The sequence below is a fragment of the Clupea harengus genome, chromosome 15 (genome assembly GCF_900700415.2).
Source record: "Clupea harengus chromosome 15, Ch_v2.0.2, whole genome shotgun sequence".
NCBI lineage: Eukaryota > Metazoa > Chordata > Actinopteri > Clupeiformes > Clupeidae > Clupea > Clupea harengus.
The window spans coordinates 5,413,386-5,476,205 of record NC_045166.1 but is presented as its reverse complement, the minus strand read 5'-3'; the positions used below and the strand labels follow the sequence as shown (position 1 = coordinate 5,476,205).

Below are 62,820 nucleotides of genomic sequence, written 5' to 3'. Positions count from 1 at the left end.
TTAGCTACGTAATGACAAACACTTGACTAATGACAAACACTTGAGCAATACAGCTCAGCCAAGACATTAATGGATTTTTCGATAGTAAAAGTAAATGTTTTCTTTTCTCTTCTACCCCATGACTCATGCATTGTTCATCACTGATTAAAGACAACACAACACAGGGATGCACCTCTAAGTTGACTGACCTCAATCGGAATCTACTTTAAAGCCGAAGACATGCTTTTAATCATGGGATAAACCTGCATAGAATTCATTATCATGTAATTACCCATGTGCTGGGGTCAGCACTTGATGGCTTGAGCCTTTTGGCGGGAGGTTGATGAAGGGCACAGGGTGGTTGGGCATCGGTAGGTGGATGGGGGGTGTTGGGTGCAGCTTTGAGCTTATAAACACCCCGCTGGAGGTGAGTGATCCGCATTAGCCCCGTCGGGAGCTGATAATCATTTTCTCGTGTCCAAGATTTATGACGGCAAGTTCCGTTTTATGCATTCCTTAAACGCGGGGAGGCCGAGGGCATTAGGCCCAAATCTTGACGGAGCAGAGGTGAGTCTGAGTGGTCTGCGGTTAATCTGTGCTGATTGAAGTGGCATCATTGTTTTGCCGAGTGCGAGCGGCACATTCCATATTATATTCTTAAGCTTCATCCATGAAATGAACAGATGAGAGGATTGGGATTGGTGGTTCCGCTAAAGGCGATTGAGTGTGAAAAGAACACCACAGTCTCTCTGGAAAACAGGGGAACACAACAGCAGGGCCTGGTTTTAAAAGGAGTGCATATTTGGATGGATATTTGGACATTTCATAACAAGGGATCTAAATACTGAACATGAACTAGAAACCGCTTCTATAGCAAAGTGAGTAAAACCCTGGTCGCTGAGCTGTTAACAGGTAAAAGAAAGGCCTTGTTCCTTTTTGCTTGTCATGAAAAAAAAATGGTGAACTGTGAAAAACTTGCAGATGCATTTAGAGCAGTGGTTTCCAAAAGAGGGTGCAGGCGTTGAGTTACAGTATGGGGTTGCGGGTTGAACCCAAACTAACCCAACCAACTACTGGTGAAATTAGGAACAATTTGCCAATCATAAATTGATTTGACCCGTTTTAACAAGAGCTCTGATCAAATAAATATGAAGTTGAATGAAGTTGAAAGATGTTTAACTTTTCAAATATAGAAACAATCTTAAAGAAAAGCTATGCAACAACTGATGGACATCTGTTTTGTTTTTATTTAAGGTTAAACTGATTGATGAAATCAAATTGACAATGTTTAAGAAAACCTGATGGGCATCTTCATGCAAAAATGAAAAACAAGCTAACAGGGCTAAATTAACAATCATTGCACCGTGGTGTTTGGAGGGAGGGGTGGCACAGTTCTTGTTGTCAAAGGTGTGTGGGGGGGGGGGGGGGCCATGACAAGTTTGGGAACCACTGGGTTAGAGGGATGTTTTTTCGTGCCACATGGTCTGCTGATTCAAGAGGAAGTTCATCATGTCCAGTGTGGCTTAATTGAAAGGTCAAGCAGAGAAAACAAACAGGGCCAAGTTATTTTAAGAAGTTAATTAAATATCTTTCTATTTATACCACATAAGCTTGGCTTTGGAATGGCATGCAAAAGTATACTAGGAATACTAGACACACACACACACACACACACACACACACACACACACACACACACACACACACACACACACACACACACATACACACACACACACACACACATACACGCACACCAATACCTATACACACTCACCAATACATGCACACACAGCCACATACCTACATCCATACACACCTACACACACACCAACACTATTGAAATATCTGAAACTAAAATCAACAACATGTGTATGATCCAGAGGGAGGGAGGGAGAGAGAGAGAGAGAGAGAGAGAGAAGAAAAAACAGACCAAACTTCAGAATTCCAGAGAGGTGCACAGTATGCCATGTGGTTGGCGGTCACAAAGGGGGCCTGTGTTGGGCCCAACGTGGAAAGAAGGCCTAGCATACATTCCTGCGAGCATAAGGCCCCACTCATGCCTCTGTCGTGGACGTGTTTTCGTAAGCTACTTTAGAATGTTTGTGCAACCCCTTTTGACCACTTCATTAAAAATATCTTTTGATGCAGCAGAAGGCTGCGGCCTGTGGACGACCGGCTTCAACCGGTTGGAGAAAAGAAACAACATTTTTCAGGGGTGGGAAGTAGCGTGATTCCTCCCCCTCTTTTTTTCAGTCAAGAAAGGCAAGCTGATGAAGAGAGAGATAGAGGGAGAGAGAGAGACGTGACATGCTCCTATATAAGATACTGTACAGAACAAGAGATGCTTGGAGTCTAGAGCTAGGCCTACTGTTCAACATTCTCATGGAGTGCTTTTGTGTGCAGCTGCTGCCTGACAGCAAAGAGACAAGAGACAGACAGGTGTGTGTGCACATCCACCCATACACACACACACCCACACACAAACACACACACACACACACACACACACACACACACACACATAAAGACACACACACACATGGTGAAACGGAAACGGGGTCGCCTGCTCTCAGCAGTGAGTGTTACATGACGAAAGTAACGGTAGCGTGAGAGCAAATAGCAACCATTCAAACGAGGGGAATGTTTTGCAGGTGTCACTTGGCCAGCTGCAGGGGCTGTATTTGCAGTCGGCTAGGTGCTACGGATGCGCATTGGGCAGAGACACCTCGGAGCTTCCCCCGTACTTCCTCCTTCTCTCCCTCTCTCTTTCTCTCTCTCTCTCTCTTTCTCACTCCATCTTTCCGTCATTTTTTTCCTCTGTCTGGTTCAACCATCCACCACACCTTAACCTTTCACATCACCAGTTACGCCATCCCTCACCTTCATGCCAAAAACAAAGAGTCCCCCCCCCCCACGCCCTCTTTAACAGTCTGGGGGCTGGCTGGTGGAAAACACCGGAACAGAACTAACCCTGACCCTGTAACACTGTCTGGTCTTCCTCACCTTAGAGAGGGGAGAAATATAGCTTCACCGTGGAGAATCCACTTTTCTCTGGAGGGCTTCGTTTTCTGTGCAGGCAGCCAGACTACTACCTACCTTAAGACATAAGCAGTGGGGAATGAGATATGAATGGGGTATTACTTGTTTAATGGCAACCACCCCCCCCCCCCTACCTCAATAGATTCCTCTTCTGTCAGTGGGAATGGTATGAAAGACCACCCTTCTGTGGTCACTCTTAAGTGTCTCTCACGGAGCCTTCTGGAAAGAGGGGAATGGAGGAGAGTAGTGGGCTGCTCCTTGTAGGCCCATGCTGCCTGCTCCCTAATGCACTATGTAATTTCAACAACAAACACTGTCTGTCGTCCGGGTAACAGGCTTGGGAACTTGTGGCGGTTTTCACTCCGTTTTGTTTGGCAAAAAAAGACGGCCAGAATGCGGCGGCAGCAAGCGTACAGCGGCAGTCCACACGAGGCCTTCACCTCCCCTCGTCTCGCGTTTTCTAGTCTTTTATTTCCTTTTTTTCCCCCCTCTGGCATGTGTGATTTGTGTGGCTTCAACCACATCCAGTCATCGCGAAGGTCATCGGAACAGGGTGCTGCATTTTTAAAACCCCTATGTTCTCAAAGCACTAATTCTTCATAGAGAATGTGATAATCAGACGATGGTGGACAGTTCAGAGTGGCTGGCATGTTCGTAACGGAACAGAAAAAAAGCAACCAGGGTGGAAAAAGCAAAGACACAAACCAAGAGTTAGAGTAGAGTTGGGTGTTTTGTTTAACATAACCCCCCCCCAGTAATGAGTGAGGAAGCCTTCGTCTCTCTGAGCGTGACAGGACACAATGTTACAGGTGGTTTACACAGGGCCTGTGCGTCACTCGCAGTGGCAGATCAAATGCTTGAGATTCTTTCACAGGTACCAGGGGAATGTGAGTTTGTAGTTTTAGCCTTATTTGATAGGTGTCGTGGAACCCTTTTGGGGGGGGGGGGGGGCAGTGCACTGACATGATGGTCAAGGACATTCAGACGCTGTACACCTTTTCCTTGGCCCAAGGCATGCCAGTGACAGTGAGTTGCAGATAGTATTAGCAGACATGCCATAGAGCAGTATAAGTATACACGCCATATAGTAGACACGCCATATAGCAGTATTAGTAGACACGCCATATAGCAGTATTAGTAGACACGCCATATAGCAGACACACCATATAGCAGTATTAGTAGACACGCCATATAGTAGACACGCCATATAGCAGTATTAGTAGACACGCCATATAGCAGTATTAGTAGACACGCCATATAGCAGTATTAGTAGACACGCCATATAGCAGTATTAGCAGACACGCCATATAGCAGTATTAGCAGACACGCCATATAGCAGTATTAGCAGACACGCCATATAGCAGTATTACTAGACACGCCATATAGCAGTATTAGTACACGCCATATAGCAGACACACCATATAGCAGTATTAGTAGACACGCCATATAGTAGACACGCCATATAGCAGTATTAGTAGACACGCCATATAGCAGTATTAGTAGACACGCCATATAGCAGTATTAGCAGACACGCCATATAGCAGTATTAGTAGACACGCCATATAGCAGTATTACTAGACACGCCATATAGCAGTTTTAGTACACGCCATATAGCAGACACACCATATAGCAGTATTAGTAGACACGCCATATAGCAGACACACCATATAGCAGTATTAGTAGACACGCCATATAGCAGACACACCATATAGCAGTATTAGTAGACCAATATAGAGCAGTATTAGTAGACACGCCATATAGCAGTATTAGTAGACACGCCATATAGCAGTATTAGCAGACACGCCATAGAGCAGTATTAGTAGACACGCCATATAGCAGTATTAGTAGACACGCCATATAGCAGTATTAGTAGACACGCCATATAGCAGACACACCATAGAGCAGTATTAGTAGACCAATATAGAACTGTATAGTTGCAGAATCTGCGTTGCATTTCAGTCCGGGTAGGTACCGGTTGTATTGGAACCGGTTCCATATTGGTACCGGTTCTCGATACCCAACCCTAGTCATAGGTGTCTTGGTGGCCTCTCTCACTAGTCTCCTTCTTGCACGGTCACTCAGTTTGTGAGGACGGCCTGCTCTAGCAAGATTTACACATTCAGCCATATTCCTTCCATTTCTTGATGATGGATTTAACAGAATTCCAGGGGATGTTTAGTGCCTTGGACATTTTTTTGTATCCTTCCCCTCACTTATACTTTTAAATAACCTCTTCTCTGAGTTGCTTGGAGTGATCTTTGGTCTTCATGGTGTAACGGTAGCCAGGAATACTGATTACTGAATGCTGACCAGTGAATGGACCTTCCACACACAGGTGTCGTTATACTACAATCACTTGAGACACATTCACTGCACATTGATCCCCATTTCACTAATTGTGAGACTTCTAGCACCAATTGGCTGGACCTCTGTTGAATTAGGTCAGTCACTTTAAAGGGGGTGAATACTTATGGAATAATTTATTTTTCATTACATATTTTTATTTAATTGACATAACTGTGTAGAAATCTGTTTTCACTTTGACATTAAAGAGGGCTTTTTTGTGATTTTTTTTTGTCAAAAAAGCCAACTTATATTGACCAAGATTGATTTATAAAAGCAATAAAAGGGAAAAACATCCAAGGGGGTGAATACTTATGCAAGGCACTGTACATAGGCTTAGGCTACGTAGTGAAAACCCAGATGTGTGTCGAGGCAGGCCTCCGTTTGTTTTGGGAATGCTCATCTTTCTGTGTGTCCTCAATCGCAACGTTGTAACATCTGCTTATGCCCCCCCCCCCTACACACACACACACACCCCCCAGGAGGAGAGAAGGGGGAAGAGAGAGAGAGAGACAGAGAGAAAGGATTCTGAGCGAATCAGGTTCTCAACATTCACCGGCTACTCTGTTTCAATCTCTGCGATGACAACTGAACCAGCCTGGGCTCAAATAAATGTAAACTGTTTCATCACTTTAAATTTCTGCTGTGAGGTGTCCTGGTATTGCAGAAACACTCACACACGTTAGTTCCTAAAGAGAACGGCCAGATAAAATATCCCCTGGAGTCGCCCCAACCACATCAGAAAGCTATAAGGCAGAAAGACATTTGCTGAGAAACAGCAGCTTTGGTTGTAGGCCCCAGTACATACTATAGCAGGTGATGTTGCAAAAACATCAATATTTGCGCTGAAAAAAAGGGTCCCCGGCTATGAAAGTGGTCTTATGTCAAAGCTGCCAGAGGAAAGAAATGGGAGTTTGTGTCTGTGTGTGTGTGTGTGTGTGTGTGTGAGTGTGAGTGTGAGTGTGTGTGTGTGTGTGTGTGTGTGTGTGTGAGTGTGAGTGTGTGTGTGAGTGTGAGTGTGAGTGTGAGTGTGTGTGTGTGTGTGTGTGTGTGCGCGCGTGCGTGCAAGGTGTTCCATCTTTATTTATTGCTCTTTTCAAACATACTGTCCCCACTTTTTTGTATTATTTTTTTAAAGATGCCCACCACACAGCACACTCTGGCTGCAAATACGAAATTCCTTTTGTACATAGACCTGGGCACGGCCATGAACAACGCACTGGCTCCAAAGTAAAGTTTGCACATCCACGGAGGGTTTGAGATGAAATTTGCTGGAATGTGTTGTGCAAGGGCCCTGTGTTTTTAAGGCCAGGGCCCCGTGTATATTGAGAGTAGGGGGGCTTGCTTTATTGGGCGGCGAAGGAATGTACATTTTCTAACACAGTTGTAGCTTTTGGTTTCCAGCTATTTCCCCTCACTCACTGAAAGATAAATAAAGATATATATTTCCCGTGGGCCGGAGCGAGACCTAAAAATACTGTCAGCATAACATTATTGCGGCATCTGGCCTGGCAGTTGAAGTCTGTCTTCAGCGCGAGGCCAATATGCATGAGGGCTGGTGAGCTGGGATACAAAATGGCCAAGAATACATAATCTGTTACAAAACTGAACATGATTCAAATGTTGTTTTTCTATTATTTATTAATATCGCACATATTTACAATGAACTTCATCCTGGTGCCTACCAAGGCCCAAGGCCTAATAAGTCGAGTTTTTTTTTTGTTTTAGCTTCCATATCCGAACTGTTGTTGTCTTTCTGCATCCATTGCTTTGCCACACTGAGCAATTATTGATTACCGATTAGTAGTATTAGTCGTATTGATCCACGCACAACTGTTTTAAAGCCTAACACTCTAAGGCTGCTATTCTTTTCAGATGTGTCATGATATTCTCCAAAGACCGTTTGTGGGTAGAACTCAATGTGCAGTCTGTGTTGTTCTGGCCAAGGCAACTGGCTTCCAGCACTGGCAACAACATAAGTGTGGGTTGAGGAGCTTGTGCTTCCATAACCATAAAATATAGGTCAATGTGTGCTTGCTTGCAGACCAATTATACAGGTACTGTACACTCACACAGGGGTGGAGGGGAGCCAGTAATGGGGAAACCGGGCTGGCCAGATTAACATCTGTCTCCCTGCTGAGCCCTGGTCTGTTCAAGAGAGACATCAAGGCCTTGTGCTCCAGCACAACTTTCCCATTTGCTGGCACCAAGCAGTGAATATGAGGATCCTGATGTGTTAGGTGCTGATTTGTTATACAAGCATGGTTGCTTTCCTTTGATACAGAGAGGAAATATCTGGATACAGTGAAGGTCCCGTACAATGACAGTGATGTAGACTGATATGTAAAGATTTTAAGGGTCTAGTTTGGAGTAACAACAAGTTATAACGAAGAAAGGCCCTACTGTAGCAGTCAGTCAGTCATCATAAAGTATAACTATGGAGTGCACTCAGCTGTCCCACTAGTCCTTCTTTTGTGTCTCAAAATGAATTCTATTGGATCCTAAATGCAGTCTTGACTCCAGTAGTCTCGGCAACTTAAAGAGCGCGGGGAGGAAGGGTCGTTCCGCGGTGGTTTGGCCAGACGTGTGTTTACCTCCCCCTGCCGCTAAAAAGCCTGTCTGCCTGGCTGCGGAGAAACGCCGGCGACTGGCTGAGTCTGGCTTCTCGGGCACCGACTTCCTCTCCGCATCAATTATCTCACTGTTACAGGAAGAGCGGAGCATGTTCAGTCCCAGACATGAAAGACAACACACGCACGCTGAGGTGACGCATTGTTCGAGGGATCACAGCTATTGGTGCGTTGGAATAATTCAGACTGTGATTAATTTAACGATAAACCGAGGAGAGTACGAAAACAGAGACGGGCAGCCAGTCTGAAAATACAGGTTGGCTGGACTGACGGACGTTTTGATGTCATGTTTCGGAGGTTAGTCACCAAGTGAAAACAAACGTGTCTGATGTGATGCCTGGGGAATGTTCCACAAAAAACACTTCATGTCCGTATCCCAGGTTCTCAAGAGGGACAGAGCTTACTGTAAACGAAAGCAAGACTACACATGCTTGATTGAAATCCACCGTGTTTTTTAAGGCATGCTCTATGAGTTCAATAACTGTCCTGTCAGTGGCAGGCCAAGCAACTGTACTGTAATGCTATACAAGCTCAATGCTGTTTTGATTCCATGAGGGGGACTTGTGTTGAGGTCGGAATCTCTACACATTTTTCTACAATCCAATAGCGCTCTCTGCTGGTCAACATCAAAAATGAATCTCATAGTCCTTCTAATTGACAATTTAGGGACGTAATGGTTGAATCGTGTTAGTAAATCAAATAAGTGTGGTCAAACAAAGTACAAGTGCAACGTACCAAACAAGAACAGAATTTCGGATAGCCCTTCAAATATCATGCACATGTTTCAGTACAAATATACCTTTAGAGCAGCAATAAGGAGTTCTGTTCCAAAACTAGCATGCTAACTACCTAAAAGGCATGCAAAAACCTTGCAAACACCACCAACAGCCCAGTTGACATTGATAGAAGCTTGCCAACACACTAACTGGTGTCTTTTGGCAGTATAGCTAGCTGTCATGCTGTGAAAGCTTTTCTTCCATTCTTGCAGGGTGTTCCAGCCCAGAACACAGAACTACATAGTGCATATCCTGGATGGCTAGTGGGAAAAACACAGGTGTTTATCTGTCCTTCACATGACCATATGCTATCAAAATGAATTTGAGGATGGTACCAAAACTAGTTGCCTATAAAACCATACCTCAAAAAGTGTCAAATTGTTGCATAGTGTTACTTTAAATATCACGCCCATGTTTCAGTAGAAACCTATTTTCTAATGAAGACTCCTGGTGTTAATATACAGTACCATACAGTACTGTAATTCAACAAGCAACAGATATGCTTTTGAATCATAACTTTCAAGGCCTCTTCTCATCAGGTAAAGACTAAAGTAGACTGAATTTAAATCTTCCTACCCTTAACAACAAAATTAAGACTTAAGTAGACTGACTAGGACTGAAAATCGTCCTACCCTTGACAACATAAAAAAGACTTAAGAAGACTGACTTAAAATTATCCTACCCTTGACAACATAAAAAAAAGACTTAAGTAGACTGACTTAAAATCGTCCTACCCTTGACAACATAAAAAAGACTTAAGTAGACTGACTTAAAATCGTCCTACCCTTGACAACATAATTACACTTTAAGCATAACATATTCACCCAGAGTGAGGCACTGGAATGGAATGACCCATAGACCCTGTGGAGTGGAATTTCCTGTAATGTTGTGTCAAAGCGTCCTACCCTAGTTGGTCGATTCATCAGCCTGTGAAGATGCAAAGCTTAATGGAGTACACAACACAAAAACCATACTATGCACAAGCAGCAAGGTAATTCAGCAAGAAAGCCTCAATACATCTTTACAATGAGAACTAGATCTTCTTGGACTCAGTTTCTCAGTTTGTAAACGTACAGTCTTCAGTTGAGTGTGTTAGGATCTCATATTTGAGCTCTTTGAATTACTTTTCTCTGATTAGAGTCATGGCTAGGCACTGTGCTCATAGTGTGCCTGTTATTGGACTGCCTTGAGTGGAATGAGATATAAATGCAGGACAGAATTTCATTAAGATTTTCTTCAAATGTGGGACATCGACCAAATCATTGATTCATAAAACTGAATTCATATACCGCCACTGCAGTATCAAACATCAATCAACTGTAAGAACTGTATGAAATCCCTGACTGATTACAAACGAGGCAAACACTCCCTATGATTCCTTCAGCACCGGCCGTCACTAAGCGCTGCCCGTGAGCAGTCTCAGGTAGACGTCACATGACAGAGGACCACCAGGAAGCAGCAGGACAGCACTTACCTGAGATACTTTTCACCTGGAATCCTAAATAAGATAAAATCCCCACATAGCCCGGGTCTGTTCTCCGCCACAGAATGCACAATAATGCGAGAGAAAATGTTCTCCCACTGTTTTCTGGATACACATTGGCACCGCTCAGCTCTCAGTCAGTGTAATCACGGTAAGTCGGAATAAGTGGCCCTTAGAGAGAGATGTTCCGTGCGGTACCAGGGAGTCCATGGCCGTAACAGTGGAGTTATATAAAAGCACCTTGAGCCCTCAGGAGAATGGGATAATCATGTCAGGCATCGGTCTCCACCTCTCTCAGCATGTACTCAACCACCTTACGCTAACAGCAACCTGAACTCTTCATTTCATAGTATACACATATACGTATATATATACACACAAAGACACACATATGATGAATGAATATATATATATATATATATATATATATATATATATATATATGTGTGTGTGTACATACAAGCACAGCACTGACCATTAAAGATGAAGAGGGACTATAGCAGGTGATGAAAAGTTAAACGTGTGATTGACAATATCATATATTGTTTCATATGGAGTTTGAAACAGTGCTACCAAAACGGTTTATCGTAAATGTATTGGATAATTGTGAATACAGTGTAATAATGATAATAATCAAAAGTTGTTCAAAAATACATTTATTGTTTTTTTTCTGACATCTGACATAATTCAGTTAACATTTTGTTTGGCAAATCAGAAAATGTGTGTTTATTTCAATGTTTTCCCTTTGACCTATATATTTGTGGTTGATTTTTCCACGATTATTTAGTTGTAAAATAAAGAATTGAAACTGTGTCTGCAGACCACTGAAATATCTATACTTGCGAGGACCATGATAATAGATGGGACGTTGATACAAAAAAATGTTGGGTGATTCAAAAGATTAGATTTAAGTAGTTTTCCAGCTGCTCATCAGACTTCTATCAGCTAAATGCAAAGTTAAAAAATGCCCATCAGCATCTACATTGTAAATAAATGCAAAAATATGTAAATAAATGCAAAAATAATAATGAATATCAGCATTAGCTTAAATTATTTTTTCATACGGTAAGCAGTTCAACTCTGCGATCCCGATTAATCTGCTTGTGTAGAAACAGGTCAGGAAACATTTGACTAAACTGACTTGAGAGTGTGATACATATTTCCCAGATTTGACTGTGATTTCCCTATGGCAGTGCTTCCCCCAAACTCTATGTGTTTACTGTAACTGGCCACGTGAATAGACTACAGAGGCCAAACCATGGTTAAAGGCTTGGGCAGAGCAGTGCTGAGGACAAGAGACAGCAGCAGTAGAAGAGAGTTGTCAGCGCAGGGAGTTGTGAGGAGGAGGAAGAGGAAGAGACTTTGCTCCGGGGGCTACAGAGGGTTGGCGTGGGCCTGGAGTCACGCCTCACTTCTGGAGGAGACACAATCATGCCCTGAATCTGTGACAGAAAGAGAGAGAGAGAGGAAAGAAGGGAGAGAGAGAGGGAAGAAGGGAGAGAGAGAGAAAGAGAGAGAGAGGGAAGAAGAGAAAGCGAAGAAGGGAAGCAGAGTAGTATATTTTACAGTGTCAATGTGTTCATCATTTCATCAAGACTGACCTAAATATATGCAGATGCCAAAGATCGTATCAGTCACTATACCATGGGACTTCAACTGATGAAGTATCGATATGTAGTGGGAATGGAGCTTTGCAGGGTCACATTCCATCACAATAGGGTGTGAAACCGAAACAATCCAACAACAAATGTGTGGTGAATGTGTTGACTGGTGGTGGAAAAGAGTTGTAATATGTCTCTGAATTGTTCATTGCCCAAAACAGATGATTTACAGTACTCAATGCCTTTATGATTGAATTATCTTTTCAAAATTGAGAAAAACAAACAGGAAATCTCTGTATGTCTGAGAGTATGTGAGTGTGTGTGTGTGAGTGTGTGTGTGTGTGTGTGTGTGTGTGTGTGTGTGTGTGTGTGTGTGTGTGTGTGTGTGTGTGTGTGTGTGTGTGTGTGTGTGTGTGTGTGTGAGCCAGGCCACATCAAAGGGTGAGCAGCAACATAATCCTCTGATTGTGAGCACACCTGACCTCACAGGAAATTAATGGGGTTTAGCATTTCTGATGGAGAGATATGAAACTCTGACTTTAATCAAGTATGTCTGTGTGTTAATCATATGCCTTTGTAAGCTGAAACATGACTTTTCTGTTTCTGTATATCTTTGACTGCTGATGTTTCTAACTCTGTGTATGTGTTTAAAAGTAAGCTAGGGCTGATGAGAGATAATGCTCTGATTGTGAGCACACCTGACCTCACAAGAAATGAATGGCGTTTAGCATAGGTTTCAGACATTATGTGTTAAAATGATTTATTTCGTAAGTTCTTTTACTTATTCTATTGGTCCACCAACCAACAGATTAGACTGCATGTAGAGTCTATGCTCTCTAATGGTGGACAGATTGGACTGCATGTAAAGTCTACCCACCGACCACTCGTCCTGACCCCACTTGGAGCAGCGCACATTCATAGGCAGCTGCAGCACCACCTCGTTGAAGGCCTTCCCTCTTTTCTTCGACCATCTGAACTTGTCCATGGCCTCAGTGAACGAGAGGTTGCTGTATCTCTTCGGACTCTTGATGACAAATGGCCAAGTCCTGAAATGGGAACAGGAACACAGCTTACCTAGGTTCCATCGTTTACTCGTTTCGTACATACGGCGTACAACAGAAAATATATATGTGCAGCTTTTGATGCAGCAGCAGTAGCAGCAGCAAACAAAGAAACGCCCTGAAAGAGGGAAAGGACTAACCTACTAATGCACATTCATTTTGTTTCGTACATACGATGAACGTATGAACATTGATGAACATGTTGTATGTGCAACTGTTGATGTACTATCCGCAGAAGAAACTGGCCTGAGAACAGTTTCTACACAAACATGTAATAAGACTGATTTATTTGTATGCAGTAATTATCCATAATGGATAAGTATGTGACAAATAATAATAAAATGTTTTGTGTTTAGAAAGTGAGGTCTACAACTAATATTTCAGTGATGTGTGTGTGTGAGAGAGAAAGTGTGTGTGTGTGTGTGTGTGTGTTTGTGGGTGTGTGTGTGCGTGTGTGCGTGCGTGCGTGCTAGCGTGTGTGTGTGAGACAACACTTAGTCGGAAAAAAAGACCATGTGCTTTGACTGAAAATGGCGCTAGATCCTCCATGACATTATAGGTATCTTTTGTGTGTGTGTGTGTGTGTGCTTCTGTTTTCATGCACTAGTGTGTGTGTGCTTGTAGTGAGGTGAAAAAAGGGGCTTTGTAACTAAATCTGTTTAGAGTGGCCTTGCCTGACCTTCTACAAATCCCCTTCATTCCTTTCAGTGAGCACAAAAGAAGCTGAGCTTTCTTGGCGCAGCGAGTGAACCAGCAGACCAGATACGACCCTTCAGCACAGACACAGACCCCATCAGCACAGACACAGACCCCCATCAGCACAGACACAGGCCCCCATCAGCTCAGGCACAGACACCCATCAGCACAGACACAGACCCCCATCAGCACAGACACAGACCCCCATCAGCACAGGCACAGGCCCCCCTCAGCACAGACACAGACCCCCATCAGCTCAGACACAGGACCCCATCAGAGAAACTGCCCATCAGCACAGACACAGACCCCCATCAGCTCAGACACAGGACCCCATCAGAGAAACTGCCCATCAGCACAGACACAGACCCCCATCAGCACAGACACAGACCCCCCTTCAGTGTGTGTGTGTGTGTGTGTGTGTGCATTGAGAGACAGATAGAGAGAGTGAATAGTTATTTGAGCCGTTGGAGCAAAATTAACTGAACCTCCTACACTATTCAGAAAACAATGCCGTATTCAAAATGCCATAAATTCAATATGTATGTCTCATTCTTCCTCCTTTCATTCTGTTTTTGGTCTGGCAGAATACAGTTTAGCTTGAATGAATTCAACATGGCCTTGATTACGGCTTTCATAAATATGAGCGCCTATACTATAGAGATGTTAAGCCTGTTGTGTCCCCTGGCAGTCCAAATTCTTTAGTGCTTTTATTACCACTGACTCATTTTACGAGGACAAACAACTCGAGCAACTTAAACGAAACAAGACGATACATTCAGCCACAGTGGCCTATAGCACAACACTGAGTTTACGTAACACACAGCTGAGACACACACTTGGCAAGCTTTTCAGGACCAGCGTGTTCCAGAAGAGATGATATACTCTATTGAAACAAGTACAAGACGTCTAGTTTGAAAAGAAAAGAAAAAACATTGTACGACATTGTACATCTTTCAAAGACATTATCTTATTTTCTTTTACAATCATCCATGACTATGCAAATGATGTCAGCTTTACCGAATGTATCAGGCTGCTGGTTTTGGAGTAATTCAAGGTGACACAATGACCCCAGAATAATGACAGGTCAGAGATGCTAAAGTGCTACAAGTGAGTGTACTCGATGATACTGTGTCAAAAAAGCTGGTCAACCCCTATGTTTCAGTGTAGGACAGTTTTACATGCTAGCATGATACAGTTATTTGGTGCTAACCTTCCAACTGGTGCTGATCAGATGTACAGCTCCTTTATACTTCTTCTACTATTCACAATGTCCCAACAGATAAAAAGGAACTATGCATGAAACTGTTGCCTTACACAATATCACCCATGAAACGTTTGGTCTGGATTTACCATTGTGTCTTACTCACTGTGGGACAGTGGTCTGTGTGACAGTGGTCTGTGGGACACATCACTCCTAAGCGCTGCTACTTACCTGACGGGCAGCTGGATCTCTTTGACTCCAATGAACTTTAGCTGTCCGTTGATCTCTGGCAGGCTCTCGCACCTGGCCAGGTTTATCCTGGGGTAGTACAGCAGATAGGACAGACACATCTCATCTCTGGTGCTCAAGCCCCCCTGCACAAACACACGCATGGGACACATGCTAACACAGTTAGCGACTCCATAGCTACGCTATCTGCAGCCACAATGAACAGATTTTAGATTTTTAAATACATAAAGGTACACTGATAGATAGAAACAAACATATGTGTCTTCATATAATGTATTCCTATCAACAGTACAGTATCTTTTCAGGAGTGTTCATGGTTTACTTTTATACTGACATTAAGTGGGTTTTATATCGCATTACCTAGTAAAAAACTATGTAGTTCTTTGGTAGGAGCTAATGTGACACACTTTGGAGTCCTCAGTAATAGACAGCTGTGAGATCTGAAGCCTTAAACCAAACTCTGAATGCAAGCGGTCAGCTTTGTTTGATGAGAGGCGAGAGGCTTCCGTAACCAATGGAAACAAACAAAGAACATTAAACAGACTGACACAAGTCTGGGCTTATCACATGCCATATTGAAACACACCAAACGTTTGTGTTTACAGTAAGTGTGGCTTTGCTTTGTGACTCATCACAAGATTTAACTCTGTGGCTCAAATCAAAAGCCCCATTCATCGCCACTCCTTTCAGTCAAGTTATGAATTATGAGGTTTTTATTCATTCGTCTTAGTCAAATGATGTTTGCTGTTGCGGAAAGCATTATTGTCCTTAATATCTAACAGGCTCCGTATGAAATCACCGCCTCCACTGCAGCGGCCTTGAACTCATGTTGACCTCATTTCTCTCAGCTCACTGAGCGATATAACAACATATTTTCTGTCTGTTGCGTTTCCAGAATCGCATTTATTAAACTGGCGTTGCACTTTATGAAGCTAAAAAAAAAAGTGTCTGCAGAAGGCGAACTCTAGGTTCTTTTTTGGCGGCGACTGGCTTCAGTAACTCGTTCGTTTGAAGTGTCTGTGAGAGCGAGTGCCAGTAGCTGCAAACTGCTTTATAAGCACACACACACACACACACACACACACACACACACACACACTCACACACCACACACAGACACACACACAAACACAGACACACACACACACACACACACACACACAAACACACACACAGTCATCCATCTGGGTTCCCAGGGCTCTGTGTTTGCAGACAGATTGTTCAGCCAAGAACAGACAGGCGTTTTAACACATATGTCTGAAAGGATCGGCCGAGAAGCTGGCCTCTTGGCTGGCCTCCACAGGGGCTGCGAGGTCTCACTACATGTGCGCTTCATGCTGTACTTCCAGAAGGAACCTGTGTAGGTGTTTTATGTTATAATTCAACTGTGTTGATCTTTCGTGTTGTTACGTGAAACAAACGGTTCAATTACAATCTTTGTCAAGTGTTGTAATAACCAGGGGTGCTTAAGCAGTGAATGATGTCTGATAGCATCTAGTAGGTAGTCAAAAATACAACCATGGAGTTGGTGTATATCAACAAACAGCCAGTTTGTTAAGTGTTTCACACAAACATTTGCTGAATGAATATACAATTAAGACTACCTGAAGGAAACACATGAAGACTACACACAATAACTTAATATCATGTAGGGATGAAGCAAATAATGTAATGCTAGTGAGAATGGCTGCCAGTACAGATTTCACTCACCCATGTCATATTAACTCTGCCCTTTGTGTTGTACTTGCACTCTGTAATTAGGTTATCACCCTGCAAAGAGGAGAAAAAAATCAAAACAAACATTACTTTTGTGAAAACAAAAACACGAAGGTATTTATCCTTCTTGTTGGGACACTTCTGCTGTGGTAAGGTAACCCATAATATCTTTTCCACAATTGCACAAAAGTAGGGCACTGATGCGGTCTAAATAATACTTTCTCTAGTATTAGGGTCTACCCTCAAACGTCAATGTAGAACCACTGAAAGGCTAAAGTAGTAAATACATATCAGCCCATTATTTGAATTATTTGGCTCAAAATAGTGTTTCATCTCCGTCTCATTACTTGGGTTGTGCTGGGGTCGGGGCATAATATGGTTTTTGGCTTGGCTTTTTTTAGCCAAAAAAAAAATCTGAAAAAGAGATTGTGAATAAATGTCTTTGAACCTATCCCTGTAGACCATCGATCATCCCTACATATGGTGCGTCTCACTTCTGTAGTCTTTGGTTTTAATGAAAACAGTTCATTTGTGAAACTTTGCATAGGACCTGTAGGGTCGGCCAGTTTGAAAAAAATAAATGGCCATGCCCTTTCAACTCTGCCTTCTGTCAACTTTTTTATGCTTTTTTTATGATGTTGTCCTCCAGTTAATGCCAAACACGTGAGGTGTGTTTCGGTGTAAATCGTTAAATCCTACTTGAGCACCTGCCAGACATTTCACCCCACTGACTGCGATGGGATCATTTTAAAATATATATTTTCGACTGATGAATACAAGCATGAGTCCGATCTCAACAGCGCAATGATGTTCACAGCGACACTGAAAACTTTTGTCTCAGACACTTTGCATTGTTTCCTGGTGGCAGCCTGAGCCATGGGAGTGTCAGATTGAGCTATGGTGCTTGGCTCCGACATAGCTGTTTGCTGCTGTAGTCATTTTTAGGGGTATTATTATTTCAGAAGGAGTGGCAACATGCTGTGGCTTGTGAGTAAACCTCTAGTCATGTCTTTCTGTCTCTCCTGCTCTCTCTCTCTCTCTCTTTCCTGCTCTGTCTCTCTCTCCTGCTCTCTCTCTCTCTCTCTCTCTCTCTCTCCTGCTCTGTCTCTCTCTCTTATTGTTGCCTCCAGCCTTTCCTTTTACAAGACTGACCTTTAAAAACAGTACACCAAATGAACGCAAAAAAAAAGGAAAAAAAAGAAGCAACTCTGTTCCAAGTAAATGAGAAGCAGGTTGCTACCATTTCAAACGTCTTAGTAATTATACACACACACACACACACACACACACACACACACACACACACACACACCTCCTCCCTCCCTGTACAGATGATCCTCCCTGTCTGTAAGACATTTCAACATTTGTCTTCTCAAAATCAGCGGAAGGTGACAGCAGGCCGGTACCCACAGGCAGAAGCAGCCTCTCCTTGCTCAGGGGCAAGAATTCCTGGAAGTTGAAGTCAAACTCGTCGTCATACGCCAGGGGCTTCAGCTCCTCGTGGTCCCGGAAGTGACGCGTCCGAATGGCGCGGCCGGCAAGGTGAGCGTGGAGGAGGACGGCAAACACCTGGACACCACTGGGCATCTCATGCTCCAGGGACTGGAATAAGAAGGAGATTACAGGGGGAAATTAAACACATGTTTCAACTGCTACTACTACTACCACTACTACTACTACTACTACTGCTACTGCTACTGCTACTGCTACTGCTACTGCTACTACTATAACTACTACTACTACTACTACTGCTAATGCTACTGCTACTGCGGTAGTAACGGTAGTAGTTGCAGCAGTAGTAGTAATACACCCACCAAGTTACAATACTACAAACTGTAAACAATACAACTAAGAGTATGTGCAACATTAGGATTTGTAAGTCTGAGTGTTTGTACCTCTTGCAGGCATTCTCTGGTGCAGTGTCCCTCAGACACGTAGTCCTGCATGCCGGGGGGCAGCATGTGGTACAGACTAACCCACACCCCCGTCTCGATCACCCCTGCGTCGTACTGCCTCAGCTTTGGCGTGTAGAACAGACGCAGACCAGAGCTGTCCAGCAATCCTGAGAGTTACGGGAAATATGTTACCAGTAGTGTAGTGAGGCTATTATATGTATATTTATATATATTTATACACTGCATCCTCGTTCAAATCAAATCGCCCTTACCATTATGAACTAACACATGCTAACATTCATTCATAACTTTCACAATGGTATTTTTGGTATGTATATCCGTCATATGTCGTACGTCTACAAAATGACAGAATTTGTCCTCACAGTACCTTGTTGTAGTGTGGGGTTATCATAGTGGACTTCCATCAGGACGTAAACTGGGTCTATAGAAGTTCCGATGGAGAGACCGACGTGGGATGGATATGAAAATCCCTGCAGAATAAAGAGCAAACCAAAGGAGAAAAAAACAAAACAAATGTTATTATCTCATGAGTGAATAATTCCCTCATCTCCTACCTTTCCCCTCCATTGGCAAAACCATGGAGCACAAGATGGTATGTGATGAAAAAGTATTTCGAAACACTGCTAATGACTTAAGAATGTATTAATCAAGTGCCTTGTATTAATAATGACCTTGTATGAATTATGTGCTTATGTAAGCAGGAACATGGCTTTTCTGTGTTTCTGTGGAGTCCTGAGGTAACTTGAGTAAATTTTCACCTAACAGTATTACGGATTACAAACCTCACCACCGATTGCCCAGGCGAAGACAACAGTCTCACAAGTAATGAAGGAATCTGGCATATTTGGATGGAAACACTCATGTCCTCTCTTCAGGTCAGTCTCGTCCAGGCTGCTATCGCACTGGTACAATAAAATGTGGTGGACCAGGTTTTCGTGGCCTCTCTGAATCAAAGGCTCGATCTGCCAGGCGGGAAGAGGAACAAGCATGAGCGCTAATAGAAAAATACACATATCAGTTGTTCTTATTGTCTCCAAGCCCCCCACTGATACACATAATATTACACACACGCACACACATGTGCACACATACACACGATCAGCACCACAATCGTTACATCCACAAGTTCTATTTTGATCCAGAGCAAGAAAACAAATGAGAGCGGAATGACAGAAAGAATAATAAAATAAATAAGAAACAGGATTTTACAACCCAAAAGGTTGGAAAGGGAAGTATTTTTCTTCTATCGTGTTTTTCACTATTTATTTTTTCATTTTATTGTTCTACTCAGTGGGTCTCCTGTTTGAACTGAAATCCCAAATAAAACCATCTCCCACTGAGTAACCTGTGACCTCGCAGTGAGAGGCTCTCTTCAGAAACATCAGGAAGTAGGACTACAACATAGCCTCTAACCATTAGATAAATATTTAAACATTCCTCCCTTTCACCCTCTTTATGATCTTGTTTTGATTGAGGGACCGTTATGTTTCGAGTTTAGATTCGATAGGACTATTTGTGAGGAAGCTTTATTTTTGTTGTTTTCCATGTTTTTTATTTGCATTTTACAAACACACTTGTGTATGAAGTCCGTGCAGCGTACCCCACCAGCTATTGCATTGCTTTTCTTTAACATTATTTTCTACATTTATACAGTTTCAATCAAAGTAAAATATATATACAATAAATTTAAACATATATACAATAAAGTTGTTTGATCAAAGCTCTTGTTTAAAACGGACCAAATCTGGCTGGATCAAATACGTTTTTATGGTTGGCTATGCATCGTTTGATTATTTGGATCGGTTCATGTTAGTTGCATGTCCGTTGTATTAGCAATCAGGCTAGCTGTCCTTCATCCCCAGATGGTTAGTTTAAGGTACTATGCTGCAAGAGCACCGCCATACTTAAATTGACCAGTGCTTGGGTGTTTAGGGTTCTTGTTCTGTTTTTTCCCCCTCAACCCCCCCTTGCTGTTCCTCCGCGCCCTGCCTGGGGGGCCGCCCCCCACTTAAGGAACCTTTTGGCTAGCGCAACTTTTGGGTGCCTTAAGGCAAATTTATGAGCGCAAAATAAACAATAGCACGCTGTGTAAATAATGGGATACTTAAAAGCAGAATCCAGTTCAACAATGCGGATGGCTGGTGAAACACATACATTCCGTAAATGGGCCATTCACTGATGTTAGACAGAACAGATTCCAAACACAGGGTTTCTTTCTCCTTCTCTCTTTCTTTCTCTCTTTCTCTTGGCCTGTCCGGTTACACTGTTCCTCTTTCATAAACACACACATACACACACATCCCACATCTGGTTAAAAAATGCCTAGATGCCAGCGCCAAAAGGAATTTGGCTGTTCCTGTTTTGTAGTTGTGACAATACTTTCTGGGTCTGAACACATTTTTTACAGATACAAAAAAAAAAACACTACCACAGCCACAGCCATGTTCCTTGCATTACAATAATAACAACATTTCCATATTTGGAGAGGGGTTACAATCTAAACCGTATATAGAACATGACGGTATCAGACTAGGCGACTACACATGTATTTTCCTGTCCCAATTAAGTGACCATTAAACACATGGTCCGACAAATGGGAGACACAGGCTGAATCAAACTTATTTCCGGCTGTTATGATGTAATGCATAACTGCCTGTGGTTCAGAGACGGTTTGAGACACTTTGCAACCAAGACAGCAGACACATGGACATACACATATAAAAAAATGGAGTTGGAGACACAGAGAGAGACACACAGAGAGAGAGAGAGAGAGAGAGAGAGAGAGAGGGACACCAGGGAACCTATTGGGAAAAAAGAAGGATCACCCTCACATTGACTCAATGATAGTCTTTCACTTATGAGAGTCTTTGGGGCTTTTTAGACAGCCTGTTCAAGGCTTGAATGTCGCGCTTTTATTCTGCCTCGCCGGTCTGTATAAATGGTCTGAACACGGAATGGGGGGGCATTGTTGTTTCCGTTTTTAAGCTGGCAGGGAAGGTAGTCACAGAGCCATATTGATAGCTGTTTAAAAGGGAGAGCCAGTATGGCGGGACAGGGGTGTGACTCAGCCTAGCAGCTAACCAAAAGGAAACAAGACTATGTGTTGTCAGAACAGGAATCCAACATGATAAGCATAAACGTGTTGTACATGATGCACAGCAACTCTGAACATAGCTATACACGGTTTGCAAGAGACTTTAATGCGTTCGAGCCAAATGTCAGCACAGTAATGCTGGGCATCATTAATTATGTACAACTTTTAGCTTGTTCACTTTCACACACTGCCTCTTCATACAGCTTCTCACACATTTAAAAAGGTTTTTAAACTCTTGTCGCCATATTGATTAATACGTCAAATTGATTAAATGATGCGCCTCACAGAAGCCAGGGTTTTTTTTTTCGTAGAGTTTCTGAGTCACCAGCTCTAGTACAATTTTCCGAGTTCGAAATATTCCAAGTTCTGAGTGGTCTCAAATGCGGCATTATAGACGCTAGGGTTAAAGGTCACGCGTCTGTTTCTGGAACGCCGGCATGCTATCTAAAAGCACACACTGGGGCGCTATTATGTTTGGTTCAGTGTAAAGATGCGAAGGCAGCATAATGAGGGGTCTTCTTAATGGCAGTAAAGCGGAATCTCTGTTTAAAAAGGGGCTTTTGTTTCGGACTGGGGATAGGGGTGCCATTGAGGATGGTGTGTGTGTGTGTGTATGTGTGTGTGTGTGTGTGTGTGTGTGTGTGTGTGTGTGTGTGTGTGTGTGTGTGTGTACGGGTAATGATTCAGTAGGCCCAGGACTGGACGGAGTCCTAGAACATGCCAGTGATAAAAGCTGAAGTAAATCTGTTCGGCTTGCCTGGTCAGTTTTGTCAGGGGGGCCCGCCCAGGACGTTTACTGTACCATCTACACATGAACCACACACACACACACACACACACACACACACACACACACACACACACACTCACCTTCACACATGAACCACAGCATAGAAAACAAATCTGATATCAAAACGATGTAATGATTACAGTGGATCTGTAGTCTGTTTTAGCTGTTCTGCGATTGTGTGTGTGGCTCTGGTACACGTCTGTCACTCGATCAAAGGGAAAGATGGAGGAGGACCAGTCTATCACTTTGCGGTGTGCCATTTCTTTTGGCAGCCGAAACACCTTTCATTCGCCTAATTAAATCAGATTTCAAAGCGTTTTTTTCTTCTTCAATGTTTTGTTTTGGAAGCTGCTTTAATTATGCTTTGTGAGCATGTAATTTAAACTAACTACAGGTGAGAATCAGATGACTGGGAGGACTGAGGGATTGAGATCACACATCTGAGGCTCCTGTATAATGACAGGGCGAGGCCGACAGGCCGACAAATCATTCGAATCAACAAAGGCCACTGGCTGGCTGGTGACTTCATGAATAGCCTTTGAACAAAACAAGTCTCATGTCTCACCAACTGTGAACATTACATGGGTTGTGTTGCTTCATATTTCACAAAACACCTGCTCTTGTGGACAGGTTAAAGTATTTATATGTGCAATAAACAACATATAGCACGTACAGTAGCACTGCATGGATTAAAACATCTGTAATGTAATGTATCTGTAAATGTATAGTTTATATTTATATTAAGATCAGTTTAATGGCATTGTTGGTTGACTTACTCTAATTATGTGATGCTTCTTCTGGACCTCTGGGATTTTAAATATCCGACACCAGTAAGTTGTGTCCTTTGAAGGCACAGGCACCTGTCTTAAAGAAACAGCAACAAAAAAAAAAATAGATATGGACAGAGATTCCAGTCATTCCCAAAAAGGTTGCTAAGAATCTCTGGGTAAAGTTCATTAAGTCATTCATTTTTCTTCCACTTGAACTACCTACTGGGGGAATATATAAGGGACTTGTGCTTTAACTGCCTACTGGGGGAATATATAAGGGTCTTGTGCTTTAACTGCCTACTGGGGGAATATATAAGGGGCTTGTGCTTCCCAAGGTGCTGACTTACGTGATCGTTTTGCAGGTCAAAAGACGCAGAGCCGAGGGGAGCAGCAGCACCACTTCCTGGATTTAGCAGTCGCAGACTCTTCCTCCCCCGGTTCACTCCGTGGTACATGGGCCCCGAGGGCCTCACGTCCTCCTCATGGTAGGCCCAGATCACGCGCACCGTGCTAGCCTGGGAAAAATGGGAACACACAGAAACACAGTGTATAATTCTCTCCAGAGCATTGGAGTACAGAGAGACACAGAGGCACTAGAGCTTTGAAGTACAGAGAGGCACAGAGGCTGTAGATCAAAGGTAAAACAAACATTAAAATCCCCCATTAAAAACAGGACTCTGTCACTCAGACCATATTTACATATAAGTTTCATGAGTAAATATTTTGGATATATAATGGATGTATTTGTAATTAGCAATTAGATAGAAAATGTAAAATAGATGGCAGTCAATGCATATTAATTACTTTACACACACAATTCAAGAGCATCCCCCAACCAAAGCCCATCACACATACCGATATATCTTTGTCGTTCGGATCACAAGTGATGAGGTCCCTGCTGAATGCCAGGACAGTGTGTGTGGCATTTTCCGTCCCATACACAAGCCTGTAGCTCTGCTCCGCGTCTCTGTGAACCTTTCTGCTGGGGTCAGCAAAATAATCCTGTTGAAAGCATGCAGGTAAAGCAGTGTACGTGTGACCTGTGCCAAGCCTTCCCCTAAAGACAGACGGTCACCGTTCATAAATAAGCAAACTGGAAGATGCCTGTTGAGTACGAAGTGGATGTTTGGTTTAATTTCTTGTGAAATCAACTTTACCGTTAAAGATGGGAGGCTTTCCATTTGTATATCTATAAAGTTGAGTCTCCGTTGGCGGAAATAGGTGAACAGTTTTTTTTTCCGATTTGATGGCTACTCTTTTTAGTTTGAGCTCTTTATTTGCACAGGGTTGACGGTGGTTTTCATCTCCGGAAGTGTGCAAATTAAATGTGCTAAATATAGAGCGCAGAGATGTAAAGTGGTGTCACTCTTCCCTTGAATCTTTGATGCTTAGCACAGCATAGGGATGCTCAGATCTAAGTCCAGGTCTACCACAGGGCAGTTTCCTGCTAAATAATGCAGGGATACAACTTCTCTTATAAACAAGATCTGAGTCTTTCACTATGCCAACAGCCTGAAACCTTTTCTGGTTTTGCGTTCAGCATTAAGAGTGAGATGTGCGATATATTGAGCAGCGATAAACAAAGATCATTCAGAACCTTTGGCCAAAAAGACCTGCATTATCATTATGACTACGCTGATGATGAAGGCATTTTGACACTACAAAGGCCCAATTGTGCTATATGCAGTAAAAAATGAATGTTCCCAATGAAAAAGGTGCTGACACACTGAGGAAAGTAACTGTACCTAAAATTGCCATAGACTATGAATCTCCTGTACCATCTGGCACTGTGGTGAATTCACTGAAAGCAGCCAAGAATACATATCTCCAGCTGTATGTGAAATCCTTTGCAGGTCTCTGTTGCACTTGAGAAAGTTAGCTTTGTCTCTTGGTCTACCCACCTGCCTAATGTTTTTTAAGGATGGTCGAACTAAATGCAGAAAATGATATGTAGTTTAATACATTTTAATACATATACATGTGATTAAAATATTCTAACTGTAGTATAAAAGAGAAAATCAATCTGGTATGTTATCTCATTTATTTGACACAGATCATTAATTTACTTCAGTAAGACTTGAAGCAGGTATAGGCTATTGATACAACTAGTAGTATTGAGGCCGGTCCATAAAGGCAAGGATACTATACCTGGAGGTAAGGTTTTCCATTGGACACGCCACCAATCACTATATCCGATAACGCCATCGCGCCATTAGAAGAGAACCCAAACCCTACGTATCCTGTAGTTTCAACCTCTAATTCAAAGGTTACTGTTGTATCGTCGAATTTCCATTTTATTCGGTATTTTCCATTCGCATCCAAAACGGCGGAATGTCTGTATCCACTCTCTTGGGAAAAAGTAAGACGGACTGTTGATAAAAAGAAAGCGCCGAGAAAAGCCAATTCCAACATTCTACTGTAATATTATAGAACGAAAAACATGAATCCAAACGGTGAGGAAAAGAAATTCAAATATCGCAGTTTCCAACTGCATGTGTGTTGTTTCCTAGTTTGCATTGGAAACTGATGATGAGCCCACCGCGGATATCCAGATCGGCAAGCGAGCCACTTTCCTTTTCCTCCCACAGAAACTGTCTAAACTTGTGTTCTCGCTCTTTGATCTGCTGAGGCACGTCCCACACGGCTCTCGTGGTCAATTTACCTCCATCCGTCTCCGTGTGAGTGGTTACCACCGTGTTATCGCCGTGTGATTAAGTTGATTGGTGCCAAGTTGTATGCAAAACTCTGGAAGAATGTTATGAGGGGCGACTGCTTAATATGTATGTGTGCTGTAAACAGCATGTACCTACATGACTGGGGCTCATTTGAAATTGTGCACCGTTCACACAGCCTGGCTCTTGTCAAACGGCTAAGCATGCAAAACAGCGGTATCTAGTTGCGCAACAACACTTTGGGTGACCTGTCATCACGCAGGTATCCCTCCTGAAGCATTCCAAACACACTGCCTGGAGTGAGAGGCAGTAGAGGACAGGGGAGATATCAATCAAAGCCGTTACCAGACAGCATGTGCTCACCACAGCTTGAGGTAAGGACTTGTTGGGGTCCACCTAATGCAGTCTGACCAAATCAAATCCAACAATGCTCCAAATTTAGAATTTTGAGAACCTATACCAGCTTAATATTGGAGATATTACTCTACAACATAGAGATTCAGAGCTTTTGATCGCCCATTTGCTTAAGCCTGTATGGAAAATTGTGCAATTTCATCAACCTGCTATATGCTGCCTCCAGTTCTCAAGACAACCTTTACTATCTACCATAGACCCCCTGACTTTCTACTACTTGCCAAATGACCAGCCATAAGATGTACACATGATGAGTTATTGTTGATCTGCGGTGTGTACATTTTGTCGTCAAAAGTAAAGTGCTGATAGAATTTGAGCAAAGATGAAAATGGTGTTTTGGTTCCAGTAGGCAGAATAGGTTTACGAAGCCTTTTTAGTTGGCTACGGAAAAGGAAAGAAGTTTAAGGAAGTTACTGACATACAGCATTATGTAGGGGTGGGGGATTTTTCGATTTCTCTCGATTCTCTTTAGAACGATTCTGTCTCGATTCAGAAAAGTTCATAATCGATTTTTTAATAAAAAAAAAAAAAATATTTTTTTTTTTACACATTCATTTTGTGTTGAAATGCAAGCTGCATCGATTATTGCATCGTTCATAGAAAGTCATAATTGTGACAAGGAAAACCTTTTTCTCTAATAAAAAATAGATCTGTTGATTTATCAAACACAAAGTAGGAAGTGATTTGAGACTCTAAGTAGCAAACTCAAATGTTTTAAAAATTGAGATGCATCGATAATCGTTTTATCGGTTTAGAATTGATAATCAATAATCGGTTTAGAATCGAGAATCGGTTTAGAATCGAATTGTTGACCTCTGAATCGGAATCGAATCGAATCGTGAGGTGCCAAGAGATTCCCACCCCTAGCATTATGTGATTTTTGTGAGACAACAGTAGTTAGTATGTTTTTACAACACAATAATGGCATAAGCAAGGGATACAGGGCACAGTGGGAGGTAAAAAAAAAAGGAGTCTTGGTCTAAAACTAGTCAGCTAGGCTTGTAAAAACTTTGAATCCCGACAACAACACAGTTGGCGTTGATAAAAGCTGGCTAGCATGCTAACTGGTGCCTCCTGGTGATATAGTTGCCAATGTGCTATGAAAATGTTCCTATACATTTTTGTGTTGAGGTCCATCCTGGACCACAGGACTACAGAGTACATAGCCTGGCGACTAGTGGGAACAATAGGTGTGGTTATCTGCCCTTCACATGACCGTATACTGTTCCATCCCATGACCGTATACTGTTCCATCCCATTACCGTATACTGTACCATCCCATGACCGTATACTGTACCATCCCATGACCGTATACTGTTCCATCACATGACCACATACTGTTCCATCCCATGACCGTATACTGTTCCATCACATGACCACATACTGTTCCATCCCATGACCGTATACTGTACCATCCCATGACCACATACTGTTCCATCCCATGACCATATACTGTTCCATCCCATGACCGTATACTGTTCCATCCCATGACCATATACTTTACCATCCCATGACCGTATACTGTTCCATCCCATGACCGTATACTGTTCCATCACATGACCGTATACTGTTCCATCCCATGACCATATACTGTTCCATCCCATGACCGTATACTGTTCCATCCCATGACCATATACTTTACCATCCCATGACCGTATACTGTTCCATCCCATGACCATATACTTTACCATCCCATGACCGTATACTGTTCCATCCCATGACCATATACTTTACCATCCCATGACCATATACTTTACCATCCCATGACCGTATACTGTTCCATCCCATGACCGTATACTGTTCCATCCCATGACCATATACTGTTCCATCCCATGACCGTATACTTTACCATCACAAATTAATTTCAAGATGATACCAGAACTAGGTGCCTATCAAACCTACAGCAAAAAGTGCTGCATTCTGTTGATGGAACAAAAAGAAACCGTTTTCATTTTCATGTAGAAGAGTTCAGTTTACTGTTGAGTGTGGCATACCTTGGCATGAGGAAACAAATTCAATTAAGTGAATTTTTCATTCAGTTATAATATCTAAGGTAAGAGCAGCTGTGGTTAGTAAATGGAAATCAGTATTAAACAAGCTTTCAAATATTACACAGACCGGAGAACAAAGCAGAGTCTGTAAATACTTTTTTTAAATCCACATTTGGAAGATTGAAAATAAAACTGGTGATACAATTTGTGATTGATGGTAGTAGAAACTAAATATTATAATAAATATTACCAATCTGTATATTTAAAAGATAAATGTGTAATGCAGCATAAGTAGTGATTATATATAACTATATATATAGTATGTATTTACAGACTCTGCTTTGACTTAATTTAATTTGTTTCATCATTCAATCATTTTCATAAAATAGTTATTTATACTGTATGACATTCATAGATTTTCAGAAAGACCAATCATGACATATTAAAATCTACATACATATTTGCAATACCTATTTTTTGGAATGAAAATGATTTGAATCAATATCTGATAAAACAAATATTTATATTCACACTAAACAATTTTTTGGAAGTACATTGATTAGCTAGAAGCCAGGATTAAACATTTTTAGCATGAATGTTATACATTCATACAGTTTTCAACTGAAATTAACTGTTTTGGACAGATTATCTAAATGTCTGGAAAAATTACAGTAGTTTTACTGGTGGTGAACATTGACTGAGACAGGTATCAATGAATTTTGGAAAAAGTGGTCATTGAATGCATTTTGTATCTAAGCAATGGAAAAGTATCCACAGTTAAATTCACATAATCTACTGATATGGTGAATGTGTTAAGTGTTTTGAAAATTGTACATGGTATTGAGACAAGTGTGACAATTATTGGATTTTTTTTTAACTTTCAGTTCAAAAACGGACAAAATTTAGATCATTGGAGAGGCAAAGATGCTGTTAAATTGACAAATGAACTAATTAAATTATACACATGAAATCAGGCAGATTATTCTATCATTTTAGCTGAACATTTATTCAGTTTTCTGCTTCATTTTGTTTGTTTGCAGCCTTGTTACCAACTATACTATACAACCATATAGAAGTGATACAGTACAGCATTTGCATTGAAATGTGCATGTCATGGACATGTGTATACATGTCCACTTTCTCACACACACACACAAAACACTGTCACGCCAGTGCTGAACCCTGCTCCTGCCACGCCCCCTCCTGATTCAACTCACCTGCCTCAGTCACATTCCCAGTCCCCTGATTCCCTAATCATGAACACCTGTCACTCCCTCCACCACACTATTTAGTCTCCTCTCTCCCTTCTCTTGCTGTCTGGTCTCATTTCGTATGGACGCAAAGTGTCAGCAATAGCCTATATGAGCAGATCTGACGTGAAAAGATTTTTATTATAGACGGAAGTTTCAAAACAGTAACTTAACACAAACGAGGGTTATGGCGAAGTGCGCGATTCTAACTAGTCCTGTTTTCAGTGCTGTGTTAACAGTGATTTCAGGTGGTAGAGAAGTTGTTCAGCAATCGGAAGATTGCTAGTTGGATCTCTACTTCTGTCTTCTGTCACTTTATGCGCATGCTCCATGACGTCTTTACAGTGGGTTCAACCACTCCGCTCCGTTCTAGCGTTTCCGTGAGGACGCAAATTTTTCTTGACACGGCTCCGTATGGACGTGATTAAAAAAAGGTACCGGATCCAAAAAGAAAATCCAGATTCAGGCAATCCAGGCTCCGTGTGGACGGGGCCTGAGGTGTGAGTGACTGCAACTAATCATAGTATGGGGGTAGGCCATTGAGAACCATCTCAGGTAGCAGGTCAGAGAAACCTGATTATCATACAGAACAGCTGTTTCATCACAGACCTGTTTGCATTAGCAGCCTAGCTCATTTACATGAAAAGCCTAGGAGGTGTCTTAAACAGTATATATGGCTAGAGTTGGAGATGCTTGTTGTTCAGATCTGCAGTGCTGAATCCGGAGCTTTGTTACTGCACTTTACTGGCTGCATCAACCACCAAAGAAACTTCCTTTTCTTACACCATATTCTTCAGCAAACCCATTTTCCAAACAGCTACAGGAAACTCTATTCAACTCTCTCATACAGGCCAGAGTAAAACTGGAGTGACTGCTGCATACTGCATAGAGACTGAAGAGCTGAAAAGGCAGGCTATGCAGTGATGGTGCTAGAAGAGGAGCTGAGTGACGCAGCCAAGTCCTGGTTCATTCCACATCACATGGTGAGCCACAACGGAGAAAACAGGATTGTTTTCAGGTGTTCCTTCATGTATAAGGGGGACAACCTCAATGAGCTGCTGCTGCCTGGCCCCAGCCTGAGTTCCAGTCTGCTTGGTGTACTGGTACTTGGCGTCTGAGAGAGCACTCAGTCGCCACCAGGGGCGATATCAAGGGCATGTTTCATCACATAAGCCCTTACTTCACTTCCTGTGGCGAGACCTGAAGACAGAGGAACCACCCATCTACATGTGGCAAGTCCTTCCCTCAGGTTACCACATGTAGCCCCTGTTGCGCTGCAGAAGCATAAGTTTGACCACACAGAGAAGACAGAGAAGAAGAGGAGAGGTGTTGACAGGAGAAGATGGCATCCATCCTATGTGCTGCTCTGATAATGTTGCTGATCTGCCTGAGTCAGGACCACATGGGTGAGTTACAGGGAACTAATGTTACCTTGACAACCACCAGCACTACTAGTGGTACACCTGCTGTAACACTGCCATTCATACCAACACTACTATTAGTGCACTAAAGTTGCAATGAATTTGTATATGAAATACAAGCCACCGTAGCCATAGCATGTGAGCTGGTTTAGCAATAAGATAAATCTACAGAAGGAAATCAGCTGCAGAACTTACATGAAGGGGGAACTTTCTTAGGCTAAGTGGATTTCAAAGGATTGTTGTGTGGTCAAGTCTGTGTTTGTGTCTGTGACAGTTTGTGTAAGATCATACAAAAAGCCCTGACACAGAAAAACAAGACAGGAAAGATAAACAGTGAAATCTGCAGTGTATGGTTAATTGGAACAGTTAAATTAAACATTGATTGAATCCCATTTGGTTAAATTGTGCAACACTAAGGCTTGACTTCACTATTCAGCATTATTCCCTTACTTTCTGCACATACTATGGATTAAGATTCACACTACAATGAATGCATGATTTTACGAGCCACTTAACTGGGATGTTGTTTTTGAGCCTATGCTGTGTGATGTTTTACTCTGGCCTGTATGAGAGAGTTGAATGGTTGAGTTGTTTTTACATTATTTTCCACGTTATCTCTTTGTGTTAGTCTTTCCTATGACTGATGTGATTTCATTGATCATTCAGGTGTCCAAGGAGAGACTCCCACTGTCTTCTCCAGTGTGGGTGGGGATGCCACTCTTTCCTGCAGTAATGTGATTGATCCAGACTGCTCTTCTACTACATGGCTTAGTAGCAGCTCTAGAACTGCTGTAGAATTGTTCACCCTTGGAAAGATCAAACCTGGTGTAGCCACACACAGAGCTAAGAGACTGATTCTGGTCTAACTGTTCTCTCCACATTACTAATGTCACCACTGAGGATGCTGGACTCTACGCCTGTAAGCAGTACCGGAGAGAGTATAGACCCCAACATGGAGAGGATGCTGAAGTCGATCTGTCTGTTCTTCAGGTTAGGTGTTATTGTTGTTGTGTTATTGTTGATATTTTCAAGCACTCAGGGGCTCAGTAACTGAAGTAAAATAGATTTGTTGGATATATTTAGCGCCAGTATTGTAAGGTATTGTATTTATCAATATTGACTCTTTATCTCTTGTTTCATCCAAAACAGCAAGAAACCTCTGGGTCATTATTGATGACCAACTGACCTTCATGGCCCACATCGCCTCTGTCTCCAGGTGGTGCCGCTTTGCGCTATAGAACATCCGCAAAATCAGGCCGTACCTAACCCAGTATGCCACCCAGCTGTTGGTGCAAACCTTGGTGAGTTCCCGCCTTGACTTCTGCAACGCCCTCCTAACGGGCCTGCCGGCTTGCGTGGTGAAACCACTAGATGATCCAGAACGCGGCAGCGCGTCTGGTGTTCAACCAACCGAAAAGGACACACGTCACCCCGCTACTCATTGAGCTCCACTGGCTGCCGGTAGCTGCTCGCATTAAGTTCAAGTCACTTATGCTTGCCTACAGAGTGCTTGCTGGTTCTGCTCCCACCTACCTAAATGCTCTTGTAAGGGCAAATGTTACACCCAGGACGCTGCGCTCGTCTAGTGAGCGTCGTTTGGCACTGCCGTCTGTGCAAGCACGGCAATCCAGACTATTCTCATTTGTAGTTCCACGTTGGTGGAACGAACTGCCTAGTACTACCAGAGCAGGGGCGTCCCTCTCTACCTTCAAGAAGCTTTTGAAGACCCAACTCTTCAGAGCGCACCTCCCTTCCTAACTGGCACCTTGACTAGCGCTTAACTTGCACTTCAGCAGTTACATTCCTGCACTTCTTTTTCCTTTCTAGGTCGTTTTTCTAATTCTTATGTAAAGCAGTATTTATTATTACACCATGTTTTTTATTGCTCTTAGCTTGACTGTTCTCTCCCTTGTACGTCGCTTTGGACAAAAGCGTCTGCTAAATGACTAAATGTAAATGTATTGTATTCTTCAGTTTTTAACAGTTTGTTGTTTAAGGTTTTGTATGTAACCTATTCTTAATGACATACTCAAATTCATTTTCATCTTATATGGTCATGTGAAGGAGACATAAACTCACTGAAATAAATCAGTATGCAAGCTAGTTTGTTTTTCTTAGTACCAACTCTGCTGTTGGTGTTTGCAAGGCAAGGCTGGCTTTCAGTGGATTAGCTCACCAGTTATAGACAAAACTCCATAAAGTACCTGTAGCTTGACTGGTAGCTAAGAGCACCAACGCCATGCGTTTGATACCCAGGGAGCACACATACTGATCAGGAGCACACGTACTGATCAGGAGCACACATATTGATCAGGAGCACACATATTGATCAGGAGCACACATAATGATACCCAGGGAGCACACATATTGACCAGGGGAAAATTATATATCTGCACTACACTGCAAGTTGCTTTGGATAAAAATGTCTAATTAATGTAAATATTAATGATTCAATAATATACAATTATTTTCTTCAAAAGTAAAAATTCTTCTTTAACGCTTAAATAAACACTTAAACTCCCATTGCTGTGTTTAAATGCAGGTGTCTGCTGTATGCTAAATCTGATGTAGTGTGATGTAATTTCCTCCTGTAGTCTCTGCTTCCCCCAGTGAGACTGAGATGGAGGCAGACAGTCATGTGACTCTCCACTGCCTCCTGCACACATTTGACAACTGTAGCAGATCAATGGCACATAAAGGAGTTAGTCTGAGCTGGGTGGATGAGGGAGGGAAAGAGCTGCAGAACATTAACAATCTCCAGACCAGAACCACATCTCCCTGTTCCATCACACTGACTGAGGAGCTCAGAGGTCCAAACCCTGTTCATACTCGGACATGCCAGCTGACTGCAGGAGGGCAGGTTCAGACTTCTGTCTCCCACACCATCAGAGTGAACGGTTAGAGATGAGATGAGTTTGATATTAAATTACTGCTGTTTGCATGATGAACTGAACCTGATTTGTTAAGTTGTCTCAAGTGATTGATGTTCTCTATATAACTGCTGCTCCCGGCTCAGTTTTGACTCGCTCAGTTTTCATGAAGTGAATTTGTGTCTGTTTATACCAGGCTACATATGCTCATCATCCTAAAGACATCCAGTTTTTAAAGCCCACTCTCCCTGATGACATTCATGTTCTGAATGTGAAACTAGTTTAAGGAAATGCATGATCTTCCATGTGTAATTGTTTAGTAGTTTTGTAACTGTCCTGCAGTGAATACAACTGCTTTGCATTCTAATTATTGGGATGAGTTACATATGTACATTGTTTAATCACACCCTCTTCCTCTCCCTCTGTATTGGAATCCTCTCCCCGAATGTAAACTGTCACCACTGCTTCCTCAAACTCAACCTCAGGCCCATCAGGTACAGCACGAAGACCATGATCCCCTCAGTCTCTAATAATTATGCTGCAGTTCTTCAAATGATGTAATATGCTACCCACGCAAGTGTGTGTGTTTGTTCCATCGGTGAGCATCTTCTGTCTCTTTGTGTGTGTGTGTTTGTGTGTGTGAGCATCCTCTATCTGTGTACTCCAGAGATTGCCATCAGACTGGACTCATTGCAACTGTTCATTTAGTGAGAAGGAGGAAGCAGACGTGTAGAGGTGAGAGTGACACACACACACTTCATGAGTGACACACACACACTTCATGAGGGACCCACACACTTCATGAGGGACACACACACACTTCATTCTGCTGACATGGAAAAGTTCTGTAAAAATCAGACTCCTTTTCTGATAGACCTTTGTTTGGATAATCTTTAGTTTGTGTTTAAGAGCAGCCTGGTCTCAATCAGCCGTCGTACATATGTATACGGAAATTTTGAACATACAAATTCGTAACAATACTGACGAAATTAAGTGAAATTTTGAACATACAAATTTGTAGAGATACATAAGAAATAAATATGGACTGGCTGTTCCATGCAGGATACCTTTATAGGATCGATTTTATAGAAGAAGTTGGAAAGAATTAGATATCCTAATTGTTTGAACTACAAAGTAGACCTAGCCTAGGAAACTATTCACGATTACATCCAATAGCACCCTAGATAGCACATCGAAACATGTATATCTGTAGTGATTACAGACTACAAAATAGGATAGGCTAATAACCTTAGAATATATTGCTATAGCTTTCCTGGCATAAATACCGCAACCTGCTGATGAAAGCATATCGCAACTGTAGTAAATGCTTGTCACCATTGAACACCTGCCTTATCTAAATTACTTACTACTTACTCAACTGATAACTTTATCTCCACGTTAAGTTGGCCCCCCCTGTTTCTGTTAACTGTGGCTTTTTCATTTAACAAACGCACACATCTAACGTTGCATTTTTTTATCCGCAAGGTATGCAAATATAAATACAAATACGACAAGGAATAGGGTAATCGTTGAATTTACATAAAAGAGTCAGAGGGTGGCGTTGTCTGCGCAAGAAGACGTGCCATATCCTATGAAGAAGTTGGAAAGAATTATATATCCTAATTGTTTGAACCAGTTTTGTTACTTCATCCAACAGCACCCCAGATAGCACGTTGAAACGTGTAAATCCGTAATGATTGCAGACTACAAAATAGGATAAGCTAATTGTAATGAAGAAATTATGAAAGGGTACCAGGAATTACAATGACATTAAAGCTGCTATTTCAATGAGAGGCAGACGACTGAGTGCGATGAGCTTAAGTTCATTTCAATCTTTCTGCCAAAAATCAGTGCACCTACTTCTTTTTATTACAATTCTCCTATTCAGAGACCCCTTCATGGATACTTTGCCATCTGCTGCAGGGCGTGGCATGGCCCTGACTGCTTGCCTTGACTACACAGCACACTCAGGTCACAGGCATGACCCCCTCTAGGCACTGACTGCCTGCCAGGCTACCCAGCTCACTCAGGGTCACAGGCATGACCCCACTAGGCTCAGTAAGGTCTTTCTACCTGGCCTTACTGTCAAGTTCTCAGGTGTTTTTTGTCTACTCTCTGGCCCAACTTGAAATGGCCTGGTGCATTAACCCCAAAGGACGCACGGGACAACTCGTTCCAACTCAGAATGATTTTTCTTTTTCTTTGTTCGTTTGGTCTGGTTGGTTCATTTAGTTTGAAAACCAGTGGCTTCTTTGGTTGTACCACGAGTAGATCCTTCGTTTGCCTCTCTCTCTGCTGAAATGTTTGCTGAGCGTTTACTGAGAGACCTCCTTTCCTTCTCAGGTGTTCCCACTTAAAATAATGAGCAGGCTGCACTGACCTGCTAGTGGTGCATTGTGGGACTTGCAGTTTTTTAAGCACAGTCAAGCGAAATGCTCATTTCACCTCAACACCTCCCACTTGAGCTCCTGGTTTTTCAAACCCAGGGAGGTCACACCAGTCTCTCAAGCCTCAGACTTGTTCACTTGGTCCAGACATGGCTTGGCCCCAACAAAGTTAGTGCCAGGGTCTGAACACAGTTTCCTGAGTGAATCCCCTAGGTGAAGTGAACCTCTGGTATGCCAGCGGGAATCCTTCTGATGACTGGTCACTCACCACATCAGTGTGTATGGCTCTGGAGGCCATGCAACAGAACACAATTCCCCACACTTTGCGTCTCACTCTTTTCTTCACTTCATAAGGGCCGAACAGGTCCATGGTTGTGAAGTCACTCACCCAGGCTTTTTTCCTCGTTCTGAGAAGGATCCCAGCCACTCCCATGGTCCTTTTCTTGAGTGACATTGCCTCCCACTTTGATGGACCTCTGGTCTGGCCCTTCTTCTCGCGCCACTTATGTGCAGCTCGCCCCACCCAGCCGATGACCTTGACCAGTTTGGACAAGCTACTGAAGTTCCTCACTTCCACAAGCTTTTTGATTACCCAGCCCAGCTTGATTACCCAGCCATTCCTTTTTGGAAGAGGAGGACTTGGGTTTGATGCAGTTCTTTCCTCAGGAATTTCACTTCTCAGGCTCTCCTGAAGGGTCTGCAGGTTTTCTTTTTTCTGGCCAATTTTTGCTTGAGCTCTTGTCACTACAGCTGTGAATGCCTTCCTCTGGAGTTTGTTTACACTCTCCCTGGCATTAGCTGCAACCTCTCCAGCAGACTTTTTAGGCAACTTGTCTACTGGCCACTTCAGGAGGTCTGGTCCATTCTGCCACGTGGTCAGCTTACTGCCTCCACCTTCCTGGAACGCTTTCCTGACAAGGATTGCCCCTTTCTGTTTGGCAGGTGTAACTAAGCCAACTGGGTCGTACAGTCCAGCTACTTGGCTTAGGAGTCCCCTCCTAGTCAGCGGTTTAGGCGTCTCTGGTGTCGGTGAAATTGGTACCAGCCTCAAATGGGAGTACCAGACTATGTAGGTAACTTACCCTGTGAGCAGGAGCCGGGTGAATGTGGGTGCAATTGTATGTAAACTGTGATACCGTCTTTGCGAGGGCCACCAAGACACACTGGTGCTGTCCTTGCAACAGCAACAATATGTTGGTAGTCTCACCCGATTGGACAGGCATCAACCATTCAACACAAAGGCAGCTCAATTAAGTTGAACACCTAGGGGGCGCCACACAAAGTGTAGTGTCCTCCACGTGGTCAAAATAATGATAATCCACAAATCAGTCTCGTTAAATATATCAGTCTCATAAAATATATTATACTATCAATTTGGAACTCTGATTAATAATTAAATTAATAACTACAACCAAAGTTACCTTACTAATAGTATAGTTGAAGGTCATTAGAATTCTGAATAGAAGAGGTTGGCAACGTCCACTCTTGTGTAACATTAAATAAACCAGCGTATATAAATCAAAGTATTTATTCACACAATGATAAGAAAATAACACACAATGTAATCTAGCTAAATGTAACTAACCAATGAATTGAAGGAATGTGGGGATGTGTGTGTGAGCTGGTGAGCTCGGGGTTGCGCTGTTAGGAGCGCGCCAGAAAGAATGTGTGTGTGTGTTCCTTTGTCTGATCACCGTAGTTCCGCGTGCATGTGTGTGCACGTACGCGAACATACATGTGATGTGAACAAGGACGAGCCTATATGCAGCGCGAAGTTCGAGTATTCTCTTCGCGTGTGAGGCTATGTGAAGGCCAATGTATGTGTAATCGTGCGCGATTAAGATGCCATGTTAGGAAAGAGGGAAATGGTTAGTGATGCATGCAAGACCCGATGTGTCTGAGAAGCAATCCTAACGATAACCCTTAGATGGTGTGGCGAAGCCAACTACCAGCTAACAATGAACATATATATATACAGTTACGTTCAGTAAACAAAACACATGAACAATGGCATGTAAACAGTCTTATGCTTAGCCAGGTTGTGAATAGCTAGGATAGCTAAATGCCCAGTTAATGTCAGAGTTACCAGTCCTTTATGAAAAGAGTCGTGCTGGCGAGTCCGATGTTGAAACGGCAGAGAAGGGATGATGCCGTCCGTAAATGGAGAAAGTTGTCCTTGCTGTGATGTCTGTTTCCCTGCAGTTTAGGTCGGAGGATTTGATCGCTCAGAACGTTGCAGTCTGCCTTCTGTTCCCGTTGTGTGGAGTTAGCTAGCAGGTCTGTTGTTAGCTGCTTTCCTCTGCACTTACTGCGTCTCACTTATCAGTTCGGTGACTGAGATCTTAGGCGTGTGTCGGCCGTAAGAAGTTGAGAACAAAGAGAGTTGGTTGTTCACCGGTTGATGGTGTTCCCACGCGTTGCTGGAGGTGAGGAGAGGTGTGCGCCTGGCGGGAAGGCCGGCGAAAGAGAAGAGAGTCACATCTGGGGAGATGCGGCTATTATCCACGCTCAGGTGGGCGTGGTTAAGAAATGCATCCGGTTACATTTTTATGACAGGTAAAATCTGACGTAGGTTCCGGAGGAAATCACATGCAAGTTAATGATTAAAGTCAAACACAATGGACTATTCCAGGTGTACCTACACTGGTCTCACCTCCTGTTTGAGAAAATCCTTGCCATCCCTCATCTTCTTTTTCCCTGCTTCACCTGCAGGTTGAGTTGAATGAGGGTTTGGTGCCACCAGATGGCTTACGTACCACTCTGGTCCTTTCCACTTCTGTTGTAACTGGGCTGCCTCAGTTGTTGAACTCCTGAGGATTTCCTCATACTTGACAGCAGCTGTCCTCATGGAGCGAGCAAAGTGTGTTTTGGACTCGTGTGCTGCCACTTCTACTTCCTCAAACAAGTCGGGGTGTGCTCCGCCCACTGTCTTACCCAATGGACTTTCCCACAAGACAAGATCTCCTACAACTCTCACCCTCTGCGGAGCGAGTCTTCCCTCTCGGTGGCTAATGAGGAGTTCAACTTCTTCTGGCCTTCTCAATTCCTCAAGCTCGACCTCTGGGAAGAATTTCTGCAACTTCCTAGGTTCAATCACTTTGTGCACTTTGGCAATTTCATCCAGGCCGTAGCAGACAAGTTCATGTGCCCTCTCTGTTCCTCGAGGAGTTTTGACTTTGAGGACATATCTTTCAGTGTTCACCTTCATGGTCATTCCACCAACCCCGTGCACAACTAAGGTTATCTTCTCACTTTGTAACTTCAGCCTGTCAGCAGCCTTATGGGTAATGTAGTTAGTGTCAGATGCAAGGTCAACCAGAGTCCCAATCGTCTGCCCTGCATTTGCAGTGACCTCCATCAGCATCATGATGACAGGAAGTTCAGACAGCCCCTTTTTCTCTAAAAGCTCTGACTGGTCTTTAGCATTGCTGGTAACTGCGGTTTTGCTAGTGAAAGCCTTTTTGCACTGTTCTGCTAGTTCTGGAGAAAGTTCAGACAAGAACTCCTCTTGTTCTTCTGTTAGCTTGCTTTTACCTCTGCTGCCTTTTCCACTCTGTTCCTCACCCATTTTTAGTTCTCCTTTTGGGCAGAGAAAGTAATGGTGGTCTGGGGTGCCTCCTCCCTTTTTACAGTCTTTATTTCTGCATAGGAAGGTATCTCTGCAATATCCATCGTCATCATGGCATCCAAGACATTTTATGCACGCTCCCAGCTTTTCTAAGACAGATCTCTTTTCAGGTAGCTTCAGCCATTTAAACTTCCTACAGAAGAAGATTTTGTTCTTGTGTCCACTATCACCACACACACCACACACATCCTCCAGCTCTCCTTTCTCTGTGGTTCTTGTTGAAGCATATTTCCGCTCATATTTATTTTCTGGACGGTCTGATTTCTCCATCTTCTCCACAGTCCTTAGCTGTTCAAGCCTCTCTAGGATTTCTTCCTGGTTTTTTAGGAATTGTCAAAGTGGTTGTCTGAAGTGACATCATTTGCAGGGTCGACCATAAACTTTAGCCAGTCTCTTAATATAAAGTCAGGTAACTTACTCTCAATAGATTTAATTACCAGTGGGTTATACATGGCTCCGGAGTTTCCCAGCTCTGTGAGATCTGCTAGGGCCCTCTCCACAGACTGTATGAGGTCAATGACTTTCCTTGGCTGGTTCCCCCTCACATGTGGCATCTTCTCCAGCTCCTCAAGGATTTCTATGGCGATGGCTGACTTGTTGCCATACCTGTTCTCCATGACTCTGAAGATATCCTCAGCAGTGTTGTAGGTTGAAAGTCTGAGGTCCTTTGAAATCTTGTCCTCCACACTACCCAGGAGCTGAATTTTCTTGACTTCAGGTGATCCCGTTGGCTCTCCTTGCCTTTGTAGGCTCTCCCAGTCTTTCCTCCATCTGTGGAATTCTCTTTTGCATCCATTGAAGATGGGCAGAGTGGTTGGCTTGATCTTCACGATTGGTGTGGCTGGTGTGGGCAGTGCTCTCCCCCTCCCAGCTCCTGAAGCTTCTGCGGCTAGTGTTTGTTCTGCAATTCTACGTGCAGTGACGAATTCAGCTTTTCTATGTTCAAGCCTGTTGCTAGCCGTTCTCAGATTCTTGACTCTGTTGTCTAGCTCATCCTTTGATAATGCAAGGATCCATCGCTCCCAAGCTGACATCACTGGAGTGAGCTCCTTTATCCGCTTCAGTAAGAGGGTCAGGTGCACTTCATAGTAGGAGTGGGCGATATACCAGTTTGATAGTAAAAACCGGTATTGTGCCATACTGTGGATAACGCGATTTTTTTCATAATTCATCATTTCGAATTTGGCATTCATATTGTTTTGTTCCTAATTTCAACTGAGTGATAGTACTAAGTAGCTACGTCTTTTTTTATTTTAATCTAGCCTTTCTTGGTTCTTACGAAAAAAAGAATGTATGTTAATATGTTGACCTATTTTTATTAGCGGACGGCGCATGCATTTGTTGCGCTCATGTAGTGCTAGCAGCAAACAAGCGTGCAGGCAGCTTAAGTTAGTAAGCAGGTTACGTACTAATATAGCTTATTATAAGTGCATAAGTGAACAATCGAGGATGAGCGAACACGCAGAAAGTGATGTTGCTCAAGAGCAGGATGATGACAAATTGGTTAAAAAGAAAGGGGGCACCTCTGTCGTTTGGAACTGGTTTGGGTACAAAATCTCACAGTTGTGTCGCCGTGTTGTTTTAGCCAAAGATGTAAGCACCAGCAACCTGTTAAATCACCATTCAATTGGCAGCTTGCACAATGTCTACTGGTTGTTTATCATATTTCATATCATCATTCTTAACCCACATAGGTAAGGTACATACAGTTGGCAGCTGCTAGCTTGTGATGAACTCGTGTTAATATGTGTGAATATGAACTCTCATACGAAGTTGCACAGGCACCCTGAGGGTTTCTGCCTTTTCCCATCATAATGTTATGATTAAATCGAGGAGACTATAATATCAGCTAGATAACTAGTGTGGTGGCCAATACTAAGTCTTAAACTATTTTCACAATCAGAAAGTCAAGACAAAGGACGTGTTGTTCCAACGGATTTACTGTAGTACATTAAGCCACAGCAAAGAGATGTATTCCGGAAATAGATCTGCCAAAATACCTTCCCGCTAACATATTTAAACCTGTAATTAGCACCTCCCATCTATGTTTTGCTTGGTTGACCAATCCAGCCAATTAAACCTGACCTCTCCATTCTGACCCCACCCAAATCAAAGACTTCCATGGTATATAATACAACACCCATTTTTACCTTAGGTCACTCCAAGCTACGCCCTCTTATTTTAAATCTCTACCTCATCTGAAATGTAACCCAAAGCTAATCTTTACACTCATTCACCAGGTATCTGGTAAAACTATCCCTTATTCATATGAAAATATCCCACATATTCCCCCCTTTGTGTCCATATGGACACACTAAACCATATTTTCATAACTCTATCAAATACACACTATCAATCTACCATATGATGAAACAAGTACATTTGAAACTCCTATACATCAAAACCCAGTTTTAGCATTATTTTAAACAGTCCATCCACTTCATCTAACTCCATATTAATACCCCCATACAATACAACAGTCTCACTAGGGTGGTCCTAGATGAGCATACAGTAGTGTTTACAGAACATACAAAATGTAATACAACAAGAATTCTATTGTGTATGCAGTGTTGTGCATTTTGTTCAGTCTCCATTCACATGGATAAACTTAGGTGTAACAATATCAGTATCCACATTCTGGTGTTCCTTTACTCCCGAGATGCCATGCCCCTATCCCCACAGATGAGAACAAAAACCTTCTTATCTTAAGGTAAAAAACTGGACCCATTGCCCTGTCCTGTACAGCGACACCTGCATTCCGCAGGCTGTGAAAGGCAACCATGCACATCCTCTTTTTCATCAGTTTCTGAACGCAGTGTTGTGTAAAATATAAAGAAACATACAAAAATACAATACAAACAAACATACAGAAAACCAAACATTAAAACAAACAAAACAAGCACTATAAATATAAACAATACACATCCAGTTATGTATGCAATGTTATGCAAGTGGTACAGTCTTAATATGTATGGATGTTCTGCGTGCTGTTGTAGAATTGTTATGGATGTCCCACAACAAACATCTTCTTATAAGTTCCACTGATGAGGTCCTCCATCTGAGTCTGCCGGAAAGCTTCCTCTGACCATGTTGAGCTCCATCAGTTTCCTTTCCCCAAGGGTAGACACATCCATCCACCGCAGCATGTCCATGACCTTGGCAGCCCTTCACCCAGGTCCAGCTGCTACATCTGAATGGTCCCCACTCCAACTCAGCTCCCTTGAATTGTGGTAGTCCCACCGCCTAGTGGTCCTGCAAAACAGTTAATACGATACAACACACTTAACCCCTTCACCTCTCAGCCCTATTGGCTGGAGATTCTTTTGTTTTAAGAACCATAACCCATCACCAGTCTCCCGACTGGACCAGTCCATAAGCTTCCACCTGTGTATATATAATTCCAAAGATTAAAAACAATCTATACACATAATTTTCACATATTTCCTAGGCATACTTCCAAAGTGTGTATTATGATATCCAGAGATTGCATTCCATAATTTCCCACATATGTCTTAATGTTATACTACATAATTCCCCAAATGCTTGATTAAAACCAAGATTCCCACATATAACATATACTTACCTTTAAGTTTGTGCTGAAGTCTGCTTCAGCAGCTCCCCTTCGGCACACTCACACACCCGTTCCTTTCATGACATTCACACTTCCAGCTGCATTTCGTCTCCAATCACACCCATGATTGTCTGCAGCTGACCCAACTTCAGTTCATCCATTCTCTCACACTCCTCCAGTTCACTCCTGTGTCCCAGCGCATGACTGCTCCGTGCAGCACTCCTGCCTCATGCACACTTAAAATTTTCCAGTAGTTTACCTAGTTACTTTACATATAATTATAGACCATTTTCATTTTCTCCATTATGATTGTCTATTTCCCCTAACTTTAACTCCTTAAATAAACTACCATCCATTCAGCTACATTATCTCTCCCACAGCTCATGACACTTACCATCTCTTCAGTCCTGTTCTCAGACATACCTTAACCCATCATATAAAACCCATCCATTAATATAATATCTATATTTCCCTTGCCATATCTATACACTTATACCTTTCAGTAGAACACATTCCAAATGGAACAATAAGATTCAGCGGCCAAATCCCTGGCATTCACTTCTATATTTCCCGCTGAGCTCAGGTACCAAGTTATCCTTCATTCCTGAGCCATAAAAAAGATTAAAGAAACATATCAGTGGGTATAACCTGTACCCACACCCCATAACATTCCCCGAGGTTTGATCTCCACTCCTTTATTCCTTATTATAGATGCTACAACCATAGCATTATGCAAAATTTCATCCCAAAACCTCCCATAAATAGGGTGACCAAACCCCATACATTTAATTTTCCTAATACCTCCCCCCTTACGCACTGAAAACTAAAAAGTGCGTGCAAATGAACAAAGCAGATAACATGTATAGAGTTGCCATCTGGCCACAATAGCAGCTCCATAGTTTACCAAGCCTGCAGTTTACCCCTCTTTTAAATCAATTTGGTCGTATCCCTTGAAATAATTACATCACCTATGTACATTATATCTTTATCACTAAATTAGGCTATAAATTAATTGCTGAAACACTATCTCGAAGGAAACCCTGCCCACGTGGCTTATGAAAGCATAAAAACTCATTATAATAACAAAGGATCTTACCTTGGTTACTATAACCTGGCTTGAATACTAAAATCACCCCACTCACACCATATACCAATACTTCAAAGGGCATGTCACTCCTTCCTATCGCCCATCCCCCAATGCAACTACAAACAAACCATTCTGTTCCTGCGGCTCCTCAGCCCAAACCACTTCAGAAGGTTCCCCCAAATCTGTAAGAGACACTTAAAAACCATGTTATTTTCATATATACTTTCAAGGTATTAACACAAAACCCACACAGTTCCTTACATCAACCTTAGATCAGCCATCTAGTTCCATCCTCAACCTGGCTTGCTTTCTTAAATTTCACCGCCTGCGCACGGCTCCCCTTCTCTCTGTCACTCCTCTCATCTGTATGTGAAAACTAATAAGTGAAACATTACATATCCTACCACTCTTTAACTTCCCATTTACCTCCTCATTCTTACTTTCCATTTGTCTATCCATTTTCCTATTCCCTCAATCTATAAATGTATATGTAATGTTTTTAATTTTATTTCAAGAAATTATCTAATGTTTTAAACCCTCATTTATTTATTTAAAAGTCCTTATCTATAGCCCATTCTAACTTTAACTTTTCTTACTACAAAACATACCTCCATATACCCCTTATGCCTCCTGCTCTTGTTTATCAGTTAACCCCTTTGTTTTAAATTATTTCCAGCACTCTCATCAACCCCCTTATCTATTTATTCTCACTACATCCTATACACAATCCAATTCCACTCACTATAAATCTAGATGATTGCCGACTTCCCTTCCACCAAGCTACACTCCTCAATCAACACCCATGTAATCAACATTTCAATACCTACCTATTCCTTCATACCTATCATATATACAGTATGGATTTCCATAAAGGTCACCCACTATATATTCCTCCTCCAAACTCTCTCACTCAATTACTTCAACTACTTGAGGCTCCCCCGTTAAGCGAGATGAGTGTCTAATTTGTATTAAAGTGTTATCTTCTGACATTCTAACCCCCTCTCTGCCTAACCATTCTGCTGACACCCATACACTGGCTTTAGCTCTCGCCATCATATGACCAACATCTACTGCCCTAAACCCCAGGCCCACCTTGAGTGTGATATGTGGTGTGGCATTCGGCACATCATATGCTTTAGTGTACAATTGAGGATCCACTTAGCCTCCACTCCAACTCCTTCTGGTCCCACAATTATACCCACACCCCTTACCTTGATCTGTTTCTTTCCAGTCAATGCCTACTCTCCATCTTTCATCTCTCTCCACCTTCCGTGCGTCACATGGAGCTTCTTCCACCATGATAGTACAATGTGTTGGACTTCCGGGCTCCACGAGACCACCATGCCAATCATGTATAAAGGTCCCCACTCATGCCAGATTCTATTCTCCCCACTCCAATCCAAACAAACCAATCCAATATATCTGTATAGCTCGTGATGCAATGGGTTCTTGCAAAGCCATGACGTGGTGTGGTGTCGCTCTCCTCATTCAGCTGAATTAAACCTGAATTTGACCAAGGCCCTTCATATGTACCTTGTGTATACCCCCACTGCTGGGCCTGAAGCTGCGGAAACTGTTGAGACGGCGGCACCCAATATGGCATCTGTGGTGAAGTTCCATGTGCTACCTGAGGAATGGGTGGTCGGCTGCTGTATTGCCAATGGAGAAGATCCTGAAACAAGCTTTTTACCTTGCCCCAGGTCCTGCTGAGGTACCTGGGGCAATTACACCTAACTGCGGTGCTTGTATTTCACCCTTTTTTGTCCCTTCATCATTATCCAACTGGTTCTGAACCAACTTCCTCTGTCTCTCCACATGTTGTTTTTCTAAATCAGCATCAACCTTCCTTTGCAAATTTACATAATGAGTTACAGAGTCTCTGAACTCAGTTTTCAGCATAGATTCAATCCGATAATCATTCTCTAGTTTATTTTTAGCTGACTCTGGAAGGGCTTCCATTATGGCCTTCCTCATCATATGCCTCACCATCTGATTGTTCTCTGGATTCCGTCTCCATCTCGCACTCGCCAGTCTGCCTCCACTCTCTCCACAAACACAGCAGGATTCTCGTCTGTTCTGATCTTATTTACAGACATACTTGCTAACGAGAATACATTAGGGTAAGCATTCCTCAAACATCTCCACACAGCATTCCTATAGTTATCAAATGCCACCTCATCAATCGATGGATCACCCATAATCCTTCCCAGTCCCACTTTATTGAGAAGTGAAGTAGTCGTCTCTTCTGGGTGAGAATCTGACTCAACAATGCCTTTATATCACCTACGGCCAACCGCTTTCCTACCATCTCAGATTCCAGCTTCCAATCAAATCCCAGCTCCCTCTTGTAAAATAGGAAGTCTAAATATTAATCCGTCTAAATCTGAGTGACCCCACAGTTGGTAATGAGTTACATTACCTTTTGTGAGTAGAGGCATCATTACATCCACCTCCTGTATTGGGGCCTGTATACCTTCCTTTTCTCTCTCTTCTTTCTTTATCAACGGCACGTTCCAAATGCTTAATTCTATCCTTCATTTTCCTCAATTCTTTTGACTCTTTCTTCAAACCCTCTCTTTTAGAAAGTACAGTGACTGGACATTGTTCCTTAACCTCTGACTCATCCCAGTCTTCAGAGTCACTCATCTCTCTATACCTTATCACACTTCTCTCTGACCTGTTCCTTCTCTCCTCCTCAAATCTCAATCTCATTCTCACCCGCTTCTCATCCTCGGTTGATAAGAAGTCATTTGCACCTAACCCCTTCCTGCCTTCCAAACCTGACACAGAGGGGGCTTCCAGTGCCACACCTGGGCCAACAGTCTTATCAATTCTAACACAAGGGCCTTTTGTGTATGAACCAGAGGGGGACGCAGGGGGTCTTTCGTCAACAACAGCTGTTCCAACTAATACATTCCTTAACCCTCTCTCTAAATCAATCACCCTCTGTGCTTTCTTCTCCACTCTCTGCCATTTATTACCATCCCCTGTAATGTCTCCTTTTCCTTTAAGTCACCCTCAAATGTTACAGTAGGGAACTGACCCATCAAAGGCAGTTGTGGATAGAGAGGTGTCTCTTTTACCAACAAGTCATTTTTTGAATATAATTTAATTACTGCCTCTAAAGGCGTACATGGTTGTACTTCTACTAAGGCCATTTCAAAATAAATTGCTAATTCAACTCTAACCACTGCATGTGAAATTTGAGGAAACCACCCTCCCCCTTTCTTATCACTCTCTCTCTCGTGCTACTTGCCTGCACAAAGAACAAAAGAACTTTCAGCTCAAATCTTATCAGATAGCATTCAACCAAGTAACCCTAAACCTAAATAACTATACAACAATACTTTTCGTTAGTATTACATGCTATCTGCAACTATCAGCATTTAGTTAATACCACCAACAATTATACCCAATATATCACGCATATATTCCACCAACGAACAATTCCGTATTCTGAAAATGTAAACAAACCCACGTGTGATACTCACAGATTACCGCCAGCCAGGAGCATTCGCCAAAATGTATTAATATGCTATCTCATATTAATTTAGTTGTACTTCATTCAACCTTTCAAATACCTTATTTATGTAATAACTACTTTATATCTTTCTAGTAATAATTATGTATCTTACCTTATACGTGCTTGGAGCGTCTTTCATGCTCCCCTCCGTTTCCCACGTGGTTTGTGTCTCAGTTAAAGGCCACTTTCAAAGTGAACTCACTCCTCTCGAGTGAAATAAATGCACTCCACAAATCACTTGTTAACATTTACAACATTTTCCTGGGAAACAAAACTTATCAAAACATCTCACACACGTCCATCATTTAGTAAATCGTCCGTCCGCGTTTCTCACCGTTCAGCACGCCAACACGATAACTGCTCACCAAAACCTGTCTTATTAGCACGAGAATCACAAAATCATTCACGAAGAAGTTAGTCAACTTTACAAACTAGTTCATACAAATGAATCGGATTGTTACCTTCTACAGTTTCATTAAATCTTCGCTCACAATTTCAATATCATTTCAAAGTTAGCCATTACGTGAAAACTCAAATGAATTGAATCGTGCTGTATTCTTATCTAAATCCCTACTTTTAAAATCGTCGAAAACAAAGCTAGTCTTTCGTACAAAACTTTGTCTAATACCTCCAGGTTACATTTACCATCCCAATATAATTCCAATAAGGTTAGCCTGACGTGAAAACCCAATATTCAGCCCAAGTTAGTCTTTCGTAAAAACTTGTCCATAATGCCTACCGTTTATATTTACCATCCCCAATATCATTCCAATAAGGTTAGCCTGACGTGAAAACCCAATATTCAAACAAGTTAGTCTGTCGTAAAAACTTGTCTATATTTAATTGAAACGTACTGCTATAATTCCTAACTTTTACCATTACACAATCTCATTACAAGAAGGTTAGCCTGACGTGAGAACCTAAATGAATTAAAACGTTCCGTGTTCTTATAATTCCTAACAACAACAAAATCATCGAAAAGTTAGTCTGTCGTAAAAACTTTGTCTAAAATGACCTGCAGCCTAGGGGAACAGACAACCACACTTGCATTTATTCACCTTTCTCTCAACTACTATATCACATAACACGCTCACACACACGCTCATACATTCCTTTGTACCCTCGTGCACCCAACCTTCAAGGCCTTGCATCCAAACAACAAAGGACAACTCACACTGACGCCATCCATATTAACACATTAAGAACACGTTACTTCCACTATATCAGCGATTCAACTCGCTAACATCAACCTACAGTAAAAACCCATAATAAAAAACGTATTGCCTCTATTCAAATAAGTGAATAAACGCTAGAAAGATTTTGCAAACCTTAACATGATTTTTCAAACCTTATACCATAAACCTTAACTGGTTGCGATCCAGTTAAATATGACTATTCTGTTAGAACATCACGTCCAAAGCCGATTCTGCGGTTCTTTTTTGGAGGATTATAATTAGGGATGGGTATCATTTGGTTTTTATCCGATACCGGTACATAACCGATACTTTTAAAACGATACCGGTGCCTAAACGGTGCCGGAACCGATACTTTTATTAAAAATAAAAATACAAAATAAAAAAAAATTACGATTGACGACATTTAAGAAAGGCTTTTTTTATTGCCAAATATATGAACTGTTTAAAGTAGATTATATATATATGAATAAATACAAAACACTTTTTAACTTAAAACTTAAATAATACTGTTAACAAAAGTTTAGACTATACTTAAATAAATACAAATAAATACAAAACACACACACACACTCTGTACACACACTACAATTTCTTTTCTTCAAATTGAACAATATATGAACTGTTTAAAGTATATTATAAATATAAATACATACAAAACACTTGGCTTCCAACTACAGCTTCAAACTTTTTAACTTCAAACTATGAACATTATATTAACTGTAAACAACAGTTTATAGTATACTTAAATAAATATAAATAAATACAAACACCGCTTCAAACTTCTTTTGCAAAAATATGAGCATATTGGCCTTTGGAGTCAAACATGTATTATTTTGTTTGCATTTATTTCATGAAATTTCACCATTTTATGATTTGTTAATACCTATCTTTTCTATCTTGTTTATAGTTACTCTTGTTACTTGAACACACTGAGTACTAGAAAATGTGTACTGCCCCTTTAAGAGACTACCGTTGGTAGTTTAGCTGTCATCTCCGTATATTTTTCAGTCTTCGGTTGCTGATCTGCCGTTGACTCTTGCCTTCTCTCCCCTCTTTTCACGCAATTATTTTGTTGCATTTGCTGCACGTCGCGATGTTTGAATCTTTTTGTGCGAAATACAGCCACACTTTTGACCGTTTACCTTTCGGTATTTTCTCTGTTAAAAGGTTGATGGCTAGTTTTGTTTGTGCTTGCCTGCTCTTCACTGTCATATCAGAACCGGTTCCAATACAACCGGTAGCTACCCGGACCGAAATGCAACGCAGATTTCGGTGCTTCATTTCGGCATTTATCAGATAAGACTGTTGCTATGAAAACACCAATGAGCGTGAGCGATACAGGACAAAGTTTACATTGGGAGCTGGGGCAGTTTTACATGTGCCCCACAGAATCTGCCTAGCGACCGTGTTCAGGCACCGAAATGAAGCACCGAAATCTGCGTTGCATTTCGGTCCGGGTAGGTACCGGTTGTATTGGAACCGGTTCCATATTGGTACCGGTTCTCGGTACCCAACCCTAATTATAATCGGACTACATTGCCTTCCACGTGAACATGAATCAGCCAGCACTCATCAATAAGCAAACCCTGCTTACCTGGTTAAATGGCGCCCTTAACAGAACACAAGCTGATTCAAATCACGTTCTAGCAGTTCGTCCAACGTCCTGTTTCCAATCCCGTCGAGGTCTACCAAACTAGCTATCATTTCATGCAAATGTAACTCTTCCATTTAAATCGTTTATGCTAAGGTTATTAAAAGTTTCCTTAGCTAGCACAGCAATTCGACAACCATAACCAGGAAACACAACTTTAGCTGCAAAGTTTAATTTCTCAAAATCAGCTCACCATTAAAAAGCAGTCTTGGTCTTGGGTTCAAAGTGATTACAACCACTTGTGTGATGTTAAATGGCTTCACATAGATATAAACAATCCTAAGAGAAATAATGGGAATTCGACAAAGGGCTCACTCTGATATCAATGTAATGTTAGCGAATATTGCTCATGCTAATATTTAGTGTCCGCTCTTCGTCCAAAGCCAAATCTATTCTTGAGGTTCCAACATTTTTCAAAAGCAATTTGGCTTTGAATGTGAGTATTCGATCGAGTGATCTTCTGTCCCGTCGTTTGAAGCATACCTTTTAGCTCCGGCATTGGTCTCCCATTCTTTAACATTTCACGTTTCGATTTAAAGTCCAGTTTCAGGCTCTCGCGGACGCCCCCTTCATTGAGACCGCGGTACTGTTTGCCTCCCCTCAGTGCTTTTTCACTGCTATGCGGGTTTATGTCAGATCAGCAAGACTAAATAGGTTCTACACATACGTGAAATACGTTACCTATTCTATGGATAGAAAAGACATATAATACAAGTGTCCACAAATACTACAGTGGTGACAAACAACGAGAAAGCAAAAGGCATGCGCTCAACTGTAGTGAGGGATTGCACAATCTGAGATGAGGTGCTGTTCGTCGCTGCCTCACCTCGCATGTCTCCTCTCTGTTTGAACAGGACATGCGTAAATTCAGCGATTTTTGATTATAAAAATGCTTGAAATGATTGGAATCATACAGAAATTACATTTGTAGCACATATCAGTAGATACATATTTATTTTATCATTATTTGATTTTTTCTTTTCATGATGACATATTTTGCCTTAACTAATGTCATTTAGCTAAGAAGGGTTATTGAAATGTGATTCAGATTTTCCCCCCCTCATATATCGTGATATCATATCGATATCGTCTGGACAGTGGAAAATATCGTGATATGAATTTTAGCTCATATCGCCCACCCCTACTTCATAGCACTCCACATTAGTACTTTCAACAATTACTTATTTTACTTGATCACAGGCATTTTCTGCTTCTATGATTGCCATTATGAGTTCATCTTTGCCATACCTTGACCACAGGTTCGTCTGGACAGTATCTTTTACTTCTTCAAATTTAGTTTCAGCTTCATTTTCTGTCCTTTTAATGTCGCGCTCTTGCTGCTTTTCAAGCACTACTTTTTCCTCCTCCTCCTCCTCTTCTGGCTTTTTACATTTACATTTAGTCATTTAGCAGACGCTTTTATCCAAAGCGACTTACATATTTGCGACAATGTATACACATTTTACATTTACACTGATGGCACACTGCACATCAGGAGCAATTAGGGGTTCAGTGTCTTGCTCAAGGACGCTTCGACAGGGAATTGAACTAGCAACCTCTGATTACTAAACGACTTATTTACCTCCTGTACCACTGTCGCCCCGCCCTCAGCCAGTAGTCCAATACTGTAGTCATCATTGGCATCAAGCAGTTGTCTAAAACAGTGTGAGAGTTTAATGAATTCCTCCTTTAACTTTGCTTCAAGCATGCTGCTTACCCCTCTGGAAATGAAGTTGGCCTGTCTGGTGAAGCTGCTTTTTGCAGTGGTCCTCTCTCTTTTGAGCTGCTTGACCGTCTTCCCCAGCGCGTCTTCTGCCATCTTTATTTCCTCTGCGTCAACAGCTTGTCTCTGGATGTCTGAAGCCGTTTATCCTCAGTCCAGGCTGCTTCGCGTGGTTTTCAACTGTCAAGTTCTCAGGTGTTTTTTGTCTACTCTCTGGCCCAACTTGAAATGGCCTGGTGCATTAACCCCAAAGGACGCACGGGACAACTCGTTCCAACTCAGTTGCTTCAAAAAGACCAACCCTCACAAGGCACCTGGCCCAGATGACATTTCAGGTAGGGCCCTCAGGGATTGTGCTGACCAGCTAGCAGGGGTCTTTAGTGACATCTTCAACCTCTCCCTCAGCCTGTCTGTACTTCCCACCTGCTTCAAGAGGACCACCATCGTCCCTGTGCCTAAGAACACTAAGGTCACCTGCATGAGTGACTATCGCCCGGTAGCACTGACCTCTGTCATCATGAAGTGCTTCGAGCAGCTCGTCAAATCATTCATTTGCTTTGCACTGCCCCCCACCCTGGACCCTATGCAGTTTGCATACTGGTCCAACAGGTCTACAGATGATGCCATCGCCCTGACTGTGCACACCGCAGTCTCCTAGCTGGACAAAGGGAGTACCTACAGTGCCCTCCGCAATTATTGGCACCCCTAGTGAATATGAGCAAAACAGGCTATAAAAAAATATGTCTTTGCTGTTTATCCTCTTGGTCTTTCTTTTTTTTTTATACTTTATTTTTAATGAAACAAAGATACAATGAGACATACATACATACATACATACATACATACATACATTCATTAACAAAAAGTTGGTCACCTATACATTTATACTGATGGTACAATGATGGAAGTAAATGTCAATTCACACAATAACAGATCAGTGATGATTCTGTGAGGTCACAAACATAATCCATTTTTCCCAATACTGCAAAAATTTATCAGACCGTAGATTCAGCGAGAAAGTCATTCTCTCCATATTTTGAACATCAGTTACAGTATCTATCCAGTCAGTCTCTGTTGGAGGTTCGGCCTGTAGCCATTTTCGTGTAACAGCTTTCTTGCTGGCTGCTAGTAATATCTTTAACAAATATTTGTCTTGCACCAAAAGGTGAGCTGCGATATTGCCCAAATAAACTGTAGGAAAGGAGCAGTCAAGTCCATCTCCAAAAACAGTCTGTATTGTTTGTATTACCACCTGCCAGTATGGCTGAATGGCTGGGCAGCTCCAAAATATATGGAAATGATCTGCCAGCTGTTCTCCACATTTCCTCCAACATAGACCCATTTCTGCCTCTCCTGTTTGTGCACATTTTAGTTTGGGGGTTATGAAGTATCTAAACAGATTCCGCCAACAGAACTCCCTCCAAAGGCCCGAGCTGGTGGAAGTGGACTGCACAGAGCACATATTTGACCAGTCCTCCTCTGAAATGACAAGTCCAGATTCTTTCTCCCATTTTAATCTAACCTTATCTGTTGAGTGTTTTCTACTGGATTGAATACTTGAGTATAATCTTGAAACAAGTTTCCTGTTGTCCATATTTTTATATATGTCAATAAATATGTCAATTAAACTGGCATCACCTGTCTCCTTGGATTTAATCTCCTTATTAAAGTAGGTCCTGGTTTGTAAATACCTAAAGAAATCGAGTTTTTCTAAACCATACTTCTCTGAAATTTTCTGAAAACTATCCAGTTCTCCCTTTGATAAAATTGAACAGTAAGAAGTGATGCCAATTCTATGCCAGTATTTAAACCTCCCATCAATCCTCGCCGGCCTAAAGTCCGGGTCAAAAGCGACCCATCTCAACAGTCTAGATCAGTGGTCCCCAACCACCGGGCCGCGGCCCGGTACCGGTCCGTGAGGCATTTCCTACCGGGCCGTGAGGCATTTCCTACCGGGCCGCAAAGAAAGAATAAATAATTTATATAATTTCCGTTGTATTAATTATTAGAGTCTGAAAGGTGTTTTATTTTGAAAAACAACCGGATTTTCCCCGATGTAACATTCGCCTGTGCCTCTTGACACGTCAAGACCCTTTTCTCGGTCACGTGATATGTTACTCAAAAAACAAGCACGCAAACTAGCGAAAATGAGTAAGAAACAAACGTCCTAAGAGGCATGCAACTGAAGAGACGTGTGCACAATCCACAGACTCCACAGCAACGCGAAGTCAACTTCAGACTGATCAAAATCATGTCAAAGCAGAAAGCAAGAACCGGTGGATTAAACGCAGACCTAACTTCACCAGTGCAGAGGTGGAGGTAGGCTACTGTTGCATAATGTGTCCATAATGCTTATTTATTTATTCACTTATATTTGCAGTGTTCGTGTAGTGCTTTTTTAGAACATTACGATGCCTCTTAGAAGCATACATTTAAATGTGAAACGTAATTGTTAATGATTAAAATATTCTCATTTTTTATTTTTATAATTATTTAAATCGGAGGATGTCTGTAGAATTGACGTGAACGCAATCACCAACGGTTTCTCACAAATTAAGCCCTTAAAAACAATCTAGCTGATTCACCACTGCTATTTAGCGTTCTTAAATTCTGGTCCAAGTTAAAAACGAATCCCAGATGAGAAAACTTTCATGAATGCCAGAATTGTCCCTGCAGTTACTTTTATACACGGAAGCATAGGTGCAACTCACGTTCAAATGATAACTCTCCGTTTTATTGGTGGATCAGAAATGAAACTGTGTATTTGATTTGTTTGTGTCAGTCCAGCCCTTTGCATTTCACCACGGAGGGAGCTTTCACTAAACACAACAGTCATAGGTCTTCGACGGTTTTTTTTTCTCCGTCTGTGACATCGCACCCCCCCCCCCCCCACTTTGAGAACCACTGCTTTATAGGAGTATATAAGTACAAGTCAGTACAATGGTGAGTTGTATTTTTCATGCACTTAACATTCGTTTTTATGCCGGTCGCGTTATTTTATTTTTGCTGTATTTATCTGCCGGTCCGTGAAAATAATGCCTACATTAAACCGGTCCGTGGTGCAAAAAAGGTTGGGGACCCCTGGTCTAGATCGTCTTTCAAGTAGTGGTGATTTACATTCCTTAAACCAGATTCTAAGAGGAACTTTAGTCCATTGATTTAAACTTTTAACATGCTGCCCATACAAGGTTTTGCTACCCAATATGGATTGCAGCGGTATATCTAGCTGTGAGGTTTCCAAATCTTTCCATTTTGCTATATACACTGGATTACAGCAGCATGCTAGTGGTCTTAATTGTGCCGCCTTGTAGTAGTCTGTTAAACATGGTAAAGATCTACCCCCTTTTTCTTTAGAAAGTTGCAGTGTTTTGAATTGAATTCTTGGTCTTTTACCCCCCCATATGAATCTTGATATCCACTTATCCCATTCATTAAATTGTTGCAGTGGTACTATAACTGGTAGGGATTGAAAAAAATACAAAAGTCGGGGGAGTACATTCATTTTTATCGTTTCTATTCTGTTATGCATATCTAAAGGCAATTGGGACCACCTGTCCATGTCTGCCTTGATGTTTTTACTTATGGGGCCATAATTGCTATCATATATTTTGGAAATGTCTTTTGGTATTTTAATTCCCAGATACTTAATGTCTGATGAGGTCCATTTGAAATTAAATCTATTTAGCATGTCTTTCTGAGGGGAGTAGTTATAACTTAGAGTTTGTGTTTTTTGCACGTTTAATTTATACCCAGAGTAGGCTCCAAAATCTTTTAGCGAGGACATCAGTCTAGGAATGCTGACCTCTGGTGTCGTAATAAAGAGCAAGACATCATCTGCATATAGACAAATCTTCTGCTCTAAACCTCTAACCATGACTCCTTTTATCACTTCATCATCCCTGATTAACTGTGCCAGGGGCTCTATAAATAAAGCAAAGAGGGCGGGGCTGAGGGGACAGCCTTGGCGACAGCCTCTCTCCAAGTTGACAACCTGAGAGAGGTGTCCATTAATCTTTATTCTGGCGTTTGGTGAGGAGTATAGAGTTCTTATGCAGTTAATAAAATCATCCTTAAAGCCAAATCTTCTCAACGCCAAGTACAGATATTTCCAGCGAACCGAATCGAACGCCTTTTCCGCATCTAAACTAATCACTGTGGCTCCAATATTCCCCTTATTCACATGATCGATAACGTGTAGCACCCGCCTAATATTATCTTGTGTCTGTCTTTCACGCATCAAAGCCAGTTTGGTCTGGATCCACTAGTTCTACTATTATATGCTCTAACCTTTTTACTAATATTGACGCATACAATTTGTAGTCTATATTGAGTACAGAAATGGGCCTATATGAGCTACATTCTTTTCTGTCCTTCCCCTCTTTAGGAATAACCGAAATGATTGCCTCCCTCCATGTACTTGGTGGTTCACCTTTTTTAAGTGTATAGTTGAAGCAGTCAAAAAGCATAGGCACTATTTCATCCTTAAAGGCCTTGTACCACTCCCCCGGGAAGCCGTCCGTCCCCGGAGCTTTGTTGGCCTTTAATCTAGAAATTGCTTTCCCTATTTCCTCCATTGTAATCTCTGCCATCAGGGCTTTATTCTGTTCTTCACCTATAGAGGGTAGATCTAATGACTCCAGAAATGAATTTATTTGCTGAGGGCTAGTTGTATTTGGTTCCTTATATAAGTCTCTATAGTAATTTTCAAAAATATGTTCAATATCCTCTAATTTATGGCATAATGTTTTTGTTCCAGGGTCCCTAATTTCATATATGGAGCTGTCTGCTTGTTGTTTCCTTAACCTCCATCCCAGAAGCTTCAGGGCCCTTGGTCCATTCTCATAATATCTCTACTTTGCAAATTTGGCTTTTTTCTCTAATTCTTCCTCACATAGTTCGTTTATTTCTTTTCTGACATTTCTTATTTGGTTTAGAATACAAGGTTCCTTACTTTCGATGTGTTCCCTCTCTAAAACTTTAAGATTTTCTTCTAAATCAAACAGCTTTTTACATCTTTCCTTCTTTCTGTGTGAGGTCAATGCTATACATTTTCCTCTGATCACTGCTTTTGCAGCGTCCCACAGAACACTTGGCGATACTTCTCCATTATTGTTATTGTCCATATAATCTTTAAATTCCTTCTGCACATGTTCCTTGCATGTCCTGTCATTCAAGATGCTTGTATTAAGTCGCCAGAGCATATTTTTCTTTTTATTATCCAGGTGCAAAGTTAAATAAACAGCTGAGTGGTCAGATATGTCTCTGACTCCTATCCTACAATCTTTAATTCTGTGTCTGTCTGAGTTGTAAGTAAAAAAGTAGTCAATTCTTGAGTATACACCTTTACTTGCTGAATAGAATGTGAATTGTTTTTCTTTTGGGTGGAAATCCCTCCATACATCGATCAGTCCTAGCTCCATCAACATTTTTTTTTGTTATCCTGGCGTTAGGAGTTATCCTCTTAAATGTATTGGAGGAGTCATGTTTAGGTTGTAACTGAATGTTCCAATCTCCTCCACATATTAAAACACCAGAGGCCTCAGAAGCTATCAAATCAAAAATTTCCCTGATACAAGAATGGTCCTGCCCTGGTGGATTATACACATTGACTAATGTTACTTCTTTCTGGTCAAGATATCCTTTAACAAGGACATATCGACCCTCACTGTCACAAAATTTAGAGACCAGTTGGAAATTCACTCTGTTAGAAATTAGTATCGCTACTCCTCTCCTTTTCCCTTTCTTATAAGACGAATAAAAAGTATTTTTAAAACCTAGTTTTTTTAGCTTTTCATGTTCCATGTCGTTGAGATGGGTCTCCTGCCAAAACATTACATGCAACTTTTCCTTTTTCATCTTTGCAATGACCTTACCCCTTTTAATTGGATTGTGTAAACCGTTTACATTTAGGGTAATCACCCTATATTCCTGACATTGCATTTAAACCCACAGTTAAAAAAAGAGTTATGAACCTTTGGTGACCAACCTTGAACTATACGTGAACCATAACATGAACTCAACAAGTGAATACGAGACAAAACAAACAAACATATCAAAGAACTCAGGTAGAGCTCCATTTTGAAGTAGAAAACCACTTCTTTTTTGGGGGGGGGAGTAGTCTAGTTAGTCCCCAGGGCCCCCCTACAGTGCCACCTATAATACCCCTACTTAGTGAGTGTATTTTGTGCACTTTGTGTCTTAACAGAACCCTCACCCAGATTCGGTCAGCTATATTCACTCTATAAGCTAAGGGCAAGCTAATGCAATTAAAAGGAAAATAATAAAATGATCTTATATTCAGTCTATGAAAAGAAAAGAAAAAAATATATATATTTATAATAATATTAATAATTCCTCTTAGTAGGGTGGACGAAGTTGAGATCGAAGCAACAGATAGTTTTAACGCTAACATAACAAGGTTATACAGTTTCATCCCTTAAAGCAAATGACGTTAATAAATGTCCTTGACTGGGCAGTAATCTTGCTTACCCGATTCCTTGCCGTTTAATATGAGCAATTATGTGTCAGTCTGTTACCTCCAGTTCCCCCTGACTCTCTATCTTTGCCGGTGAAAACCTCGCAGCTTCTCCTTAATCCACTCTTGGCGGGTCTGTCGGCTGGGTGCAGCTCCCGCTCGCTGCCAGGTCCTCCCCATCCTCTCCGGTAGCGCATCAGCCGACTTCACCAACTCGACAGAGCACTCCCATAGGTTATCGGCCCAGCGTCGAAGAAGACTCGTAGCTTGGCTGGCGGTGGTGTTTGGAATCGTATTCCTTTTTCCCGAAGAATTCTCCTTATTTGAGCATACTCCTTCCTCTTTGCCAATGTTTCAGCGGGGTAGTCGTGGTCGAAGTAGATCCTCCTGTCGCTGTGGTAGATCTCCTTCTTCTTCCATGCAGAGTGTAACACCAGTTCTTTAGTTTTAAACTCCTGGAAGTATGCAATCACTGACCTGGGCTGCGCATCATTGGGTGGCCGGGGGCCGAGCGCTCTATGGCATCGCTGTATGCCAAGTTCAGCTTCGGCGAGGGGCTCCAGCTCTTTTTTAATGAAATGATCAATAAACTGATTAATATTGTTTCCCTCAGTCCCCTCTGGGATTCCATAAATGCGAAGATTATTTCGCCTCGAGCGTGCTTCCATGTCTGTAAGCTTCATCTGTAAGCGTTCCTGAGTTTGTAGGGAGCTACTCAGCATCTCCTTGAAGTCAGCGTTCCACTCTTCTAAGTCGGCTATGCGCGTCTCTGCTTCATCCACCCTGTCAGTTGTAGCTTTGAGGTCGGTTACCACTTCGCCCAGCTTCTGTTTAATTTCCTCTCGTATGACAGTTAGCTCCTTTTTCAAATCTTCTCTGATTCTGTTTTGAAAGTTGCCCAATTCGGACTTCATCTCCCTGGCCATATTTCTTATGTCTTCACGTATGGCGGCGATGTTACCTTCCATGTCCACCGTAGCGGTATTTTGACTGCGACCACCAGGACATTCTCGACGTTCGTCCATTATGGCCCCTTCAGTCGCTGTTTTATCAGTTTTGTCCACTTTCCCTTGCGGCTTTCCCTTGCTCTTCTTGTGTTTTTCCCCTTCAATCATTATTGAGCACAAATTTTAAGTCAAACGTATTTAAATTGGGGAATAAACTCCGACCGACCGGGAGGTTTTGTTTATGCGACCGTTCGCTTCAGTCTCATCACTCAACTCCCCCTCTTGGTCTTTCACTCAAAATATTCACAAAAATCTTACCTTTTCATTGAAGTAAAATTATTGAAAAAAAAAAAAACTGTTGACATTAAATAAATATTTTTCCCCAAAACATGTGTGCCACAATTATTGGCACCCCTAGAAAAATCTTATAATTAAAATCTAACTGAAGTATATTTCCAGTAATTTTTTACATTTTTAAGTTCACCTGTTTGATAAGGAAGTCTTAAGAGGTCAACCATGACTTCCTGTTCCACTGGCGTACAAATATGAGGTGACACAGGCCAAATTCCATTAGTCATTCATCACTATGGGAAAGACCCAAGAACACAGTGACGATGTGCGACAGAAAGTTGTGGAGCTGCACAAATCAAGTAATGGACACAAGAAAATCTCTAAAGAGTGGAAAATCCCCATTTCCACTATCATGGAAATAATTAAGAAGTTTAAAGCGACAGGAGATGTTAAGAATCAGCCTGGAAGCGGACGTGTGTGTACATTGACCCCACGCACCGTGAGGAGGATGGTTCGACTGGAAAAAGAATCTCCAAGGATCACAGCTGGAGAATTGTAGAGGTGAGTTGAGTCTTGGGGTCAGAAAGTCTCCAAAACTACCATCAGACGCCACCTACATCACCACAAGTTGTTTTGGAGGGTTGCCAGAAAAAAGCCTCTGCTGTCAATCAACTACAAACTAAAGCGCCTACAGTTTGCCAAATGTAAGTCAGACTTTCAATGGGGCCGAGTTATATGGTCAGATGAGACCAAAATAAAGCTTTTTGGCAACAAACATCAAAGGTGGTTTTGGCGTAGACAGAAACATAGCCATACAGAAAAGACCCCCATACCCAATGTGAAGTATGGTGGCGGATCTTTGATGTTTTGGGGCTGTTTTTCTTCCAAAGGCCCTGGACATCTTGTTAGGATGCATGGTATCATAGACTCCATCAAATACCAGCAGATATTAAATGAAAACCTAACAGCCCCCTCCAGTAAGCTTAAAATGGGCTGTGGTTGGACCTTCCAGCAGGTCAATGATCCGAAGCACACCTCAAAATCAACACAAAAATGGTTCACCGACCGCAGAATAAAGGTTTTGCCATGGCCATCACAGTCCCCCGACCTAAACCCCATAGAAAATCTGTGGGATGAGCTGAAGCCGAGTCTACAAACGTTGACCTCAGAATCTGAAGGATCTGGAGAGATACTGCATGTAGGAATGGTCTCAGATCCTGTGCCATGTGTTCACCAACCTCATCACGCATTATAGGAGAAGACTCAGAGCTGTTATCTTGGCAAAGGGAGGCTGCACAAAACATTAAATTAAGGGGTGCCAATAATTGTGGCACACATGTTTTGGGGAAAAATATTTATTTAATGTCAACAGTTTTTTTTCCTTTCAATAGTTTTACTTCAATGAAAAGGTAAGATTTTTGTGAATATTTTGAGTGAAAGACCAAGAGGATAAACAGCAAAGACATATTTTTTTATAGCCTGTTTTGCTCATATTCACTAGGGGTGCCAATAATTGCGGAGGGCACTGTATGTGAGGATGCTGTTTATTGACTACAGTTCAGCATTCAACACCATCATCCCCTCCAGACTCGTCTCCAAGCTTGTGGACCCGGGACTAAACATCTCCCTATGCAAGTGGATCTTCGACTTCCTGACGGGGAGGCCACAGGTGGTGAGAATCGGTGACCGCAATTGCACTGAGGGCAATTTACACCTCTGCAACTACAACTACAGCTGGCCGCGCAGTTGCTTCGAGGGACTCGTTTTGGTTTATAGTTCCTTAAGGTTCCTTTAGGTTCCCCAAGGGTTGTGCATGTTGCAAAGCGATTCAACGCCAGAACAGTAGGTGGAGTAACATTTTTTTGCCTACCCCATGACGTCTTTGTGTGTGGAAGTCGTTAGTTTATTTATTTACCTGGGGCGCGAATGGACACGATGAACGGGAGATTTTTCCGTTGCAATGCCTTCCTTTATAGACAATAACGATCATACACCCCCATTGCACTAAACAACAACACTCAAACAAATAAATATTGTATTGTTAGTCTATTAAGTATTGTATTTTATTAATTAGCCTGTTGTTAACCTTTCCTGCTAATCGTAGTCTGAAATTACAGGGGAGACTTTTGTTTACTGCTCCAGAGCCGAAGTGATCTATATTCTTAACTCCGGTGTTATCTCCCTTTCCCTTCTGAATGTTGAGTGAAGTAAGCATATTTATTGCAGCGGGACAAAGGAAAAAAACTTTTACCGGAGCATGAAAGTGTAGTGGGCGAAAGTCTAATATTGACGTTATGAATACATTTGTTACACGAAATACAAAGGTTGGCAATTCAGTACCAGTGGCGAAAAAGACAGATCACATGATGCAGAAGT

General features: G+C 42.0%; 1 protein-coding gene across 1 annotated transcript; it reads right to left on the bottom strand.

Annotated features, from left to right (window-relative positions):
• Positions 1 to 10,893: 10,893 nt before the first annotated feature.
• Positions 10,894 to 26,195, bottom strand: moxd1 (monooxygenase, DBH-like 1). The gene is made up of 12 exons (XM_031582033.2): positions 25,496 to 26,195; positions 24,203 to 24,349; positions 23,695 to 23,862; positions 23,354 to 23,437; positions 19,476 to 19,655; positions 19,061 to 19,163; positions 18,673 to 18,839; positions 18,188 to 18,379; positions 16,772 to 16,831; positions 15,044 to 15,186; positions 12,732 to 12,900; positions 10,894 to 11,695 (listed from the first exon to the last, which is right to left on the bottom strand). Exons 1-12 carry the CDS (start codon positions 25,757 to 25,759, stop codon positions 11,516 to 11,518), a joined length of 1,857 nt encoding a protein of 618 aa, XP_031437893.1. The 5' UTR covers positions 25,760 to 26,195; the 3' UTR covers positions 10,894 to 11,515.
• Between the last annotated feature and the right edge of the window lie 36,625 nt (positions 26,196 to 62,820).

Excerpts from the sequence above, each read along its gene's own strand:
- moxd1 (XM_031582033.2), bottom strand. The coding sequence starts at position 25,759 with ATGTTGGAATTGGCTTTTCTCGGCGCTTTCTTTTTATCAACAGTCCGT. Across the intron at positions 23,438-23,694 it reads TTGACCTGCAAAACGATCAC|GTGCCTGTGCCTTCAAAGGA; the intron begins GTAAGTCAGCAC and ends TCTTTAAGACAG. Across the intron at positions 11,696-12,731 it reads GGGGTCAGGACGAGTGGTCG|ATTCAGGGCATGATTGTGTC; the intron begins GTGGGTAGACTT and ends TTTCTGTCACAG.